The sequence below is a fragment of the Dermacentor silvarum genome, chromosome 7 (assembly GCF_013339745.2).
Source record: "Dermacentor silvarum isolate Dsil-2018 chromosome 7, BIME_Dsil_1.4, whole genome shotgun sequence".
Classification (NCBI taxonomy): Eukaryota; Metazoa; Arthropoda; class Arachnida; order Ixodida; family Ixodidae; genus Dermacentor; species Dermacentor silvarum.
The window spans coordinates 151,386,697-151,458,785 of NC_051160.1; positions in this window are offsets into that span (position 1 = coordinate 151,386,697).

The following is a 72,089-nucleotide window of genomic DNA, read 5'->3' on the forward strand; positions in this document are numbered from 1 at the left end:
AAAGGGCGCGAGGGACGCGCGCTTTCACGGGGGTGAACCCACGGCGGAGAAAAAACGTGCGTTCTGCGCGGTGCTCCCTTAAGGGCTGCAGAAGTAGGCGTCTCTTTCCTCCTTTACAATCACCATATATGTAGAGCAAACGCGCCTTCTTACGACGCGCGAAAGGCCGTGGGGGGGGGGGGGCGAGGGGGAGGGAAGGGAGGCGAGGTTTAGCTGCAGCACCAAGTGCCTATTTTTATCAGATGCTCCGGCAACAGTCACGAACGCCGCACGCATTTTGTGCGAACGCGGGCAAAACGCCGACGGCGTCGACAACAGTTCTGCGTGTTGCCGGTGCTGCTGCATGTCCAAGTTTATACAGCTGATAAAGCTACTATCATTACTCCGTATAGCTCTCTACAAACTTGCTATCGCAATTGATGCTTCGCCTTTCAGGTGAAACTGCGACATTTTTTTTTCTCTTTCCACCGCTCGGCTGGCGCCGCCGCTCCCGCAGATGCGTAGACGGTCACGGCGTGCTCCGCTGGCGCCGTTTCGTAGCAGTCGTCGCACGTCTTGCGCGGCACTGTGCTTTTATTCTTACGTTGCGCTCAGCCTTTGCTTTCATCTAGCGCTGTGCTCGTTCGCTGGGTAACGCCGAGGTACAACGCCGACGCTCCTAACAGGATGGATGGATGGATGGAAACCTTTATTGAGCGATGGTAAGATTCGCGGTGAGTCTACGAAGATTGGAGGCTCTTGGTCTCGCGGTGGGGGGGCCCTCAGTCCAGGGCTCCGCTCGCCGTCGCCGCCCTGCGTGCCCTGTCAATCAGGCTAAGCTGATCGTCCAAGGCCTCGCTGGCCAACAGCAACTCCCACCGCTCCGCGCTCGGGTGTTGGATGGGGGATAAGGCAGTAATTTCATGACACGCCATGTAATGTGGAATAGAGTGGCTTTCTCGGAACACCACGGGCAGCGTGAAGGGTATGCCGTGGGGTGGATTTTGCTGAGGAGGTGAAGGTTGGGGTAGGTGCCTACCTGGATAAGTCTCCAGCTGGTAGCCTCCTCTTTGGTGAGTGAGCGATGGGGGGGGGGGGGGAGAGTATTTTCTTCGGGTACCCTTATAATAATTTAGAATGGACGAATAGTCACACGGTACTGGAACGGGTGCCTCAGGGGCAGCGTGATCGGGTGCTCGGCTTGTATACTCTCGAGCGACCCTGTACGCCGCCTGGTTTCCCTCCAGCCCCCCGTGGCCAGGTGTCCATATGATCTTATGCCTGATCGGAGGTGTTCAAATGTGCAGTTGTTCCCCAGCGTCATGTGCCCTTAGGAGGCCATTGAGCGCAGGTTGAGAAACGCGTCCTTTCAGCTAATTGCAGCAGGCGGCCTCGCAGTCCGTGAGAACGTGAAACGACCGTCCTAGCTTGTTGCCCTGAGCGATGGCAAGTGCGATGGCAACTTCTTCAGCCTCCGTGATGTTCTGGCAGTGGAGGGAGGCACTGGCTAGCTCCCTGTGGTGGTGGTCGAGGACGACCGCTGCTGCTCGAGTGCGGGTGGTGTCATACAGTGCTGCGTCGGTGTAGCAGGTTGTGTTGTTCTCACCGTACCTGAGGGCTAAGGCCTCAACTCGTGCTTCCCGTCGACCCTGGTGCAGTAGGGGGTCCATGTTGCGTGGGATAGGCGCAACGGTGAGTGTTGAGTGGACATGATCTGCGACTAGGTGGAGTCGGGCTGCCTCCCGGAGGGTGCCAGTGTGTCCGAGGAGCTGCAGGAGGGCGCGGCCTGTGGGTGTGAGCGTTAAAGGTTGGAGCTAAGTGGCCATTTGCGCTTCACATAGCTCCGTGAAGGTGTTATGTACCCCCATGGCAAGATGTTTGCTTGTTGGGGCGCCAGGGGGGAGCTTTAAGGCCTCCCGATAGGCCCGACGCATCATGGCGTCAATTTGGTCGCGTTCTTGCTGATTTAGGTGATGGTAGGGGAGGCCGTAGACGATTCGACTCACTATCAGACTTCGAATGAGCTTCAGAGTATCTTCCCGCATTCCATGGCGGCGGGTGGTTACACGGGCAATCATGCGGGCCACTTGTAGGGTTGTGTTGCGCAAGAGTGTGAGGGTATGTGTGGCGCGACGGTTGGAGTGCAGCCACGCACCTAGCACTCTGATGATGGAGCGTTCGGGGACAACTTTGCCAGCGAGGAGGATGAGGATGGGGTTTTCCTGTGCAGTCTGGCGGGGCTGGATTGTGGAGTGGCGAATTCGGAGCAGCTCGGATTTTTCGGTGGAGCAGGCCAGCCCGTGGGCATACACATATTCCTCGACACAAGTGGCGGCTTGCTGGAGGTTGTATTCGTTTTCGCCGACGGAGCCCTGGGTAGCCCAGACCATAATATCGTCCGCCTACATGGCATGGCGAATGTCCTCGATGTGTTGGAGTTGATGTGCCAGGCCCACCATGGCCACGTTGAAAAGGAGGGGGATGATCGAACCCTGCTGTGTACCTTTATTAGGGACTACGAGGGTGTCTGATCGGATCGTCCCCATCCCGACAGTGGCAGTGCAATCGGTCAGGAATGCTTTGACGTAGTTGAAGACACGGTGGCCACAGTTGAGGGCTGCAAGGCCTTCGAGAATGGCTGGATGGCTAACGTTGTCAAATGCTCCCATGATATCAAGCGCCATGATGACGTTTTCACCATAGCGGGGTACGGCTTCAATGACTTCCTCATTTAGTTGAAGGAGAACGTCTTGAGTGGATAGATGCGCACGGAACCCGAACATCGTGTGTGGGAGTAGGTTGCCATCTTCGAGGTAGGTCTGAAGGCGGAAGGTGATCACGCGTTCGAAAAGCTTGCCCAGACATGAAGTAAGGGAGATTGGATAGAGATTCTCGATTTGCAACTTCTTGCTTGGTTTCGGGATAAGGATCACCTCGACATGCTTCCACTCCGGGGGAATGGTGCTGTTCTGCCAGTGGGTGTTCAAGAACGCCGTGAGATCTTGCAGGGCGGTGTCATTGAGGTTACGGATAAGCGAATATGTAATGCGGTCAGCCCCGGCAGCAGTGTTGCGTGTGCTTGCGCGGACGGCCGCATACACTTCCTCGATCGTTATGGGGCGGTCGAGGAGGGCGTTTGGGGAGCCTTGATAGACAGTGTTGGCAGGGGGTGGGTTTTGATCGCCGTGAAGCTGGTCGAGAAGGTCGTCATCAGTACCGTCAAATGTGTAAATGAGGCGATGGACGGCCTTGTTCGTTTTAGTTTTGCTGCGGGTGGGGTCGATGAGAGCCCGCAAAATGCGCCACGTGCGCGCCGTCCCCAAAGAGGCCTTAAGGGTGTCCGTGAATTGCGCCCAGTTGAGTTGAGCTAGGCTGGCGGCGTATTCCTCTGCTTGGGCGGTGAGCAAGGCAATTTTGACCTTAAGTTTTCGATTATGTTTTATTGCGATAGCAATTATATGGACACTCAAAAGCAGATTTCTGCCGTCGGCGTCGCCGTCGCCGTGAGGTTCCGTATGACGTCAATGGAGATGAAATCGTCGCCGCGCGCCGAACGCTGTATGTGCAAGTGAAAGGGCGCGAGGGGCGCGCGCTTTCACAGGGAGTGAACACACGGCGGAGAACAAACGCGCGTTCAGCGCCGTGCTCGTTTAAGGGCTGCAGAAGTAGGCGCCTCTTTCCTCCTTTACAATCACCATATATGTAGAGCAAACGCGCCTTCTTCCGACGCGCGAGAGGCCGTGGGGGAGGGGGGGAGGGGGAGGACAGGGAGGCGACGTTTAGCTGCGGCACCAAGTGCCTATTTATATCAGAGGCTCCAGCAACAGTCCCCAACGCCGCACGCATTTTGTGCGAACGCGGGCAAAACGCCGACGGCGTCGACAACAGTTCTGCGTGTTGCCGGTGCTGCTGCATGTCCAAGTTTATACAGCTGATAAAGCTACCCTCATTACTCCGTATAGCTCTCTACAAATTTGCTATCGCAATTGATGCTTCGCCTTTCAGGTGAAACTTCGACAACTTTTTTGAGTCTTCCAGCGGTGGAGTAGACTGCGACGTGCTTCCCACAGGTGGAGCAGGTGGCCGTCTACTTCGGTGGTGGTACTAGTATAAGTATGAGGTGGTGCGTGGAATCTGGAAAGCACTAATGGTGCCAGCGCTAACATTCGCAAATGCCATTATACGCTTAAAATCGGATGTATTGGTGGGTTTGGAAGTTAACCAAAGATCAGTAGGCCGGTTGGCTTTGGGAGCACACGGTAATACCACAAATAAGGCAGTGCAGGGTGACATGGGTTGGGCCTCCTTTGAAGTCAGAGAAGCACAGAGCAAAATTAGTTTTGAAGAAAGGCTCAGAACATGGATGAAAATAAATGGGCGGCTAACGTGCACAAGTACCTCTACATGAAAAGCGTGGACACAGAATGGAGGAAGAGGTCAAGGAAGTTGACAACCAAGTACAGGATAATCGAAACTGTAAATAGACAACCAGGAGTCATCAGAAGGAAAGTGAGATAAATAGAGACCGTGAATTGGATGCAAAGAATGGAAACAAAAAGGACAATGGAGATTTACAAGAATGAGAAGAAAGAAATTGGAAGGGAAAATCTGTACGATAACACAAAGGGCAGTGCCTTGCTATTTGAGGCTCGAGCCGGTTGCCTAAGGACGAAAACATATCGGAACAAATATTCGGAACTAGATGAGACATGTGTCTGCTGCAGTAAAGATCCAGAAACCACTCAGCACATTCTGATGGAATGCGACGGGATCCACCCAGCGAGAACCGTAGGTAACGTGCAACTCCCAGAAGCGCTTGGGTTTAAAGTGGAAGGAAACATAAACAGATCAGCCGTAGAGATTAGCAAGAGACGATTAGAGTACTGGTGGAAAAAAAGCAGGGAAAAGATGGATACGACCTGACCTCTTAAAATCATAGGCAGCGGCACAAGGTAAATTCTTGAAAAAGAAAAATAATGGGAGGTATACAAAAATGCTAGATAAAGAACATGTATAGTATACGTGACTAAATCAAGCAAGCTGGGTGACTATTTGTCGCCGCCCCGTTTCAAAGGGGACGCCAATAAATTATCATCATCATTATCATCTCGGGGGTCTCGGTGGTGCGGGTGATGTGTTTTGTATGGCGATCTTGGGCACGGCGAGGCTGTTCGCCCCACTCCGTAAGGCTGGTGTTAGCGTCGTAGGTTTGCTCGCTATCGCATCGGTATGCATCCCAATCCGTGATTATGGCTTTCCCGATGGGACGCCGCAGGGCATCCTCAGTGAGTTGTGTGCGAATGATATAGTGGTCACTACCCAGGGTTTCCTTGAGATTTTCCCAAGTGTACGTGGAGCTGCCTCCGATAAAGGTAAGGTCAGGGCAGGTATCACGACAAACACTGTTTCCGATGCCGGTGGGTGTGGTAGGATCGGTGATGAGCTCGAGCCGGTAAGTGTCGATGGCAGCGGAAATTTGCTTGCCTTTGTGGTCGGAATTCCTGTAGCCCGAGCTTGTGTCTTGGGCATTGAAATCCCCGAGTAGGATCAGATCCTTACCCTTGGCCAGGGTACAAGCACCTCAGATGAGGGTATGAAAGTCTGTGTGGCGTTGCCGGGTGGGACTATAGGCATTGAGGATGAAGAGGCTGTGCTTGCAGGTCCTTTTCCGGCGCCGGAGCACGATCTCTACAATGACATGCTCGGTATGAGTCTCCGGCATGACGTCATGGGCAATGACTGTGAGCGCTTTATTGACGAGAATGGCCGCTTTTCCCTCAGTCGGGCTGTCATAGGCCTCGTAACCTGACAGGGTTGGCGAGACACCTGGTTCCTGTAGGGCGATGACGTCTGGCGGTTCAAGCTGGGTGTTTATGTATTGTGGAAGGAGGCTCCGCTTACGACGGTAGCCTCGGCAGTTCCATTGCCAGATTTCTAAGCGTTTTTGCTGAGAGGCGGTGGTACTGCCGATGTTAGTTCCCAAGAGGTGGGGGGTAGGGTGAGTTGGGGGGCCTTGAGGATAACTCCGGGGCCGGTAACTGTCCGCGCGGGGGTGACCGGGTTGAGCTGAATCGGGGGGTTGGGGGTAGGAGTGGGCGTTCGTTTCTTGCGGAGGGAGCCGCCTATTTCCGCAAAGCAGGCTTCAAGGTGTGTTTCGACATCCACGATGCGTGTGCCCAGTTGGGAAAGTTGGGCAGAGAAGCTCTGCGTAAGTTGGTGTTGTTGGTTCTGTTGTTGTTGCGTGAGTTGTTTCGTGAGTTCTCGCAACATTTCTTATATTACGGCTTATGTAATGTGGGGTTCCTGGGGGGATGCAGGAGGATCCGCTCAGGGAGGGGCCTCGTGTGTGGGGTGGAGTGGGGGGGGGGTGGCGGCTTGGGTGATAAGGGCGTGTAGCTCAGCCATTTCACGGGCGTATTCGGCTTTAAGTTGTGAAAGTTCTTTCTTAAGCTGCTGGCTCTCTTGGGCCAGTGCTTCGTATCGAAGTGTGGGTGGGGGGTTTGAGCACGGAGCGACGGGGGTCTTCGCCACAGTCGACCAGCTTACTTTGGCGGCCCTGTCGGGCGGCGAGGCGGCAGGCCAGCCGGCTGGTGCAGCGGAGCCCTTCTTTTGCAGGCTGGTGCGTTGGTCCTGGGTGGCGTGACGTTCCGGCTGGGCGCGGGAGCTGCGTTGCTCGGGTTGGGAGGGTTCAAGCTGGTCCAGGCCGGCTGGTGGGAGCGGCGGAAAGGACTGTGATCGGGAGCGGCACCGGGAAGGGGTCTTTCAGGAGTCGTCATCGTCGCTGAACCACCGGTGGCGCGCGCTTGGCGGCTGGCGTTGAGGGGTTCTGATACGGCGAAGAGTTTTGAGACGTTGAGGGCACTCCTTGGCCCCTGAGAGGTGTCCCTCCCCACAGAACTTGCACTGAGGAGTGCAAGGGTGGTTCTCAGTGGGGTTCGAAATGCCACACTGGCGGCACACGGCAGCGTCCGGAGTGGGGCAAACATCCGAGCGATGACCAGGCTGGTAGCACACCTGGCACACTTGTCGGGTTGGACGGTACGGGTGGCACGCTACCTCCCCACCGTAGCAGAGAACGTAGTGGAGAACAAGGGAGCCTTCGAAAGTTATAACGGCCGTCTTCGATGTCCCAAGCATGCGGGCACTATGGATAGTAACGCCCTGAGTCTGCATTTGCAGGTTAGCTTTGAGTTCATCTGGAGAAGTTCCAGGGTCCAGACCATATATAACGCCCCGTAGAGTGTTGTCAGGGGCCGCCACATAGGTGTTGAAGTCATGATTGCTCCCGCCGAAGGCGAGCGTGGACACTCGACGAAGGAGCTCAGCTGTTTCGATGTGTAGAGTGCTTGTGATAATAAAGTTCGACCCTGTACGGATCCGCACAATAAAGTCGTTGCCGGCGCACTTGGGATGGTAGTTGCAGGCTGCCACCACAGCCCGGGACACCTGGTGAATTGTGAATGTCTTGATAGTTAGGCTCTTTTTGGGGCGCAGAATGATCTTGAAGTCGTTCCGAGGTAGCGGCGGTAGCCGGCGACGCGGCTGGCGCGTCTCTCCGGGCGAGCTCTTGGCGTTCGCTGCGGATGCGTAGGGCGTCGCTGCTGTTTGCGTGGTAGGAGGCGAGTTGTTTACCTGCGCGTTGCTGGCAGAGCCTGGCGGAAACTGAATTCCGGCCGGCCCTGTAGCCTGGCCTTCCAGTTCTCGTGCTCGGTCCTGGCGCTTTTGTTTTTGCTTCTGGCGCCGGGAGAGTGCCAGTTCCCAGTTTGTGTCGGACTGTGTTCTTTGTTGTTGGGCCGCCTGCGGGAGCAGCGGGGAGGACGCTCGGTTGTCGTCACTGGCCGGGGTAAGTTCCTCCATCTCCTGTAGGTCCGAGAGCTGCGGCGTCGGGGGCGGGGGGGGGGGGGGGGGGGCTCGAAGGGGCGGCATGGCCGGAGATTGTCCGACTTGCAGACCCGACGTCGTAGGTGGTGTATCCATGGGTTTAAGGAGGCAGCAGGTCATCGCTCGCCCAGTGCGAGCTAGGCCTACTTGCGAGTCTTAGCGGGTCAGCGCCCGCTTCGTTCTTCTCGAACCGATAGGAGGAGGTTGGATGGTCCTACCGGTTGAGAGTGGGGTCCTCAGGTTCCCGCTGATAAGGGCTCGAATCTCCAGCACAGTGCCTGGGGCGATAGCGAGTTGGGCCAGTCAGAACGGGGAAATGAAGCGGAGCCGAGGTGACGTGCGACCGCTCAACCCGGCGGCCATGTTCAACTCCTCGCCACAGGATGGGTGCCTCAGAGCTTCCCTCTAAAACCAGATACTTATTTGTTGAAGCTCTATATATGTGTGAGAACGGATGATGGCGAAAAAACAGTGGGGGTGGTATTGAACGGGCTTTAAGAGCAGAACGTTGATTTAAATGCAAAAGCATTATATGACCTATTACATGAAGACGTCACATTGTAGTGGGCGGTGTTACCGAATGATGGCACCATGAGTAGCCACCGGCAAAGAATAAAAACACGTCAAAAGATGCTCGGGATGACGTCAAATTTCCCAGGGAGGTTCCTGTGAACAAAGCAAACTAATTAATGCCTTTGAAAACAATACTAGGTAAATTTTGGTCTGGGTGGGAATCAAACCCGGGCCTCCGGGGTACGAGGCGCGCACTCTTCCCCAACGCCATGGAGGCTTCACGGTTGCGATTGACTGAACGCATGCCGAGTGCGTGCGTCATTGCGCACGTCACAGCTATCTGGCTGACTAAACGTGCGGCTAGTGCATGCGTCGTAGGGCAGGAGGCAGCGCATTCAATGGCTAGGAGGGGGCGTCACGTGATGAGCGCATAAAGTAAGTGTAGAAATAAAGATCAATAATGTCCAATCGAAGGCCTCTGAGTGGTCCTTGGAATTACGAACACCTCGCGCGCAACCGAGTGCGTTCAGACGCTTGGCGCATTTTCATTTGTACTTATCGAGGCGCAGGTAAAGCGAACGTGAGAGCTGGCGCAGAAAACGAACGCGTAGAAAAAATTATTTTACCAAAGGACTATAATGCTTTCTTATTCGAACAAATAAGCAGTCTCAAGTGTCTCTGCCGATATTTTTTTTGTCAGTGATGCCTACGTCTAAAAGTGCCCTTTTCATATAGTCCATGCGTAGAAGGTCTCTATCTACAGAAATTTAACTCTGTCATCTTATTAGTGCATTTTCCGTGTCATTATTGATCCCTGTCTTGGGAATGGAGCTGCAGACTTGTCCTACTTTTCCTTTTACGTTGTCTAATGCTGTGGTTGGCATCCGGTATACTAGATCATTCGTCTACTCCCATAGGAAGTAACCCAGGGGCGTTATTTCTGGCAACCTTGCTGGCCAAGCAATAGGCCCGTGTCGCCCTATCCACTTCTGTAGGAAAACTTCATCGAGCCACTTGCAAGCTTGTATGATGCCATGCGCATAAGCACCATCATGCCGATACTTGATTATCGCATCCTAGCCAATAGAACTTCACAAAGAAAATTCTTAATTGGGCCAACAGTGTTGACGCGTCATCCGCCATGTCATCAATCACGTAAGTGAGAAATGTGTGAAGTAAAATCCATCTTCCACATGGCTTTCAGACTATGAAAATAATGTCTGAAACATACAAGCAATCATGGAGGCATAGCGTAATCAAGGAGAGGCATACACGAATATCTTTGGAAATATGTATAAAATTACACAGCAACGTGGTTCTCCACAAGAAAAGTATAAAATTACCTATAAAAATACTGTCTGCCCTTCCACTGAGGTGGAGATGGAAGACCAGCGAAGCTGTACTATGGTGGGAATTATGTATTTCCAATTATGACTATTAAGATGTGTAATTCTATATTTAAACTACTAGAGAATGAGAAATATATATGATCCGGTGGTTTTAATTTATTTAGTGACCACAGGGACCATGGCTTTATGGTCGCTACGGTACACCGCCATAGGGTGTACCGCAAACATTGGCACTTTCTTCATATACACATCACCAAAGCCGCTCGCGTTTGGTGCGAACGCGGGCAAAAGGCCGCCGCCGTCGACAACAGTTCTGCGCGTTGCGAAGCATCAATAGCGATAGCAAATTAGTAGTGAGCTATACGGAGTATAGTAAGTATAGTAGTTTTGTCGGCTGTATAAACTTGGACACATTAACTTACTAACTGAATTAACAAGGATGACATCAGCGCACACGCAAACATGAATAGATCACAGTCGATGACCACACACAACCGCTGTCTAAACGCTCGCGTGAGCAAGGCCGCGACCAGCAGTGAGCGAAGGTTGATGTGGCCTATCGCTTCAACGGATACTGAGTGGCGAAAGCACAGCGCATACAAAGGTGGGAGCCGCGTTGCAGATCGCTTTCAAGATACGGTGCGTGTGACCGCGCGTCGCCGCGCAAAGCTTTGAAGGATGCCGAACAGAGAGGGACATCCGCGGCTGTCCACACCGACTCACAGGCGACGCGTCGCATCTTCCCGTCAGGGGTGGTACCGCGGGCGGAGATTTGGATCATAGGCAATAAGCTCTCTAATTTTCACAACCTCACGTGGTGTCCAGCACACGAAGGCAAGGAGGGAAATACGAGGGTTGACCGAATAGCTCCAGTACTAAATATGCGAGCGTCGGACCAGCCACGTAGGGACTTGCCAGAGACTGCGCGAGATATCTTGGGACAACAAATAAAGGAAAGATGGGAGTCCCCATTCAAAATTGACCAGACGGCAAGCGACGGACTGGCGCTGACTCCAAACAATCACTTATCCTAATATACACAAGCTGAGACAAATACATGGCGCCTTCCTCCTCCGCTTCCTTCACGGCTCCGAACTGACAATCGCCGATTGCGCTGGCTCGCCAGTTACGCTTGAGCGTGAAAATGCAATGGCTCGTACCCCCGTAAGGCAGAGGCTGCAAGCACTCAGCAAAATGCAGCGAACAGTGCATACATTCTTTGGAATCACGCGTATGACATACAGGGGTGCTATTTTGTACAAATGACTTTCTATGTCACAATGCCTTTCCGCGCGTCGTCACCGCTTTTGGAAATTGTGTATACGTATGCACGACGTTTTTTTGAATAGACCAATCAAAACTCCCTCCGTCGGGCGGATGTATCTTTCGTGATCGCTTCCCTTTTCCGGGGCTGTATAGCAAACTTATTTTGTGAAAAGATATTTAATAAAAGTACACGTCCGTCCTGCGTAAAGCAAATTTGTTTTTTAACATTACAACGCGAAAGCTGCCGTTGCATAAAGAAAATCAAACGCAAGTGCTCCTATTTTTGAAGCCGTAGCCACATATTTGTCGAATCCACATCCAATCCATGTCGTCGAGCGCACGCATTATGGCGGCCTCTGTTGAAGCCGAGCAGCTGACTGTCGCATCACCGAGCCTTTACGCTAGTCCGTAATGTTCCACAAGTGATTTCGGCCCACGACTCTGTACTTTCATCTGAGAAGAAATCCAGACGCGGCTTCCGGGAAACGTGAGATAAAAGAAAGAAGTGAGTAAATATTCTCGTGTAGTGCTTGCATTGTTGTGTGGTATCCGCTGCATGTATTGAATTACGTGTGATCCTTTCTTTTGTTTAGGAAGAGCCAAGAAGAATTATTCATAACACTGGAGGACAAAATTTGGAACATAGTGGATCGAGAACTGTCAATGCACCGAGCACCTTTGAGTAGGACACCGCCACGACATAACAACAGCTTCGTCAAAGTGGTCGCAGTGACGGTAACCCTTCCTCGGTCAGGCGCCCCTGCACTGATGGTTCCGCTCCAAGAAAGAAGCTGCTGCAACGGTAAAAATGTGAGTAGCGACTTTAACCTTTTTTACATTAACGGTATAAAAAGGTAAAACAAAGTAATCAAATCGAAGTGAGCATTTTATGCGGGCGATAAGCTTAGACAAAATGTTTGCCTTACTGTGTTGCAGTCGTGCTGAACGTTTCTAGTTTTTAGGAAGTCTTCAAAATCTCGGCGAAAGGAGCACGCGTGTCGAAGGAACAGGTCGCTATTCTGTTGCAGTTTGTCGAGCAGCATCCATAACTGGCCATAGCTTCTACTGAATTCTCGCCACGTATGAGTGCTGCTCGAAAAAACGAGCTGTGAGAGGAGATATTGGCCCTTCTAAAGGAACAACGGTAAAGGAAAGCCGCTGGCGCAATCACTGGGCCAGCATGTGTTGACGTCTGAAATAATTGTGTCGATTAGTAAAAAGCATAATATTTACATGTAGTGCTGTGATGATCACTTCTTGTATACATTTGCATGATTTAACTGGCAATATCTACGCACCTATGTGGTTAAAAGAAAAAAAGTCAAGTTCAAGTAGTCATGAAATATTCATGAAATGGGACGGCAGAATTTTTATGGGCCATAAATATATTTTCGATGTCTCACTTTAGAGTGACAATAACATTAGTGCAGTAACTACAAAGCCTACGAATGCGGACCAATACAACATACCAAGGTCCTGTTACTGAGCTTCTGTAAGGACCTTTTAATTTATTTTCTTGCAAACAGCAGCATAAGGCACAGATGGCTGGCCTGCGGCAGCTTACAGAGGAAGTGCGCAGCCTGTGGGACATACAGCAGCAGTGCCTCAAGCAGGAGCGCCGGTCTCAGGGACGAATCAACGCCTCCGGCAGCTGTTGCTGGCTGGCACTTGCTCATAGTGCAAGCGAAGCCCCTCACCCCTTTCAGGCCACTCGCTAAATGTAAAGAAGCATCGGCAAGCAATTTTTCATGGCATTTCTTAATCGCTGTAAAAAATTTGCCGATGTAGTAATGATGATATGAAGTCACACTATTGCTGGTTTGCAACAAATAATTGCTCATGTCACTCTTTAATGGAACCACAAATAGAATTGCGAATGCAGCATGATTTTGTGATTGAATTGATACTGCAGCAGTAGGCGTGCCCAGACCATCAGACTCACCTGCACAAGTGCCAGTAACTCGGGTGGTGCGAGCACTCTGACTGAGGCATTGAAATATCCAGGCGCCTGATTGCTGTCATGTCAGTGTGCGGACGAGGCCACACCACATTTGTTCTATAATTATATCCTGTCTCATCAAATCGCTGTGATCACTTCTTGAGAGGCGGGGGAATTCGGACCGTATTATAACATTGAAAGCAACCTACGAACACACACACACACACACAAATGTGATGAAAATTCCTTACATATGCTCCTTCATTTCATTTGCATATTTTTGAGTGTCAAAGTACGATATTGTTTTTTTTTGTCTGTAAGTAACTCCACGACAGCATCTTCCTTTCAGATGTGGTGATGTGCCTACACATTTAGCTGTGATAAATATGATTCTGTTGGTGCGTGATAATTTATGCATTTGTACATTCTTTTCTCGTACAGAATAAACTGGGTGCTATTTATGTGTAACTATGGATTGCACAATATTTTGCTGAAACAATGCGTGCCGTTACTCGTGATATTTTAGATGCAAGTGCAAGAACATGTGATATTTATACAAGGTGATGTGATATATGCTGCATGTCTCTACTACTGCAGCCTGATGATTTGCACCGTTCTTTCATATAAATGCTATTGCATGTGATGTGTGCATAAACACATTTTACTTGTAGCGAAGAGAGATGCCAGTGGGTCCGGCTATAGTGGGCCCAGGCGCTAGTGGGTCCAGCGCTTCTGCTCGCAACAGTGGTCGTGCTTGAAAGCTGTGTCTCGTTTGACTGTCGAAGCTGCGCTGCTCCGATCTCTAATAAACCCTTTACAATTGGTGGAGCGTGCTGCGCCCTCAGAACCTGCACCCTGGAACTTCGATCCCGCACCGTACATTCGACCATGCCTGAAGAAGCCTCCCAACAAGTGCCTCCCCCTGCACCGGCACCGTGCTCTGGTGTGCCTCGCCACAGGGACCCTGCTATCTTCACAGGCGCTGATGACACCGATGTTCAAGATTGGCTATCGACCTACGAGCAGGTAAGCGCCCACAATAAATGGGACGAAGCCGCTAAGCTCAGCAACGTGCTCTTCTACCTCACGGGTGTGGCCAGCTTATGGTACAACCATGAAACCGATTTTCCGACGTGGTCCGACTTCAAGAGGTCTTTTGTGGATGTTTTTGGTCGCCCTGCTGTTCGCAAGCTGCGCGCCGAACAGCGTTTGCGGGAACGAGCTCAGCAAGTCGGTGAATCCTTCACAAGCTACATCGAAGACATCCTGGACCTATGCAGGAAAGTCAACGCGACCATGTCGGAGTCAGATAAGATCAGGAATGTTATGAAAGGCATGGAAGACGATGCCTTCAACATGCTGCTTGCCAACAATCCTCGCACGGTGGCAGAGATAATTACACTGTGGCAAAGTTACGAGGAGCTACGCAGGCAGCGGTCATTGACCCGTCGCCCTATATCGCGCGACGAACACTTGGCTGGCTTGACGCCCATTTCTGAGCAGTCAGCGTTGATGGCAGAAATGAAGGCATTCGTGCGCGAGGAAATCGCACGCCAGCTCTCCTTGATGTCCTTTGCACAAGCGCAACCAGTACAAGAGCCGACGTCGAGTTTTGAGACCCCGCTGCGCCGCGCCATTGCGCACGAACTCAACGAGGTTTTGCCTGAGCGCCACCAACACGTTCCTGCGGCCGCACCTCTCCGCTACGCTGAAGTCGTCGCCAGGCCCCAACAGGTCTCTCCGACTGCACCACTCAGCTACGCGGAAGTCGTCGCCAGGCCCCAACAGATACCTCCGGCTGCACCACTCAGCTACGAAGAAGTCGTCGCCAGGCCACACCCCTTCCCTCAAGGTGGGCCTCTTTCTTGCGCCGACGTCCTGGCTCTGCCACGACCACAGCCCGCCATGCCACCATATCACCGGCCGCCTAGCACAGCGCGTCCTCCTACATGGATGGCGCCCACCACAGCGAATCGGTGGCGTACGTATGACAACCGGCCTATCTGTTTTGCGTGCGGCTACGCAGGCCACGTCGCTCGCTACTGTAATCGCGTGCAGTCGACTAGCGCTACAACATATGCGCCAAGTCGTATGGTCGGTTCTCCCCGCCCATATTACGACGACCCTTCGGCATCGTAACCTCCGTTCCGCCCAACGCCTAATACCTGCCCCTCACCTTCTCCACGCCGACGCTCGCTATCACCGATGCGGCCTCGTCCGCAGCTCGGGAAGAGGAAAACTAATCGTCGCAGTACACGAGGTAAGGGCTGCGACGGCGGCGAAACGCGAAAGTCCTCAGGATAGCCCGACGAATGTGATAGACGTGTTTGTTGATGGTGTTCACACATCTTCACTCGTGGACACCAGCGCCGCCATATCAGTTATGGACGCAAAACTTTGTCGCTTGATTCGGAAAGTTACGATGCCCGTTACTGGACTGTCCCTCCGCACAGCCGGCGCACAGCGTATTCACCCGTTAGCGGCATGCACAGCTCCTGTTGTTATTGAGGACGTTGTATACGCCATCGAATTTATTGTAATTTCGTCGTGCTCCCATGACGTTATCCTCGTCTGGGATTTTCTCTCCCGCCACAATGCCGTCATTCATTGCGCACGGGCCGAACTAGAACTGTCGCCACTCTCAGATTTGACGCTCGCCTACAATGCTTCACTTCCGAACAAACTAGTCGTCATAAAGGACGCCACCGTTCCTCCCAACTCGTCAGTGGTTGTCTCTATGTACTGCAGCAGCCTCTCCGATGCTGTAGCACTACTTTCTCCGTCTGGCCGCTTGTTCACTCGAAAAGGTCTACTGCTACCTTTTGCGACAGTCAACATCAGACAGGGCTGTACTGTTATATTTATTTGTAACCCGTTCCCGTACACTCTGTTGCTATTCCAAGGTGAATGTCTGGGCAGTGTGGAAGCTATCGTAGACGTAAAAATTACGGACGTTCCCGAAGACCCATACTGTGCCCGTTACAGTACGCTCGGCTCGATTTCTACGTCGTCTGGCCCATTGCCTATCGATGTGTTCGATTCTTCTATTGCTGATGGCCTTGCACCGGGCGAGCGATCACAGCTACTCTGCATCTTACAAGAATTTCGTGCTTCTTTCGACATCGGGCAACCTTTCCTGGGCCGGACGTCAACTGTTACGCACCACATCGATACTGGCTCTCAAACGCCATTGCGGCAACGCCCATATCGTGTATCGGCTACTGAACGTCGCGTGATTAATGAACAAGTGGCCGATATGCTCCGCCGCGATGTGATCCGACCTTCCCACAGTCCATGGGCATCTCCCGTCGTCCTTGTTACGAAGAAAGGCGGTTCTGTGCGGTTCTGTGTGGACTATCGGCGCCTCAACAAGATCACTCGTAAGGTCGTTTACCCGCTTCCGCGAATCGACGACGGTATTGACAGCCTACAAGGAGCAGAATTTTTTTCATCTCTCGATCTGCGCTCAGGGTATTGGCAAGTACCTATGGCAGATGACGATCGACCGAAGACAGCCTTCGTCACGCCCGACGGCTTGTACGAATTTAACGTCATGCTGTTTGGACTTTGTAATGCGCCAGCAACTTTTGAGCGCATGATGGATACCGTTCTGCGCGGCTTTAAATGACACACGTGCTTGTGCTACCTTGACGACGTCGTTGTTTTTGCTCCGGACTTCTCCACGCACCTTCAACGCCCCTGGCGTGTCTTGACGTGTTTGCGAAACGCCGGCCTACAACTAAATTTAAAGAAGTGCCGACTTGCAGCGCGGCAGCTGACGATACTCGGTTACGTCGTTTCCAAGAATGGAATTCTCCCCGATCCAGCCAAGCTTCGTGCCGTCGCCGAATTCCCTAAACCTACGTCCATCAAAAAACTGCGAAGTTTCGTAGGTTTGTGTTCCTACTTCCGACGCTTCATTCGCAATTTCGCCGCCATCATATCACCTCTGACGAAGCTCCTTGGAGGCAGCGGACCCCTTCATTCGTGGTCGTCAGAGTGCGAGGAAGCGTTCGCAAATCTCCGTCGTGTGCTGACGACTCCCCCAAATTTGCACCACTACGAACCGACGGCCCCTACAGAGGTACACACAGATGCCAGCGGTGTTGGCCTCGGCGCTGTCCTTGCGCAGCGCAAACCTGGCTTTCCTGAATATGTCGTGGCCTATGCCAGTCGCACCCTTACAAAAGCCGAGACCAATTACACTGTCACGGAAAAAGAATGTCTGGCGATCATCTGGGCTCTTACTAAGTTCCCTCCTTATTTGTATGGCTGCCCATTTGATGTCGTCACGGACCACCACGCACTATGTTGGCAGTCATCGTTGAAGGATCCTTCAGGTCGTCTTGCCCACTGGGCACTTCGCCTGCAGGACTACGATATCCGCGTGCTGTACCGCAACGGACGCCAACATTCTGACGCCGACGCCCTATCGCGCTCTCCCTTGCCTGACAACAATACCTGCTGCTCAATATCCCAGCTCGCTGTTTCTTCAAACTTGAGACTATCGCTTCCGAGCAGCGCAAGAACCCATGGGTTGCTTCGGTTATAGACTGGCTTGCTGACCTATCGCCACAGTCAACCAATCGTACGTTGCGTCGTCAGGTTCGTCATTTCGCGGTTCGGGACAACCTGCTTCACCGACGCAGTTATACCGTAGACGGCTGCCAGTGGTTGTTAGTAGTTCCTCGCAGTCTGCGCTGCGAAATCTGCGCATCCTTTCACGCCTATCCACAGTGCGCACACTCGGGAGTTTTCAAAACCTACCAGCGCCTTCGACAGCGCTACTACTGGCGAGGAATGCACAAGTACGTTCAACAGTCCGTTCGCTCTTGCCCTGACTTCCAGCGCCGCAAATCTTCACCCCAGCTCTCGCCGGCTGGTCTGCAGCCTCTACCCTGCCCTATCCGGCCGTTCGGGCGCGTTGGAATCGATTTGTATGGGCCACTTCCCTTAACGTCGGCTGGTAACCGCTGGGCCATTGTGGCAGTAGATCACCTCACACGATACGCCGAAACCGACGCTCTCCCAGCAGCTACAGCGCGCGATGTTGCCTCATTCCTGCTTCGCCGATTCATCCTGCAGCATGGTCCACCCCAAGAATTGCTCAGTGATCGCGGACGTGTCTTCTTGTCGGAAGTGGTTGAAGCCATTCTTAAAGAGTGCCACGTTATTCATCGCACAACTACGGCGTACAACCCCCAAACCAATGGCCTCACAGAACGCTTCAACCGCACGCTCAGCGACATGCTTTCTATGTACGTCGCCTGCGACCACACGAACTGGCACGCCATTCTGCCCTTCGTCACCTACGCGTACAACACCGCTACTCAGAGCACCACTGGCTTTTCAGCCCTTTTTCTTACTATACGGTCGGCACCCGTCGCACACCATCGACACAATTTTACCTTACCGGCTGGATGCATCCGTGTGCTCGCCTATTTCTGCCACAGCAAGGCATGCTGAAGAATGCCGTGACCTCGCACGTGCGTTTACTTCCAACGACCAAGAGCGCCAGAAGAGCACTCGCGGCGGCTCCACTTCCGCGGTCACCTTGCTTCCTGGCGCGCTTGTGTGGCTCTCTGTCCCGTTCACCGCCCCTGGCCTCTCATCGAAACTACTCCAGAAGTATGAAGGCCCTTACCGCATCGTCGAACGCGCATATCCCGTCAATTTTGTCATCGAACCAGTTGAACCGTCTTCGGACCAGCGCCGTCGTGGACGAGACATAGTCCACGTCGACCGCCTGAAGTCATACTACGATCCTGTCATCCTGACCAGCTGTTAGATCGCCATACGGCTCCCTTATCACCCCTGGGGTAATTGTAGCGAAGAGAGATGCTAGTGGGTCCGGCTCTAGTGGGCCCAGACGCTAGTGGGTCCAGCGCTTTTGCTCGCAACGGCGTTCGTGCTTCAAAGCTGTGTCTCGTTTGACTGTCGACGCTGCGCTGCTCCGATCTCCAATAAACCCTTTACATACTTTAAAAAAAGGGCTGTATTTGAAGAATAACGAAGCTGCGGTTTTCTTTAACGTTTTTATTTACATGTCACTGCTACATTTGCAGTGCTAGCTTGCACTGTAATAATATTACTGCGTAACATTTCACTTATTGACTCTACTATTTACAAGTGACGGCACTTTGCTGAAATCTACGTGAATTCCCTTCACGGGAGACACACCGCTTTACATGTTGGATGACCAGTTGACAGCATTTTCGTCACTAGGAGGAAATTTTGCGGTTGTTGCGAGAGGAAATGTTGCAGGACCTAGAAGGTGTCTATATAACAGCACGTTCGATCGAGCGGAAGGTGTGATGTGCACTGTGCATTTTGGCTTTTGTGAGCCTCACTGCCCGAGTAGAAAGCGTGAAGACGAATGCTGATATCCTTCATTGCATAAGGGGAGCGGAGAACTGTCAGGATTACCAGTAAGAAAAAAGGCCACAAAATAAAACTGCATGCTACATTCATGGCACACAGGGCATCTACATGACGACAGCAGCAGCAAGCAAATCATGTCAAACAGACTTTTAAAAGCCACTTATTTTAGTTTGCTTTCAATCTTACATGTTACCACTATATAGTCTGTTTTACTTATTATAAGTGTAAGGTATACGTAACCCTCGACTACACAACTTTTACATTTCTCTACAAATCGTGAATGCTTTGAATTACGTAGACATCAACTAGAACTGAGTATGGAAAATAATTTTTCAGCAATTTCACAGCATTAAACGCGCAATGCAATCATTTCGTATCTCTTAGACCACCACATCTTGCTGACACTACAAGAGCGTGTATGCACCTAGCGATGCTCACAATGCTGTTGACGTCGCAAATGCAGCCACATGCTCCTCAAATAATGCATGTGCTGCGCACGGATTCTGTCGAACATGCCGATTACACTGTCTCGGATAGCCCGCCCTCTCAGGTAATTCAATCGAGAACTCCTGTTTCGGGGCAGACCAGTGTGGTATGGGGTCGCCGTTGTTATCGAGCTCGCTACTACTGCTGCTGCTGCTGCTGTCGTCATCACTTGCATCATCGTCGTCTTTGTCGCCCTCAGACACCCGAAGATTGTGTGTGCTACACAGCACGTGAAGCCACCATGTTGGCCGCACGTTCCGGCTCGTAGAGGAGGGTGCGGTACCTCTGCAGACAGCGGAAACGGCTCATCAAGAGCCCAATACACGTCTCAACTACGGAACGCATGGTGGAATGTGCTGTGTTGTACTTCCCCTCGGCTGTTTGCATAGCAGGATGATCGGGAACAAGGATCAGGAGCCATGGATCCAAGGGGTAGCCGCTCTCACGTGCATGAAGATGGAAATGGTGCACTCACTACTGCTCTGACGAGAGGCAAGTTGACAACTAAGGAAAGTTACAGCATAATTCAATAAACGTAGGGTTCAGAAGTTGCAGACCTTACACTGTCGCGAGTCCCAAGTATGAGCACGAGTTGGCCATGTCTGCCCCGACACAAACTGTTAACCAAATTACAAGCGTACTACTCGGTGCCCGCCTGAAGCTGAAGAAATCAACACTTACAGGTGCTACCAATGATAGAGTAGTAGCATTAACATGTGTTGCTTTCTTCTGCTCCTGGCAAGGTACTTGGTAGCATGCTTGTAACACTTTTAAAATTGTCAGTGCTAGCACTAATTGGATTGATTTTTTTTTACTTTAGGCAGGCACTTACTCCCGTGCATGTTATGTAGTTATAAGTTTGTGTTGGGGCGGACGTGGCGCTCTATTCGCTAATGAAGCACGATTGCGACAAAAATTGTTCTGTCTTACCGATGAGGAATTCACCGGAATTTACGATGCGCCCCAGCTCGAACCGCCGGCGCAGCCATGTCGTCCGCCACGGTCGCATGGGATACACCGTCAGGAGCCACATGTCCGCGTCGCAAATCTGTGGAAAATGTGAACGGGTAAAGTTCGCGTTGACAAGTGCAACACATCTGTCAAAAAAATGAGCAACACTTGAGAACATGACGCATGCTTACGAACATGCAGTTTTCGGCATAGTAGCCCTTCCGACAAATGAACGTAGAATTGCCCTCACCTTTGGGTGCCATAATGGCAATGAGGCTACCGTCCATGCAACCGATCACGCCAGGAATAGCGCCGCGCCGAAGGAAACCCTCCTTCACGGCTGCCTTTTCTTCGGACGTCTTCGGAAAATGGTCGCACTTGTTGCGGACCTCTGCGTTTACCACAGTCTCGGCCACGCGTCGCACGCACTCACTCCCGGTCGACTGCGACACCAGATCGTCTCGTCCCGATCGTCTCCTCGCTGACTACGGACGCTTGCACCCGGTGGCAAGAAGCGCAGCGCGCACAACACCATCCGCTCCACCGACAGTCCTGTCTCTCGCTCCGCTTCTAGTTCCCCCGCCAGTTCCACACACAACAACAGCACCGTTTTCTTCGAGAGAGGAAAATGCCGTCGAAAATGGTCATCCGGCATGCCAGACGCGTCGTCTGGCGCTCCGTGTCTACGTCGGCGACTGGGAAGAGCCACCGCAGGAGGCAGCCAATATTTATGCGTTCTGAAACGACCCTACCGCCGGCGGTGCCAAAAAACTCCGACTATTGCTCCGCATAATGAGTACGTCAACGCCATTTAGACGTAGCGGGTTTCTGCGGGCTCCTGACGCCGCGTGATTGACAGACAACGCGGGCGCGGCCCGGTCATTTTCGACCAATGGCAGCCGGGTGATGACATCAATAGTCACAGGCAAAAGTAATAGAATTGCTACAAAATCGCACCCCTGGTAGTTTTCCTAGATAACACGAAAGCTTTAACTTTGCGCTTTGCAGCCGGGTCCAAAGGTCGCGATGTGCTTCATACACTGCTCTAGGAACGATACAAACAAGCCAGCCAGTATCAACGTCCATCCGTATGGGGACGCCATCCCGTGCGATAAACTTCCGAATGGGCGGTACCAAAGTCTCAGCCTGCGTGACGGACCAGATGTGTAACGTAATGCTGTCGTGAGTCTGTTTCGAGTTGTCTGCTGTTAGCGCTAGCATTATGTTTGCACCGCCTGTGCTCGTACACATACGAGCCAAATGCCCCTGCCGCCCACATTTGAAGCATCGGCGTTTTTTTTTTTGAAAGCATGTCCAAGCTTTGTGACCATGCTGGCTACAGCACTTGCGTTGTCGAGGCTCGCTCCTTTGCTCGTTCCTTGTGGACGTTGCGCGTACCATTGACTAACCTTCAGGACATTCAAAGCATCACTCTGCTTATCTATCTGCTCCGAACCATGTTCTGCGGTTTCCGCAGCCAGGGATAAGGCTTCTGCTTCTTTGAGTGTTAAGTCCTTTTTCGCCGATAGCTGCTTCTGCAAATTTTTCGAGCGGCACCGCATGCAAGACGATCCCTCAGCATCCTGTCTAACGTCGACGAAAAACTTGCAGTTCACGGCCATCTTCCTTATCTCGACAATGAATGTCTGTACCGACTCCCCTTCCTGTTGATTGCGATGGAAAAACTTGAAGCTCTCCGAGCTCTCATTAGGCGTTGAGATCATGAAACTCACTTAACGTGCCTACAACTTCGTTGTAGCTGAGCGGGTTTGGCTGACGCGGGGCTAATCTTCCGCACAAGACTTCTATCGTATTAGACCCCAGCGCCGCGCCCAACAAAGCTCTCTTTTTGGCGTCATCGGTGACTTCGCTTGCTTCAAAATAAGCCTCAACCTTTACCAGATAAGCGTGCCACTTATCTGTTTCTTGGTCGAAGTCCGGTAGCCTATGCGCCATGGCTGCAGATGGGTTCGTCGCACAGCTGCGGCTTCTCGGCTCTAGCGTCTTGTCGCTGTCTTCCGTGGGCAGCGGCGGTTTCCCTAGGTTGCTCGTCGCCACTGTTACATTGGCGGCGGTCACGCCGCCTCTGACAAGAAGCGGTCCATGTCACCATGCAGAACAGCCACGTTTACTTTCCGTAGCGAATATATACTGAAGAAAAGAGGAAAAGCGCAAGAAAAAAACAAAGTACATTTGCGCTTATCACGGCAAGCGCGTGCACTGTAACAGTCTAAATAAAGCATTAGAAAAAAATGACAGCGTGTCTTTGCCGTACATCACGCCATTGCTCTTCCTCATCCCCTCACTTTATGTTGCGGATAGTCACATAATTTCATAGCGTGTTGCGTGTTTTTCAAAGCGCTTGCTGCGGAAATAGTGCGTGGCCGAATTATCCTCTTAAGCAAAGTTTACGGTGTTTTCGAACAGAAAATGTTCGCCAGAATGACATTCAGAATTGACTTTGTATCCACATGTCTTCTACAGAAGGACAACGGCGAGAAAGGACAACCGAGAAAGAGCTGAAGAAGGGAGGACGACACAACAGATGAGAGAGAAACCACATTTTCACAACTATATCTCAGAGCGGTTCGGGGCTTGCTAAATACGGGACAGAATAGTGGCACCACAAGTAATACACGCGGGCATGCATTATTTCTCGTTAGCCAAGGACGACCTTTATTTCATAAACAGCAGCATGGTAATGCTCTATGCTTATCTCCATTGCGTGATCAGCATTCACTCAGGTTGCTTCATAATTGCGTTGTCCTGGCATTGCTTTGATTTTCTTTTTTTTTCTCAGTATAGCCATTTATTACGCAGGGAAGGGAGCATTGCTTGGCCATTTGTTGTTGCATTCATTACACTGCTACAATAAAGTTTTATTGTTATTACCACGTAATACCCCGAATAGTATAATTTTACTTCCATGTAAAATATATGACTGGTTCCCCATCAACAACCTAACACAAAGTTTGCGCATTGGTGTCGAATTAATATTTACGTGGGTTGACAGCGACCGGTACCTCCATAATAACTTAATATATTTAAGTGTGCGCAGTGGCTATTGAGAATCTGCTGAAGTTGTTGAAGTTCAAGTGAACTTACAAAAAAATCTGCACGTCAAATACTTCGTGAAAGCTGAAATTGAACAACCATCTTTTATGCTAGCCCGTCAAAAGTTTAAACGTTCTACATTCCACTGAGATTGTTTTGAAACGTGTGTCATATCGGGTGCGTCATTTCACCTTTTGAGGCGAGTGTTCTTCCTTGTAAGTTTGCAACTGGGAAAAAAAACATGCGGCAAAGAACACCCCCGGAGCACCAGACAGAAGTCAATACATGTCACTTGCGTTCTTTGTGTGCTTTATTTTATGCAGGGTCGACGGCTCTTCGCTGACGTTTGGCCTCAACATAGCGCTGCCGCAACTCGCGGTCCGCGGCTCTTCGTTGACATTACAGTGTACTAGAAGGCTTTGTAGTGGGCTTAGAGTCAGCTAAGGTGTTGCGCTGCTGAGCACGAGATCGCGGGATCGAATCCCGGCCGCGGCGACCGCATTTCGATGGAGGCGAAATGCAAAAACGTCCGTGCGCTTGCGTTGTAGTACACGTTAAGAACCCCAGGTGGTCAAAATTATTCGGGAGCCCTCCACTACGGCGTGCCTCATAATCAGAACTGGTTTCGGCACGTAAAACCTCAGAAAGAAGAAGCGGGCTTAGAGGATGACGTGGGCTGAAGCGCTGGATGTTGCCTGCCGAGAGGGGGCGCAGCAAGACGTTTCTCCTGAAGTTTCGCTCCGGGACACGGCGGCAGCCGAGCGGGCGGCGCTACTTTTACCATTTCACTGCTAATTAAACTGCCGATTTCTACACTGCCGATTGGGCAGTTATTCGATCGGGCAGTTATTTGTAAGTTAAAAACGTCCGATTCTCCGGACCACTGCAGACGGCTCGAGGAAGATTTCACGTCGTTCCCGCGATGATGTTGAATATCTGCCCAGTTTGTTTTTACAATGAATATGCTTCCGCGGGAAGTTTATTTGCCTATGTCGTGCCATAGCCTAATCATACGCAAAGGGTTGACCCGTTACCTTCGTCATGCCCTTTGTCCTAGCCACATCGTGTTTGATTGTTAAACTGCCGTGGTTGACAACGCTGCTTTAGGAAAGTAAACTTGCGAAGCGCTCGCATGGGCTCGGATGCCGATTTGCTCAGGAATTATGGATATGCAATCTCAAATGGTTTGTCTACGGCACTCATGCGCCCCGCTTTTACAAGACCACTTCCTTACAATTCAAAGCATAAGAGTAAATTGGCCGAAACAAACAAGCATTTTTCAGAGCATGTATAAACACTTTATTTACAGTAACAAATACAACATATTGGTCAGGCGCATCTTGCAAAAATGTAGCAGTTCAGCATGCAGAAGCTAACCAGCATCCCAAACGACCCCCCTCCCCCCACATGTTGCATAATGTTAATTACGATTTTGCGCGGCTGTGGCGTTGGGAGGTGTTGCGTGAAGAGGAGGTTGACAGTGTCGCGAAGATCGCTAGATGGTGTTACTCTGGCCACTGAGTTACAACCTTGTAACTGTACATATAGTAAATACATATATTGTCTTGCCTTAATATTCTGCTGGAGGTGCTCATCTTTGGGAGTTTTGATTGTCTGCTTGTTGCCTCGCTTCTCTGCATTAATTCATTTCCCGTAGAAGTACGACCGAGTAGTTGGGAGAAACTGACCACCTTCGTTGTTAGTTCAGCCGCGTTTCGCTGCAACCCTACAGGTTCGGGACATTCGTGGGGATGCCGCCTTCCGATAGCAGAGGCCTTCCACAAGGAATGCGTATTTCCTTCCCATTGATTACATGCACATAGTCTCTGATTATACGGGTTGTCCCAACTACCCTGCACCAAGATTTAAGAATACGCAAATGCCCCGCACATCAACACACCTAGGTAATTTTTGTCGTCTTTTGGCGATACTCAGATGATTTTTTGCATTCCGCCTAATTAGATAACAAGTCTTAATTAATTATTCAACTTCTCAAATTTTTCAATTAGATGAAAAGTGTCACTCGGAAAATTGTTGAGCTACATAAAAAACTCCCGATACACTGCAGCGTTCAGTAGATCAACACGTGCTACAGAAAAGTTTTCTCCACGCGCAAGGGAATCCCGCGAATACACCCAAATTGCACTTTGCCTGTATTCGCAGGCTTCTTTTAGGCTCGGAAAAGCCTTTTATGTAGCATGTATTGAGCAACAGAAAGCTGTATCGGGAGTTTTTCATGTTGCTCTACAGTTTTCTCTTTGACTCTTTTCATCTAGTTATAAGTCTGAGAAGTTGGATATTTGAGACTAAATTATGTAATTAGCCGGAATGCAAGAAATAATCTGGGTATCTTCAAGCGACGGCCAACAGCATTACCTTGGTTCTGTCCAGCTACGTGGCATTTGCATATTTTAACATCTTGGTGCATGATAGCTGGGAACCCTATATATCAGTGCTTAGAATGTAGCTCGCAGACCACGCATGCCAATATTTTGTCTGCACAGGGAAAGTTCTGTTTACGCGCCTTTCGTCTCGCGGAACATTGAATAACGATGCCTTCGGTGCCTGTTTCACGCGGATGTACCCCGTACAGCACTCAGGCGCGAAACAAAAGTTCTGGCGACGGTTAGGCATTTTCGCCTACCCGGGACACACGTCTGTACCGTGGGTCACACGCAGAGACAGGCAGTACAAGGAAATGAAGCCGGCAGTAGCAAGAAACGAAGTCGCAGCCAACGGACCGCCCCTGCAGCATGCAATAACAAATAACCACCCGCACGCGAGACAGCAAAACGGGGGGGAGAGAGACTGGCAAGTTCAGGAGGAAGTTGATGTAGCACCTCTATCGAGCGCATTGGCAGGCGACAGCAGCCGCTTCTGTGGAGAGCATAGGAAGGCAGGGCGAATGAGCCCACTCGAAAAGCTTCTTGAACACTGTACTGACGTTTCACCTGGGCTTCGGAAGCCCTCACGCAAGAATCAGGACATCGACGACGAGCCCTTTCCCGAGCCACTTTTCGGCCCAGTTGCTATAACGCAGAATGCGCCAGGGGCCTTCCCATCCGGACGTCGAAATAGATCTCAGGCGAGGGAAGCCCGTCGGAGTCCGCGCCAACCCCCCTTTCCTTCCCTTTCTCTCCCCGCAACACACCAAACGACCCTGATTGGTCACGCGCGTCGCGTGATCCGGCGTGGGCTTGCTTTGGCCGCACCTGCTCTACACTGGGAGTAGATGGGTTATTTAGCGTGACACGAACACCACCACCGCCATCGTTGTAGTGCGATGAATAGCCCGATGGGCAATCCATTCCACCACTGGCTGCCAAGTGACCCAGGTAGACAGGAAAAAGACACACGGACAAAAATATAGATAAATAGATTCGCAGATATCCCGCGAAGGAATGCTGACCCGTTAAATGTGCACAATATGACGTGGGCTACGCACGTTTGTGAGGCACTTGTCGTAGCTTTTGACGTCGAACATTTCTCTGCAACGGACTCTGAAAATGACTGATTCTATATTATTTTTCTTCAGTTTCCTTACCTATTCTTCCTTATTCTCCTCCTCAAGTTTAGGGTAACCAACCGGCATGTCCTTGATTATTTACTCTACGTTTCTGTCTTCGTTTCTCTCTCTCCCTTTTCTCTTCAAATACTACTGCTGTTTCTGCAACACCTGCCCAAGCGCATGGCATGCTTTCTCAAATACTTTGAGCATTTGTTAATCTCATATGTTCTCTACTCCACAAGCCACTTTGTTGAAGCACCGCGCTATCAGCTTGACGTCACACAGGCTTCGCATGACAAAAACTGCTTAAGGACGTTTTTATGTCTTTATTGTGCGACTAACTAAACACTTTTTTTAACCTGGATATTAAGCTACATCAGCATTGAGAACGGCTTAGTACCCGAATAGGTATATTTCACTCCAAATAAGAACTCGAAAATACAACCCATATGCAAAGAAAAAAACAAGTTTGCAATATTCAGTAGCAGCAAGCTAAAAAAATGCGACCGTATCTGTCAGTTCCAGCCTGGAAGCAACCTATTTCAAGTAGATGTAGCAGCGTCATCTGCAGGTGTCTAATTGTGCAACAAAGTCAAGTTCTATTTGCAAAAACGGCATCTTTCAATCTGCCATTAGGCAACGCCGCGCACGTCGCATCAATAGGAGGCGGTAGTGCATACTGCCTACTACTTTCGGTACACCATATCTCTCCACACCTATAGTGCGTCATGCAGCTGAGTTCTGGCGCTCGCTTGCCGTATCTGTCAAAATTGAATACTGTTGATTTAGTAACTGTGTGTTCGTCAACGCCGCTGCGACAGCCATGCTAGCCGCAGCACGCAAAATCATCGAGCAAGTCGAGCTCGCCGTGTGCCGTGGTCATAATTGCGGTGGCAGAAATGGACTTCACGACTTTTTACGTTAAGAAAACGTGTTTGCACACATTGTCAGAGGTTCGCTTATAACGGATTTTTGTATTATTAGCCATGACAATTCATTCGTAAAATTTCAAATACATTCGGTCTGACAACAGCATGATTGAAGGTTGCACGCCGCAGTGGCTGAGCTATTTTGTTGAAAAATCTTACATGACTGATGTCCACAGTTAGCTACGTCTTTCTCTGCAGAAACAATTCACAATGTTTTAATGCATAACTGTGGTGTTTGTATAATTATTTGATAGGTTACGACTTATTTAGGAGCACATCATTGTTTATGGTCCCTGCATAGCTCGCGTATTTATAATCAAAATGATGTTACCAAATGGTCTAGCGCGCTTCCATTTTTTTAAAGATGCTGCGTGCAATTTCTATGTGGTTAATGACCAGGCTACTTTCACCAACACCGAACAGTTTTGGGGCAGCATGTGTGATGGGTATTTTTTATTTTTATTTGTATAATAGTGGCCAACTACACAAGTCTATTTTGCTTGTGAAATGGCTGCTGACGTGAGTGGCCGTTTGATTGGGGGCATCCAGATGCACTAGCGAAATGTATAAGCTAACGCTTCCGATGCGTAGCCGAATTGCATTAGCGTTCATACTGCTAATTGATGCTTTTCGGAATAGTATTTACATGCTGATATTTGGTCGTACGCACCCCGTTACATGCTCGGGCCGCGGTTGCTCTGTTTGTTTCTAAATCCCGATGGCTACAAAATGCCGTGCTGCACAAAATGCTCGATGCCTGGGGTCCTATAGCGTAGAACTATTCCTATCTGATTTGATTCCAATCTCCTGATGTCAAATTTGAATAACCGCCAACGCAAGCATCGGGCGGTAACCCGAAGCGTTCTCAGAACAGACCAATCAAATGCTCTCCCCGTATATAGGAGGTCCTTTTGTTCGCTTACAAAACAAATAACATTGCCTACACTGAGCGATTCTTCTTATCTAATTGGCTGAGAAGAGGCGAGGAGCACGCTCAAGGGGAGAGAGTTTCTATGGGGACGAGCCAGCGCAGTGAAAATATATAACAGGATGAAGAGGGTGATGTCCGCGTCTCCGATTAGTCCGTTTTCCTTTATTTAGCTTGCGGTGGCTGGTCGAAAATCGCGGTGGCGTGCAACGGTAGAAGAATGCCGCTAAAACGGATCCTCAGCAATGAAGAGGTGATAGAGCGATGTCGTGCCGAATGGGCTCGATGACGTTTTACTGTCGTGCAAAAAGGTTTGTAATGCGCAAATAAATTGTGTTACGACAAAACTCAAACACAAACCCCTTTTGCAGCATTTCTACCATACCAACACCGGCGCGTTTGGGTAGTTTACTTGCGAAAATACTATCCAGATGGCGCTCGCATCCTCAGCAGGTTAGGGAGCCTACATTCAAACGGCGTTGCATGTAGGCTCCCTACGGTAGGTCAAATTGGGACTTCGCCTTGCTAATGCGTTTGGACACCTGCGCGCGTCGTTGCAGAAATAAACAATTATTAAAGCAATAAAAAAACTGTGCTAAGGCCTTTTATTGAAGAACTTCATTGCCCCTGGAAAAAGGTCTTCCCAGCAATGCATTTCTGTTTAAAAGTGAAGCCGACTTTAAGGGGATCGGTGTAAGCTTGGTCATTGTAAACTGGCTTTCCCACGTTCTGTTTTGCAGTGAAGCCCACTGAAAGAAAAGTGCGATGCGAACGGGGCCCGATAAGGCTATCGCGTTCCACTCTTAATCACGAAGCTTAAGCTTCCTCCAATTTTTATTATATTCGCCTCCTTTCTTGCGTTTGCTAAAATTGTTTGCCATTTAGAGTGCCCCTGTGCTTAGAGCCATCTTGCAATTCTCCAGCGCTCTGTTAGCCTTTTCGTCAGCTAAGATATTGCAGTGACCTTTTGTGGGAAGGCATTCGACCCAGACCAGACGACATTTTTCTGCCACTGACCTTTCTTTGTGAGAAACTCGTATGAGTTCTTTTCACTGCCGTTTTGAGTTTTGTGGCCTCTCTTGAGGTAGAAGCTCTACCGCGATGATAGGCTTCAAAAAGAATCTGCAGGTAGTTTTGCAATTATTTTAGTTACTTGGCTGGAGAAAATAAGTAGCAAGAAATTAAGAACCAACTGTTTCATTCACGAAATAAAGTTGAAATAAACGGTAGAGCGACTCGTTCCATGTTAAGCTTTTTGTCGTTAGGCTTCTTGCATTCCGCTCACTGCTTATCACATTTTGATAGTGGTCACAAGAAACTGCAATATTTATAACAAAAGCAAATACTAGGAATTGAAAAGCTATGAAGGTGTAGTTTTGGCTCGTAGTATGAGTGTTGCGAAGACTTGCTCAACATAAGCTGTAGAATCAATTATTAAAACGTTCTTCAGTTACATCAGTTACTTTTGGCAAGAACATAGTGTGCAAGTTGTTCACTGATATCCACTTTTTTTGCAGACGAATATTTACTCCAAATGCAACGTGAAAGCCACACCTAGCAACAAAGTAAGCAGAATCCACCAAGTAGCAAAAGCAAGGGAGCAGCGAAAGCACAAGCAAGCGCCCGAAAGCGGTGTCATTTGGAACACGTGAAAAGTGCTGCATGTAATACACCGTCATTCGAAATGTCAGCACTTACTCTTGCAAGTTAAGCTGAATATTTTTGCATTGCTTGGCATTCGCGGTTCCCTAAAACACTCAGCCCTATTAAGTACCCCCACCGCCAAGCCTGCGCGCGGTTGCCTACGATGACTATCGTGCATCCATTCTATGGATGTGCGGAAGATATCTGCGTACTCTCATGAAAACACTATAAAAAATACATTTATAGGCTCATATAAAACGGGCTAAATACCAAAATCCAGCCAATTACGTGTATTCAGAAAATTCATATTCTAGACAGAGTGATTGCGTTGTTTAAAAAGAGGATTTATGCCTTTCTTATTTTGGTAAAGTGCGGCCGACAATACCAAATATATACAACCATTTAGGGAGGGTTCTATGGATATGTGGATTGTATCTTCGTACTCTCGTGGAACCAGTATAAAACGCACTGCTTTCACACCGGAAATCTCAAGACGGCGCTTGGTTTTGCAGTAGGACAGGCATCATGGCTGCCAACTCCGGGGAAAGTTCTCTACGTCTAAATATTTTGTGTCTTGTTTAGAGAAGAAGAAAATGTTGTGCGAGTCTGCAGAAATTACACGTTAAATCAAGAAAACGGTGATCCCACTTGCGTAACGGCGTGTTTTAATCTCAGTCTTTGCCTTTTATAGACCGATAGAAAGAGGGATACATAGATAGATGGCACATTTATTCATGACAGTTTAGCTACAATAATAATCAGGGCTACAGAAGCCTCAACGGGCTTGAGTGGCAGCAACCCGTCGTGGTTGCTCAGTGGCTATGGTGTTGGGCTGCTGGGCACGGGGTTGCGGGATCGAATCCCAGCCACGCCGGCCGCATCTCGATGTAGGCGAAATGCGAAAACACCCGTGTACTTTGATTTAGGTGCACGTTAGAGAACCTCAGAGGGTCCAAATTTCCAGAATCCCCCACTCCGGCGTGCCTCATGATCAGATTGCGGTTTTGAGACGTCATCATCATCATCATCATCAGACTATATTTTATGTCCACTGCAGGACGAAGGCCTCTCCCTGCGATCTCCAATTACCCTTGTCTTGCGCTAGCGTATTCCAACTTGCGCCTGCAAATTTCCTAACTTCGTCATCCCATCTGGTTTTCTGCCGACCTCGACTGCGCTTCCCTTCTCTTGGTATTCATTCTGTAATCCTAATGGTCCACCGGTAAAAACCGTAATTAACGTAAACGTAAAACCCTATATTTGAATTTTTTAAGTGGCAGCGCCTGGCATACAGCGAAGAATTCCATAAATATACAAAGAAGAAAATAAAGACAGTCGCATTAGCCTGCGAACTTTGTTTTTTCACCTCACAGCAGCGCAGTGAACGCATCTCGACAGGTAAACGAAAGGGCGCGAATGGCTTGCCTCCTTTGACTAAGTAATGTTCCTGCGTTTTTTCTGATCATTGTCATGTACAAAGACTTATGTGCGCGTGTCTGGTGCGGCGGACGGCCAGTGACTATAAAAGAAGAAAAAGAATAACGTGATTCGGCGCCAGCTCGCCTGACGCAGCACCTCGGCTAACAGCCAATCACAAAGACAAACGGGTGCTGGTAGAGGGATCAAAAGAAGAGAAGAGGAAGGCGGCGTTCGAAGACAAGGAAGGCCGGAGTGCGGAGTGGACGAAGCGAGGGTTCGGGCTCCGGGTCTGAACCTCAAGTCTTCAAGAGCGCCGGGCGGAGAGGCGAGGCTTTCGGATTGTGGAAATACCAATACAACCGGATAAAATTGGTACGCGCGGGCTCGCATTATTTCTCGTTAGGCACGGACGACCTTTATTTCATAAATGGCATCATGTTATTACACTAGGTTAATTGTTATTGCCTGATCAGCAATAAATCATGTTGCTGCGTAATTACGTTGTTCTGGCATCTTTTTGTTTTTCTTCTTTCTCCGTATCATCATTTATTATGTCGGGAAAGAAACGTTGCTTGGACATTTGTTGTTGCGTTCACTTCACTGTTAGAATAAAGTTTTATTGTTATTATCCCGTAATAACCTGAATAGTATCATTTCACTTCTATGTAAAATTGATGACATTCCCCTCCATCATACTAACACAAAGTATTGCGTTGGTGTCGAATTAGTATTTCCGTGGGTTGACAGCGTGCAGTACCTCCAGAGTAACTTATCACATCTAAGTGTGCGCAGTGACAATTGAGAATCTGCTGTAGTTGTTGAGATTCAAGTGAACTCACTAAAGCTCATCAAAAGTTCTTTACACATAAGCCACATTCCATTGAGATGGTTTTGAAACGTGCCTGATATATGACGCGCGTCATATGCGGTATATGGCTCATTTTATAAGGTCGATTGGTCATTTGACCTTTTGAGGCGAGTGGTCTTTCTTGGAAGTTTTCGACTGGGAAAAAACGTGAGGCAAGGAAGACCTCCAGCGCACCAGACAGAAGTGAATACAAGACACTTGTGTTTTTTGTGTGCACTATTCTGTCTGCTGCTTTCTTTTTCTAAGGCGCTTTCATTCAGGGACAAATCCTATGCTAATCTTACAGTTATATTTAGTTAGGTACAGTCACGCCTCGTGTAACCTTATAATATTGGAACTGTTTCTTGTTTGTATTATTAACGCAAAAATAATAATGGTCATGAACTGTAGGATATCATTATGAATGTGGCCTTATAGAAAGCTCTTAGGATAGCCCCTGCGCATATAGTTTATTTTGATGTTCAGTAGCATTCTGAGTTTATTTTGAAGCTGTTTTCTGGACGACGTTAAATACCACTAAACATATCACTTTGCATTGTTGTGGCAGTGTTCCTTAACAATATTTAAGAGAAATATTGCCGCTGAGAAATAATTTCTGTGATGAGTGTTAATTTTACGAACCTTCTTGGAATGAAAGTGATATTCTGTCTGAGCCGTGGTGCGACATTCCGTGGTGCGTGCGGTAATGCTTTCTGTCAGGTGGGAGTTTGCACTGTGGACATGTCTTTGTGCGGCAAGGTGTTTCCTACAGAATTCGCGGTTAATCCGCGATCTAGGCATGACCTTATTTTGGGAATCGATTTTTTGTGGCAGTGTAGGGAAACTGTTGACTGTAGAAGTGGGCACCTTTCCCTGCATGGTAGTTTCCCGCTGCGCTATTGGAGAATGCATCCTGTGATGAATGTACCTTTTTTGTCTACGAGGACGCAGTCGTTCCTGCATTTTCCGCTGTGTGCGCTCCAGCAACCTGTTCTAGTAACGACCTTGTCATTATCGATGCCACTCTATAGCCTATTCATGTGACCTGTGTGAAAAGGAACATTTTAGTTCCTCATTGCGTGGTGTCTGTACTTGAAGGCCATGCATCTGTGTGGACAATTAGCACTTAAATGGAGCCTGCAGTGTTGCCTTGTGGCATGAAGCTTGTTGTCTTCAAACCCGAATCCTCTAGGACGCTGGTCGTATTTTTTATGCTACAGGCGGGAATGGACATCTCGGTTCTCAAGGTTCAGCCGATTCACAACTTCAACACATGATCAGCAAGTCACTCAGCCAAAGCGAACGTCACACACTCGTGGGCGTTCTCTCCAAGCACTTGAAAGTGTTCGACTTTTCAAAAAGCGGCAAAATGCCTTTAATTCCAGCGTCTCGTACACGTCATCGGATCAACACCGCCTCGGCGCATCCCGTACGGCAACAACCTCACAGAGTATCACCATTTGAGCGCAACATCATCAACGAGCAAGTGCAAGAGATGCTAGGAAAGGGAGTAATTGAAGAATCCGCGAGTCCCTGGGACGCTCCCGTCATTCTTGCGAAGAAGAAAGATGGTACGTGGGGATTCTGCGTTGACAATCGCCGATTGAATTCAGTAACCAAGAAAGATGTCTATCCGCTGCCCCGTATTAATGACGCCATCGACTGCCTGTATTCCGCTTCCTACTTTCATTTCGTGGATCTGAGAGCCGGTTATTAGCGCATTCCGATGCACCCTGATGACAAGGAAAAAACGGCATTCGTTACGCCGGACGGGCGCTACTAATTCAACTTCATGCCGTTCGGATTGTGCAATGCTCCGGGTACATTCGAAAGGTTCATGGACACTATTCTGCGTGGTTTAAAAAGGGCAGGTTTGTATGTGCAACTTCATAATGTGATTTCGGACGCACATTTCTGGAGCACAACGCTCGCCTCGATTCGACTGTCTTGAAAAGGCTAGTCTTCAGCTGAATTTAAAAAAAATGTCATTTCGGCCAGCGCCAAAGAGTGGTCTTAGGACATCTCCTCGATAAAGATGGAATTAGACCCGACCCACAGAAGACGACAGCCGTTGAATTATTCGAGCAACCTCAATCTACTGAACAGCTTCATAGCTTCATAGGGTTCTGCTCATATTTCCTGCGCGGTTCATACCCGGTTTCGCGGATGTCGCTCAACCGCTGACGAACGTTCCGCATCATAACACTCCGTTTCAGTGGACTCCAGAGTGTGAAGCTGCTTTTTGCCAGCTCAAGTTCATGTGAACTTCACAGCCTCCGGTACTTTTGCACGTCGACCCTTCTTCTCCAACAGAGATTCACACAGACGCAAGTGGGGTTGGCATCGGTGCCGTTCTCGTTCTGCGCTCTAGAAACAAAGAACATGTCGTCGCGTACGCAAGCCGTTCTTTAAGCAGGCCGGAACGCAACTACACTGTGACGGAACAATAATGCCTAGCGGTAGAATTGCCGTGCATTGGTTTCGCTAGTACGTCTATGGTCGCCCGTTCACCATCGCCACACATCATCATTCTCTGTGCTGGCTGGTCAATATTCGTGACCCGCTGGGCCCTTCGTCTACAGGAATATGTGTTCACTATTTCGTACAAGAATGGTCGTCGCCACGCTGACGCGGGATGCGTTTCTAGGATGCCACAACGTAGGACGGACTGTAAAGCTGACAACCTTTACCACCTTATCGCTTCGTTGTCGCCTGAATTTCCCGACGCCGTGACATTCGCCGCAGAACAGCACAAGGACCCAATCTTGAACGCTCATTTCTCTACCACACAGGGGCCGATAACCGAAGACGTATTGTGCGTCTGAGGTGGTCTTCTTTACAAGAGGAACTTATCAACGATGGCGCCCTGTTTCTACTGGTGGTTTCGGAGTCTCTCCAAAGATCTGTTTTGAGCATTAGGACATGATCACCCGACCTCTGGACACTTAGGGACCGCGCGAACACTTAGTCGCGCCAAAGAGCGATTCTACTGGCCCCAAATGCGCAGAACAATTGACACCTATGCGGCCAGTTGTACACATTGTCAGAGCCACAAACGACCCACATCAGCTCCAGTCGGTCATCTACAGCAAGTACAGACCCCCAGTTCCCCTTTTGAAAAGGTCGGCATAGACCTGATTGGGCCGTTTCCGCGTTCTTCAAGAGGCAGCCGGTGGATGATTGTGTGTGCCGAGTACCTGACGCGGTATTGTGAAACGGCAGCCCTATCCTCCGCCGCTGCTGTGCAGGTTTCTGATTTTACGCTTCATTCAATCATACTCTGACACGGGCCGTCTCGCGTGTTAATAAGTGACTGTGGTCGCCAATTTATTACCGATATTGTGGAGAAATTGGTGTGTTCGTGTGCCTCCAACTTCCGACACTCAACAGCTTATCACGCACAAAATAATGGCCTCACCTAGCGTACACGTTGATCAAAAAGAACGGGGATGAAGTATTGCCGTTCGTGACGTACGCTTTCAACTCTGCGAAACACGAAACGAGCGGTTTCAGCCCTTGCTTCCTTGTCTACGCGCGCCAACCTCGTCGTACGCTGGACACTATCTTTCCTTTTGTGATCCATGACGATTTGTCTATCGCAGACACATTGTGTCCTGCAGAAGAGGCTCGTTGACGTGCTAGCTTACGTACATTGGCCGCGCAAGACCACTCTAAAACATGCTACGACAGTCAACACCAGCATGCTACCTACGTTCCCGGTGACCTTGTGTGGCTGTGGACTCCAAAACGCAGACGAGGCTTGAGCCAAAACCTACTTATTTGCAGACTATGCAGGGCCGTTCTTTATCTTCGATCGTCTAAGTGGGGTGAATTACATAATTGCATGTCTCATTTCAAATGGCCGTTGTTCATGCAAGACTGAGGTGATGCATCTTTGCCGCTTGAAGCCGTTCACACGAAGAAAACACGAGTGACTTGACCGGCGGGCTTCGTCTGGGAGAGGAGGAATGTTACGCCCTGTCCTGCCAGTGAAAAATGAGGGAAGCGGGAGAAGAGAAAGAGGAGGAAGACGTCGCTCCTACGATTGACATCAGCCAGTATATCCCAAGGAGCTACATCTTTCTGCCTTAATCATTAAACGCTCCCTTAACCCTCTCCCGAGGCCGTAACAATATATTAGCTCATTGCTTCCTGAATAATATGTTTGGGAGGAAAACGTTCATTGCCAAAAACACGTAGAAAATTACCATGCATTTATTACGTTGAGGAAGTTCCGCTAAAAGAATGACAAGGCTGCTTCTTTGACTTAACTGACATGAGTCGCTTGGGGAAAGAAAATTATATTTAGTGTTGTAGGTGTCTACAATATGAATATTTATTCGTTCATGCATAGACTATACTTACTTGGCTAAGAGTCTTTGCGGTTACATATCACTATACAAGAGATTGTCATAAGACTATTTTTTATTTAACTTAGCAAAATATTCTGCGTTTTATCACTGATATTCGAAATCACAGAGGACTCAACTGGACCACTCCCCACATAGTTCGAGAAAGCCGACCAAATGTGGTGACTTGAATTTTTTATTTGTTTCCACATGCGAACTGCACCCAAAAATACTGTAGAAGACTTATTGGTCATTGTATATTATATGACATTCCGAGTACTAATTTACTACAACCTTCTGGAAAATAGTATGTAGCAAAGAAAGATGTACTCTAAAAACTCTATGTGGGGTGTAGTTTTTCATACGAACGTCAGCATTGTTGACAACATCGTGGTAGCAGAAAATTTGAAGACTCACTGTTTATGCTTATGTAGTGCTTATTATATTTAAGGTTTTTTTTCGGCCGTTTTTATGATGCCAGTTATGTGATACATTTTCCTAGAAAAATAATCTTGGTACTTTGGCCACTAATGTGAAATAATGCTGCGGAAAAAACAGTTTAATATATTTCCTTTATTGAAGTAGTGACTCCTGAGCGACCCTATTCTTCTTGACATTAGTTGCATTCTTTTGTGTACTGTGCGTGGTCTTTTCTATGTTTCGTTTCTCTTCTCTCGTCGTATTCCTTTCTGCACGTTTCTGGCACATTTGCCTTGTGCGCGTCATCCACAAGTATCTCGTGATGTGGGCCACCTGAAAAAAAAATCATATTCGTTCATGTTTACATAAAAAATGAGCTTTGTTGAGTTATAGCACGGATCTCAAAACACATGGAGTAGTTGAGATTATATTTATAATCTCATAACTGCGGTAGCATGAGAGAAAGCAAAGCAATGCCAAATATATTTAAACTATGATAGTCAAGTGGGGCTGCAAATTGCTTATTCTATTTCTTGCGGTACGGCTACAACTTGATTAATACATATGCACGTAACAGCCATTACTAAGGTTGTTCTACTAGTTCATTGCCAGAACGAACGGCTGGAAAAATACCGCAGCTAGTCAAAACGTTCTGATGCGATTATTATATGAGTCATTTATATACGAGTTTTGCCTAGAGGCAGTTTACCAAACAATTGTTTTCTTGCTGAGTTTGAGTATTTAGTGGGAAGTTTCAGGGTAAGTGCATCGGCCAACACTGTATGACATGCAGCATGCGTCATTAGTAGGTTTATATGATGAACACATGATGAGGGGAAAGAATATTGGCACACGGCTTGCTTTTTTTTTAAAGTAAGGTCAGTCAGACATACCCACACAATATATCCGGCTACAGTAGCATCTTACATATGATGCAAAGCATATGAAATGTACATTAGTTATTCGCATATGACTAGAGCTGCCGGTACCCATGCGTGGGTGGCATGAAATGAAGCCCACTTACACTTTTTTGTGTGGTGCTTCCCGGCCAGTGCTAAACATGCTTCCACATATTCTTTTATATAAGTATGCTTATTGTCAATGAACTTTGCAGATTGAGAGTGAAAGTGAACAATTTTGTGGCAATTATTTGTGCCGTCATAAAAGGATTAGAATACCTCACGCCATTTTTGGCATTTATGCCGATATATAACCACTTTCCTTTCACGCCAACTTGGGTCACTACGTGCCGGTCTTGAAAGACGTTATTTGACGGCATCTTTTCTACCTGAGTACGTGCCACTGAGTGTGTGCCGCTCGTCAATGTAAAAAGATATTCCTTTAAATTTTATCCGGTCCTGTGTGGAATCGAGCCACCGTGGTATACATTCAGACTCCTTATTCTTAATTATCCATCTGCTTTAATTTGATTTTTGGAGGTTAACGTGCCAAAACCAGTTCCGATTATAAGGCACGCCATAGTCGATGGCTCCGGAATAATTTCGACCACCTTGAGTCCTTTAACGTGCACTACAACACAAGCACACGGGCGTTCTTGCATTTCGCCTCCATCGAAATGCGGCCGCCGCGGTCTGAATTATTCGGACACTCAATAAGCAAGGACATCGCGGTGAATCCTCTAGATGACATGCCATTACAAGAGAAAAGCGTTAGATGGAAACCCGGCAGCAGTAGATATCTTGTTCATGACACCGCTTGTTCATGACAGTATGTATTTATCGGGCTGGTTGGTAATCCATTATAAAATAAATTCGTCGGACCTTACAGTTCGTGAAGATGGTTAACCAGCGAAGCTGAACCGTGCGGCCCAGTGTTTATCACTGGGTTATCCACGATGGTTCATTAAAGTATTTATCTATTATGAAGTTAGACACACGTTAGGCTGCGACGGAGAGAACGACGTCACTGAAGGTATGCCCGCAATCCGCCGTTGTCGTTTGCTTTCGATGTCTCGCGCTTGCTCGGTGGTGTGGATACCATCATTCGCCCGCCACTGCCACTAGTAATTTTTCGAAATTAAATTGCTTCAATATGAAATCTGTCCGTTACGCAAGACATTGAATTGCTCATACCCCCTTAAGCAATCGATCATGCCCCCGTAAACGCGGCCTCCCCATTACGACAACAGAAAGAAGCGAAATTCTACGCTGGAATGATGAGCGGCCACGCAGCCATTCGTGGAAGAAGACGACGACGAACGCGGGAGCAGCGGCACGAGCGCGTGCTGAGCACGAGCACGGGCGCAACCGGAAGTACGCCAACGATAAAGGTGGGGAAGAAGATGACGGCGCTCGAGCAAATGCTGATGATGATAGCTTTTGTACACAAGCGATTTCGCCTCGCCATATACGATTTCGCCTAGGTATATAAACCTTCGCTTTAAAACAGCGTAACAGCGGACTGAGGACGGAAACACGAATGAACAAACCCTGGCGCTGATTTCGAACAGAGACTTTATTTCAAAGGACATATATTTTAGGCATCCTCGCTAACGTTGAAAGGCGTGGAAAGACGACTTGTCGATACATTGGGTTAGTACTAATCGCATTAACGTCTACACTGATACTAAGATAGCTTCTATGATATTATCTTTTTTTACGTAGGTGGAAATACAAACCATTTCGTGGCTACATTACAGGTAAATATCTTTTTCGAGCTCCAGCAATTCGGCTCGGAAAAGTGATGAGACACTTGCCTGTCATGTTTAGCAGGAAATGGTGCACAATGAGATAATTGCGCACGTTTTGTGCCCACTACTAATAGCATGGTAAATAAAAACATTGTAAGATACAGCAACCAGAAAGACAGTTCAGATGGAAAACAGACTTACTGAGGCAGAGGTAGGGCTTGTTTCCCCCTAAAATATTAATGAAGTGATGTTAGTTTAATCTGCACCATTCTAAGATGTATTTTCCAGTTGAAAGCTGGAGTCAAAGTACCAGAAAATTCTCAAGCTCAGATTGTAGATATTTCAGCTATATATATATATATATATATATATATATATATATATATATATATATATATATGGGGGGGTGTAGATGGATGAGCCACCCAACTTTGCAGATATCTTTGGTTTATTTGGCCAACAGTGTTTGTCGGTGAACCTACCTTTCTCAAGGGCTTCACTTAATTCTCGCGACATAACTTCTTCATGTATCTGAATTAACTGTATGGGGACACGCCGCTGGCCCAAGCTGCCCTCTGCGCTCGTTTGATATTGGTGCACGTACGCGTAAGTGAGAAAAACGTTGACCGATGAACGTGCTTGCGGTCCCGAGTTGGAAAAGAGGAAGAGGACGACGCTGAGTGCATCAACCAGCTGGCCGCTCTTGCGCTCACCTACGCCACCTAAAATGAACGGCCTCCTTCTTCCGTAAGGGTGATAAACGGTCTTCTTCGCGCGTAACAGAGTGGTGGAGTTTCTGGATAAGCGCTCACAGCAGCGGAAGTGTCACTACTGCCGCTTCATCGACGCCGTCGACTTGCCGGCTTCTCGCCATCTGCCGTGACCGTCTTCGACATGCCTGAAGAAGGAGCCGCCCCGAGGACAGCGCCTAGCAACCCACTGCAACCTTACCGAGTTCCACCCACCTTCGGAGGAAGATGCCGCTGAGTGGCTCGTCCATTACAAACGAGTGAGTACGTCCAACGGGTGGGATGCTACCACTCAGCTCACCAATGTGGTGTGCTCCCTGACGGATACCGCACTCATGTGGTACGAGAACCACGAAGACACGCTTACGACGTGGGAACTTTTTGTTGTCGAGCTCAAGGCGTGTTTGGGGGACCAGCGCTCCAAGAATAAGCGTGCTTTTGGGGTCCGTGCGTCTCCAAGAATAAGCGTGCTGAGCAGACACTGTTGCAACGGGCAGGGCTACCAGGTGATAAATGCACTACATATATTGAAGAAGTGTTAAAGCTGTGCAGAGTGGTCAGTGCTAGCATGTCGGAAGAAGATAAAATCGGGCATTTACTGAAAGGAGTGGCTGAGGACGTGTACAATTTTCTCATCGGAAAAGGAAGCCTAAGACACCATTCGGCATTGCAGAAATTTTGAAACGCTCAAGATGCGTCGGATAACATCAAAGTTTGGTCGGTTGCCAGACGTTACGATGGTTTCCAATGTGGACACGAGCCCTTGCATCGACCTTCCTTCGACCATCCGACAGATTGTCCGCGAGGAACTTTCCCGCCATGATGAGATGCCGCGTTCAACAGACCACCACCATGGCATGCAGACGTCACGTGAAGCTACGACTGCGCCACATTGGGCCCTTTGGCAACCGATGGTGAGCTCACCAGTCAGAGTACAGTGCTGCTCCACAGTCTCGGATGACAAAACGCTCTCTGACTCCGCACTATGACCGACGTGCTCAGCGCATGCCTTCTCAAGCCCGATGTATCGTCATGACACACGCCATACCATCAACACTGGTTGGCCAAATCCGATTATACAAAAGCCATATTGCGTTAACCACCAGAGTGCCAGATTTTCAACGAACAAGTGCACGAAATCATGAAAAAATGCAGCCGTACAAAAGTCAGCGACTCCGTGGGCAGCTCCTGTGATTCGTGTTGAAAAGAAACATGGATCTTGGATATTTTGCGTCGACTATCGCCGATTTGATGCTTTAACAAAAAAGTACATGTACTAGAACACTGCACGGGCTCGGGCTTACCCGAAAGCCCGTGCCCGCCCCGGGCCGGGTAGAGGAGTTTTTTCACGGGCTCGGGCCGGGCTCGGGCACGGCGTGTGCTTTTTGACCCGGGCCGGGCCGGGCTCGGGTTTTTTGACGCGGGCCCGGGCCGGGCTCAGGCTTAAGGTAAAGGGGTGGCGGGCCGGGCCGGGCGGGTAACGTAGAATATTTCCGGGCCCGGGCCGGGCCCGGGTCTCGCCATAAATGTTTAGATCGGGCTCGGGCAGGCCGCCCAATGTAAAAACCGGCCCGGGCCGCGCCCGGGCCGCAAAAATCGGTTCGTGCAGTGCTCTAACGTGTACCCACTCCCACGTATTGATGACGCAATAGACTGCCGTCATTACGCCTCTGACTTTTCCTCAGTAGACTTACGATCCGACTACTGGCAAATTTCGATGTACCCTGAAAACAAATAAAATTCTACCATTGTAACCTTCAATGGGCTCTTTCAATTTAACGTGATGCCATTTGGACTGTGCAACGCTCCGGCAACTTTCGAGATATTTTATGGACACTATTCTGCGCGCATTGTAGTGAAACATCTGCACGTGCTACCTCGATGACGTCATCATCTTCGGCAGCACCTTCAGCGAACAGAACTCGCGTCTGAATATCGTCCTGAACTGCATCAGAAACGCTGGCCTTGTTCAAACTCAAGGAAATGTCACTTCGAAGACCGCCAGACGTCGATAAGGACGGCATCCGCCCTTATTCCCAGAAAACAGCGGTCGTTGAAGCCTTAGTGCACCACGCTCTGTCAAGGAGATGCGTGATTTTCTGTGGCTTTGTTCCTACTTCCGCCGCTTCATTGCCAAGTTTGCCGACGTCCCGTATGCGCTGACATGTCTGGTACGAAAAAACGTCCCCTTTGAGTGGATTCCAGATTGCGACTCTTTTTTTTATTCAGTTGGGGTTTCTGCTGACGTCACGACTTGTTCGTCAGCACTTGAAACCTTCAGCTCCGACGGAACTCTATACGGATGCCAGTGGCCTAGGTATTGGTGCCGACCTAGTTCTATACCACGGTGACCACGAACACGTGATCGCATATACAAGTCGCTCATTAAGTAGACCCGAGCAGAATTACACTGTCATGGAACAAGAATGCCTCGCGGTAACATTTGCGGTTCAGCGGTTTCATAATTACCTGTATTGACGCCCATTCACAGTAGTCACGGACCACCACTCATTGCGTTGGCTTCTAAATATTCCTGACTCTTGTGGCCGCCTTGGACGCTGGACGCTCCGACTACAAGAATATATCTTCACCGTCTCTTTTAGGAGTGGTCGACGACACGCAGACGCGTACTGCCTCGCGTATGCCACTTAGCTCTACGGACAGTGACGCCGACGACTTCGATCACCTTGTGACCTATGTATCGCTGAGTTTTCCAGACTTCCACTATTTTAAACCGAACATCGAAACGTGGCTAAATTAACACCGCTATGACCGCCTCTACTACAGCACACCAATTATGTGTATGTGATGGATTCCTGCATAACAAGAAAATTCTCTAAAACTGGGTCACCGTTTCTACTAGTGGTGCAGGAGAGCCTTCGCAAAGTGATTCTGAGTGATATGCACGGTGACCCTACGTCCGTTCATTTAGGTTCGATGAAGACGCTCTACCGGATTCAGGTACGCTTTTATTGGCGTGGAATGCGACAGTCGCTTGAGACGTATGTGGTCAGCTGCACGCAGTGTCAGCGCCACAAACGTCCATCTGCTGCTCCAGCTGGTCTCCTGCAGCCAATATCGCCTTCAAGCACGCCTTCGCAACATGTGCACATTGGTTTCGTGGACCTCTTTCCAAAATCAGCGAAAGGAAATCGGTGAACAATTGTTTGCGTCGACTACCTCACACGCTACTGCAACACGGCTGCCGTGCCCTCAGCAACTGCCATTGACGTTTGAAAATTCCTGCTGTAATATGTCATCCTGAGACATGGTCCACCTCGTGTTATCATCAGCGACTGTGGACGATAATTCAAAGCAGATGTCGTAGAGGAGCTGCTCCGTTTGTGTGAATATCACTTGCTTCACTCGCACCATACCACCCACAAACGAATGGGCTTACGGTGCACACCGACCGAACAATTATAAACATGCTATCTATGAAAAATGAAACATGATATGTTTCATCTGACCAGGTGAACTGGTATGATGTACTGCCTTTTATCACGTATGCGTCCAACACCGCCAAGCACGAGACTACCGGCTATAGTCCTTTCTTCTTGCTATACGCACGGCCACCCCAGTTTACCATCGACATTGTTTTCCCTTTCTGTAGTGACGAAAATCCCACTGTCGCCGAGACCCTCTGCTTGCCGAAGAGGCGCGTCGTATTGCTGGTTTAGGCACTGTGGCATCGCAGTACAGACCAAAAGCACGCTACGACATTCGCCACCGTCCGGTAACCTATTGCCCTGGTGATTTAGTGTGGCTGTGTACTCCTGTACGGGCAGGGGGGTTATGCCAAAAGCCTTTGGCCACCTACAATGCACAGTTTGTTATTCTTAACAGACTCAAGGAGGTCACCTATACCATAGCTCGCCTCACAGCGAGCGGTAGAAGAGCTGCCAAGACCCAAGTGGTCCATGTCACCCGCTTGAAAAGAATTGTTCAGGTCAAGACAATTAGATTGACTCGCCTAGCGGGCTACGTCTGCGACGAGTGGAATGTTGCATGTACGCGTCAGTGAGAAAAAAGATTACCGGTGAACGTGCTTGCGGTCCCGAGTTGGAAAAGGGGAAGAGGACGACGATGAGTTCATCAGCCAGCTGGCCGCTCTCGCGCTCACCTTCGCAACCTAAAATAAACGACTCGTAGCGTTTATAAACGGTCTTTTTCGCGCATGACAATACGATTACTACTGTATTAGAAATAAAGGCTTTTATTTTTGGTATGGTTTTATATTTGCTTAACTGTGTGCAGCTCTCGTTTATTCAACATGTTACTAATAAACGAAACACCCCGTTTGTCTAGATTCTCACTCACTATATAGTGACAGACACAACTATGGTTGTCTTAATGGCGTAAGGTAGTATACATAAATTCCTGACATCTCGGCTGATCTATTGTGGAGATATTGCGGCGCCCTTGCGCTTGATCTCGTTCAACACGTGCCTCCATGAATTTGAGTAGAGCTGAGTAACAGTCGTAGCACTACGTTTAGAACAGATAATGCACATAGATCCATGGAAGTGCAACGGAGGATAGCAGCTTAAAAGTAGAACCTTGCAGAGGTCTTGCGAAGGTTGTGACTTGGGTATCAAGGTAACGGCATGCTGTTTAGTTTTCTACTTTCTTTTTTTCATAATTATATACTCATTTCCTTTAGGCACAATGTTTTCTCTGTTCTCATTCACTTGACTGAGCTATGGAAACTTTAACAGATTCCAAGAGCAGTAAACATAAGTGACAATGCATAGTCTATATATTCCTATTATTGGCCATACATAATCATTGAAAATGGAATGGGACAAGTTATTCAATATGACCTGTCTATGACGTGTTTATTATGCTTTTCTCGTCACTTTTTCTGAATGCACGTATTCCAATAATTATCCTAAGAGCATATATTTACTTATTAGTAGTAATTTTGTTTATAGACCGCTTATAGGCATTATTTGTATTTTGTTTTTGTTCTGTCTGTGTCTCCGTCATTTCTTTATTTCCTCTTTTCTTTTCCTCATATTTTCATTCCCTCTATTCCCTTCTCCTGAAAGAGTAGGCAGGCGTTTTGCCCCTCTCGGTGGCAGTTGTCAGCTTGCCCCCTCTCTTTTTCCTTCGTGTCCTTGTGTTATACGTGTACAAACCAAATCATAAGAATAATAATTCCACAACTCCACGTGTGTATGTTCTATGTAAGAAATGTTACGCGAACGAAAGATTAAGTACAGGAGACTATTTACAAGTATATTTACAAATGATAGCTGCAGCGCTGGCCAGATCAGCCGATAGCTCGAGAGCACAGAGCAGTTCGTCTTCTTCGTCTAGGCGCCCGCGCGCCTCGTTCAAACAACCAAATACCACACGCGTGTAGCATAATCCCCCGGCGGCAGAAGCGACGTCCCGGAGCGTCTAAAGGTCATCACTGGGAGGGTGATACTGCTTCAGTCGTGTAACGTGCACGATATCACTGGACTGGGAAGCAGATGGGGTGTCAGGGGCGATCTCGTAAGTGACGGGAGTCACGGCACGAATCACTCGGTAGGGGCCTGTGTAACGAGACAGCAGTTTTTCTAACATGCCGACCTGACGCGACGGAGACCATAGGAGCACCAAAGAACCAGGTGGGAAGTGCAGGTCGCGGTGTCGCTGGTCGTACAAACGCCGTTGACTCTCTTGGGAGTGCAGAAGGCGGCCACGGGCAATTTCCCTTGCGTGGGCAGCGCGGGCGACGGCGTCAAGTGCATATTCACTGGTGGGTGCTGCGTGAACAGGGAGGCTTGTGTCGAGGGGCAGTGCTGGTTCTCGGCCGAACAGAAGGAAAAATGGCGAAAATCCGGCTGTGTCGTGGCGCGAGGAATTATACGCAAAGGTGACAAACGGTAGAGCGAGGTCCCAGTCAGTGTGGTCGCAAGACACATACTTCGCGAGCATGTCTGTGAGAGTGCGATTAAGACGCTCCGTGAGGCCATTCGTTTGCGGATGGTATGACGTGGACATCCTGCAGTCCTCGTGGCACAGGACTGCAGGATGTCCGCGATAACTTTCGACAGGAATGTCCGGCCACGGTCTGTGAGAAGTTGTCGCGGAGCTCCATGTAATAAAATCAGGTCGCGTAGAAGAAAATCGGCCACATACTCTAGTAATAGGCCCTCTAAAGCTGACAGTGAATAAATATCTGAAAAAGAGAGTGGACTTGGGGTACTCTACTGCGACAGCGGTATAGCCGTTCAGCAAAGACCACAATCTCATTGTCACTTGCCTGCTTCCTGCCCAAAATGTGGCACTTGACAACTACAGAGCATTGACAAAAAATCAGCGGTAGTAGTGTGGACGGCTAGAGCAGGGTTCGTTGAATATATTGTCACGTAGTAGTGACGGTAAATAAAACAGTCGGAAAACTGTGTATGACGAAACTGGTTGTTTATTGGGCGAACCTGTGCCCACAAAAGCAAGCTACACTCACAGCACACTGATAGCGGCGAACACAATCGGCGATCGTCGAAAATCTGATCAGCGGCGAAACGCGTCGGCTATTATACCTGAGTCATCGAAGGTTCCGGATTAATCCCTGATGCCCGCGTGTCTTCCAGAAAGTTCTAGACAATTCGCCTCGGTCATACAATCAGATAACATAAGCGTCGGTGAAAACAGGCAACGGAAAGAAGCATCGATAACGTTCCAGAAACTTCCGATGCAGGCGCGTCCTGCGCCGAGCGATAACATTTGTTAGCCGGTGGAAAACGGCCACCGGTGAAAGACAAACATGTATACGTGTCAATATGTTAATTTAAGGAACGTGTTATAAATATCTATTATAGAATAAATGTTACAATCATAAGTAGCTATTATAAAAGAAATATTATAAAATAAAGTCATAATACATTCTGTGATAATAGAGAAAGGAACGTGTTGATTAAATAAAGAAGTGACTAACATTACCGTTCGCGCAACTTTCTTTGCATGCGATAATAATAAATGCTGTTTAAGTTGAAAATGTGAACACACGAATACATCACGGGTCTGACACTCCACATGTCTATATCATGGGTGGTCATGTCAGAGCGCTCCAGATATAGTCATCTTGTAGACGTGGTCAAAAAAGGGTGCTAGGACTACATCCACTTTTTTTGGATTGCGAAAATCAGGGCTCAAGCAACCACAAATGCTCTCACCGGCGTAGTCAGATCTATGGCGAGATCCCTCCGGAATCCGGCCACGTGAGCAATATCCATATTCCATCGGTGCACATTTGCCGGTGTTTGTACGGCCGTTTGGGCAGTTTGTAATTGCGGTGTCGTGATTTGTGTGCCGCATGTCGATAATGAACACGCGTCAACGTATGCACTTTCGAGTGACACTTTCAGTTTGCCTTTTCACTCAAGAGAAAAACAGTCAAGACCTCCTCTCTCAGTGCTGGAAAGTTGCGGTGCTGGCGTACGTCTGTCTTGCTAGAGATTTTTTACTAATTTTTATTGCCCAACAGAATCTTAGTGTTTTGCAAATTCACTATTTGGTAATCCCACCTTATTCACAATTTTACGTAATTTCACTATTTCACTATTCACGTAATTCACTATTCACTATTTGGTGATCCCACGTAATTAAACACGTGGGATCACCAAAGGTTGCGGTTTTAGTTCACAAAACGGTGACGGCCGTGGGACAACCTTATCAACATCATGAGGTTAATCACGTGCTAGTGGAAGTCCTCCCGCAGAAGAGGGGTAGACGTAGCACTTTCATCTTGAATTTCTACAGTCCACCGAGGGTTAAAAAGGGCGACTTCCGCTACATCATTTACGACAGCGCGAGAGCCGCTCGCTGCAACCAGCTGGTAGTGGTGGGAGATATGAACGCTAGACACACAACTTGGGGCTACCAACAAGACACGCAGAAGGGGAGGTCGCTCATCGATGCGGTTGACCAAACGTGCCCCGAATTGATAACCAACCTCCTCCAACCAACCCGAGTAGGCAACAGTGTTAGTCGGGACACGTTTCCGCGCCTGTCATTTGTCAAAAACGTAAGGGAATATTCATGGACGCACCTGGGCGAAACACTGGGCATTGATCACTACATCCTCAGCATCTCGGTGTCCACCCCGAAACTCAAGAGAACAATTGGAGAAATTAGGCTCACGGACTGGGAGGTGTACAGACAGTACCCCCCACCCGAAAGCGGTATAACCGACATAGCGGAATGGATGCAGCACCTCCGAGACGCGCACATCCAAACCAAAACCATCTAGCGCATGGTCGAGATGCCCGAAGTCGACCGCCGCCTCTTACACATGTGGGAAGCCCGTGAGGGCCTCCTCAAACGGTGGAAGCGACAGCGGTTAAACCGGAAACTCCGTCTACGAATCGCGCATTTACCAGAAGAAGCCAGAGAAAAGGCGACCGAGCTAACCCAGCAAAATTAGGTCCAGTTTTGCACCTCGCTCAAGGGTACCCTGAGTACGGCGAAGACGTGCGCCATCCTGCGTTGCCTGATCGAGCCCGACAAGGCCAAATAGACAACCAGTCGGACGCTTCAAGAAATAGCTCACAAATTCCTCGGGAATGACCAGGATTTCATTGACACCCTAAAACCAGATACCTGGGTAGCAACCCCATACGACCCTGCCTCTTAAAATACGACGGGGAACCAAGACCTGAACTGGACGCTCCGATCACTGAGAAAGAGGTGTATGCCGCGGCACGAGCCTCACAGCGCAACACTGCTCCCGGAGCTGACAAAATCGCCAATGCCATGATTAGAAATCTGAGCCCGAAGCACATCCTGGACTTGACCGAATAACTAAACGAGGAACTCTGGAGCAAGGGCCACGTACCGAACGAGTGGAAACACGCGGAAGTCCTGACCATTCCCAAACCAGGCAAGAAACCCGCGATTGACGCCCTACGTCCCATCTCACTGACTTCGTGCCTCGGCAAGCTGTACGAGACGGTCATCGCAGCCTGCCTCCAACACTACATAGAGGACGGTGACCTCTTCCCGCACACCATGCTTGGCTTCAGGCCAGGACTTTCTGCGCAAGATACTTTCCTAATCCTGAGGGAAGAAGTTGTCAAGGGCATCCCGAAGAGAGAACACCTCCTGCTCGCACTCGACCTGAAATGGGCCTTCAATAACATCTCTCACGAGGCCATTCTCAACGGACTGAACGACATCAGCTGCGGAGAGCGCATCTTTAATTACGTGAAATCGTTCCTGACGGGCAGGACGGCAACCATCGGAATAGGCCAGACTCGATCGGATACGATCGTCGTGCCGAACAAGGGAACGCCGCAAGGAGCGATAGTCTCCCCGATTCTCTACAACATCGCGATGTTGCGATATTGAAGAGCTGCGGAAGATCCCGGACCTAGGTTACGCCATATATGCAGACGACATCACGCTCTGGGCCACCAAGGGCTCCCTCGCGCAAAAGGAGACGGCCCTTCAGGAGGCCGCGATGGTCGTGTAGAGATTTACGGCAGCGAGTGGGATGCGTTGCACGCCCGAGAAGTCCGAGGTGATCCGGGTACACGGAGGAGGAATCTATAAGTCACTCGACCCTATCGAACACTATCTAGAGGGCTACAAGATCACGGAAAGCAATAAGACTAGGTTTCTGGGTTTTTGGATCCAGAGCGACTTGAAAGCCTCTCACACCATCCAAACCCTAAGGTCCACCACCAACCAGATCTGCGGGTTATCCAACAAATAACAAGAAGCCGCAAGGGCATGCGAGAAGAGGTCACGCTCCGCCTTGTCCAGGCTCTGGTGATAAGCAGAGTAACGTTTAGTATGCCGTATCACTACGACTCGCTAAACAAACGCGACCAAGAACAAGTCGATGCCATCATCAGAGGCGCGTACAAAACGGCCCTGGGTCTCCCTGTTACCACCTCAAACGAGAAGTTAGCGGCTCTCGGGATCCACAACAACTTCGCTGAGCTGTCAGACGCGGTTATAGCTTCGCAAAAAGCCAGACTACAGAACACGGCGGCGGGCAGAGCCATCCTCCACCGTACCGGCACGGCAACGGAGCTTCGTGCCCTGGATGGGCAACGATCACTCCCGCCCGAGGTCAGAAGCAAGATCACGGTGAACCCCATACCAAAGCACATGAGTCATGAACTCCACGAAGGACGCCGCAAGGCGCGGGTGGACAGACAGCGCCGACAATTCAAGGGTGACCCGTACGTAACGTACGTGGACGTGGTGGCGTACCCTGCAGGGGGCCTCTTCGCGGTAGCCGCCGTGAACGGGAGAGACAACTCCTTAACCCTCGCGGCCTCTGTCAGGGCAGAGACCCCAGCTGCGGCTGAGACCGTAGCCGCGGCGCTAGTAATAAAGCAACATGACAGGGTGGTCAGGGAAGTTCATGTCGTTACCAACGCGCAACAGGCCGGCCGCAACTTTACCAACGGACGAACACCGGTGCTGGCGGCTCAGATTCTAGGCCCGAGGCTGCATGAATCCCATCAAATCACGTGGACGCCAGGTCACGCGGGACTGGAGGGGAACGAAAGGGCGAACGCCTTAGCTCGAGCGCTAATTTACCGAGTGGGGCAAAAGCAATCGTGTCATTAATCCCCACCCTTTACCTTTGTGCCCCTGCCATCAAATTACTGCGACCGATTCGAGACCCAGCGACTCAACCGCAGGATTTATCCTCCCCCTCACAAAAAGCTCAGCACTGAAGAGGCAATAGCCCTCAGACTTATCCAAACACATTCCCAAACCTACACAGATACAGCAAAATATACCAACAAATATATCGCGGCATCTGCCCCTGGTGCGGCGACACACGCCCTACACTCTTTCACATCTCGTGGGGGTGCGGGGGCAAGCCTCAACGTTTAAAGACGCCTAACACGTCATTTGAGCGGTGGGAGGTACAGCTGAACGGTGATACCCTGGCGGCACAAGAGGCTCTCGTCCAGAGTGTACGTCGAGCAGCCATGGCCAGTGGAGTCCTCGAATGAGGGCACCACCCACTCGACCTCAAGATCAACGATCTCGGTGGTCTAAATAAATGTTTTCTCTCTCTCTTCAGCTCTTGCCAATTAAGTTTGTTTGCTTTCTGTGATGATAAGCTGCCGGCTATAGTTACCAAGAACAAATCTAACTGCCCTATTCTGGATTTGTCTAATTTATTTATAAGCTCAGATGTGTGTATACGTTCCAACAAACACATCCATATTCAAGTATTGAATGTACACGACGGAAATACAGCAGCGTTTTTAAGTTACTCGGTAAATAACTAAATTCGCGCCGCAAGAATCGCAAAACTGATGCTGCCTTATTTCCAATATAGCTAACAGGCTTGTTCCATCGTAATTGAGAAGTAAAAAAGACACCTACATATTTAAATTCTTTGCTTATGTTTAGAATAACATCATGAATTCTATACCTATACGGATGATTAGCTAGTGTCTACATGAAATATAATAAATTAATAAAATGGTGAACAAGCTCGAACTATACCAATTGCATAATCAATTTTATTGTAAAACCAGTTATGCTAAAATTGAGTTTACAATCTGTGCCTTCAAGTCAGAATTCAAGACGCTCTAGATCCGAGTCAGAGCAACCGTGCATCGTTCAAACAACGCCCCAGTTGTCAGGCAGTGAGAGAAAAGAAAGTCAGGGTGGAGGGAAACTTTCGGTAGAGCCCGAATAAAGGCTTCCGCGTCGTATCATCATAGAATCATTGCTAGCAAGGGCGCTAGCCAGTGTACAATGGTGGCCTACGAAAGCGACCACTACAGTAGCCGCCGCTCGCAAGACACAAAGATTGTGTTGGGCTATAAAAATTAGTAAAAAATCTCTCGCAAGACAGACGTACCGCAGCACCGCAACTTTCCAGCACTGAGAGAGGATGTCTTGACTGTTTGTCTGTCGATTGAAAAGGCGAACTGAAAGTGTCACTCGCAAGTGCATACGTTGACGCTTGTTCATTATCGACATGAGGCACACAAATCACGACACCGCAATTACAAACTGCCCAAACGGCCGTACAAACACCGGCAAACGTGCACCGATGGAATATGGATATTGCTCACGTGGCCGGATTCCAGAGGGATCTCGCCATAGATCTGACTACGCCGGTGAGAGCATTTCTGGTTGCTTGAGCCCTGATTTTCGCAATCCAAAAAAGTGAATGTAGTCCTAGCACCCTTTTTTGACCGCGTCTACAAGATTACTATAGCTGGAGCGCTCTGACATGACCACCCGAAAGTGATATAGACATGTGGAGTGTCAGACCCGTGATGTATTGGTGTGTTCACATTTTCAACTTAAACAGCATTTATTATTATCGCATGCAAAGAAAGTTGCGCGCACGGTAATGTTAGGCACTTCTTTATTTAATCAACACGTTCCATTCTCTATTATCACAGAATGTATTATGACTTTATTTTATAATATTTATTTTATAATAGCTACTTATGATTGTAACATTTTATTCTATAATAGATATTATAATACATTCTTTAAATAGCATATATTCAACGAACCCTCCTCTAGCCGTCCACACTACTACCGCAGATTTTTTGTCAATGCTGTGTAGTTGTCGAGCGCCACATTTTGGGCAGAAAGCAGGCAAATGACAATGAGATTGTGGTCTTTGCTGAACGGCTATACTGCTGTCGCAGTAGAGTACCCCCAGTCTGCTCGCTTTTTTTAGATATTTATTCACTGTCAGCTTTAGAGGGCCTATTACTAGAGTGTATATCTTACATAGAACATACACACGTGGAGTTGTGGAATTATTATTCTTATGATATGGCTTGTACACGTATAACACAACGACACGAAGGAAATAGAGAGGGGGCAAGCTGACAACTGCCACCGAGAGGGGCACAACGCCTGCCTACTCTTTCAGGCGAAGGGAATAGAGGAAATGAAAATATGAGGAAAGAAAAGAGGAAATAAAGAAATGACGGAGACACAGACAGAACAAAAAAAAATGTAGCATTTTCGCCCGAAAGGCGAAGCTTCGATTGCGATAGCAAATTAGTAGAGCGCTATTCGGAGTAGGGATAGTAGTTTTATCGGCTGCATAAACTTGGACACATTGGCTTACTAACTCAATTAACAATCGTGGTGTCAGCGCGCACAAGCAAACATGAATAGATCACACTCAATGACCGCAGCCAACGACTGTCAAAACGCTGGCAGCAAGCGCAAGTTCGCGCGGTCTATCGCTTCAACGGAAACTGAGCGGCAAATGCACAGCCCATGCAAAGGTCAGAGCCGTGTGGTGATAAGAGACGGGGCGGGCGACTGCCGGGCAGAGAAGTTGTTGGCAAAAGAGAAGCTGCCCCCCCCCCCTCCCCCCTCTTCCCGTTTCTTGCTTTCGCGTGGGAGATTGAGTGGTAAGATACGCCTTTGTCGCCGGAGCATAGCGCCGCCCCGCCTCCCTCCCGCCCATACCCCAACGGCCTTTCGCGGGACAGTCGCGTTTGCTTTCCGCCGTGCGTTCGCCTTCCGTGATAGCGCGCGTCCCACGCGCGCTTTCGCTCGCGCATACGGTGCGCGGCGACGATTTTATCGCCCTTGGAATCTATACGGAACCTCACGGCGACGAAGACGGCGATGCCGACGGCAGAAATCCGGTTGAAGTGTCCATATAATTGCTATCGCAATAAAACAAAATACAAATAATGTCTATAAGCGGTCTATAAACAAAATTACTACTAATAAGTCAATATATGCTCTTAGGATAATTATTAGAATACATGCGTTCAGAAAAAGTGACGAGAAAAGCATAATAAACACGTCATAGACAGGTCATATTGAATAACTTGTCCCATTCCATTTTTCAATGATTATGTATGGCCAATAATAGGAATATAGACTATGCATTGTCACTTATGTTTACAGCTGTTGGAATCTGTTAAAGTTTCCATATCTCAGTCAAGTGAACAAGAAGAGAGAAAATATTGTGCCTAAATGAAATGAGTATAGAATTATGAAAAAAAAAAGAAAGTTGAAAACTAAGCAGCATGCCGTTACCTTTATACCCAAGTCACAACCTTCGCAAGACCTCTGCAAGGTTCTACTTTTAAGCTACTATCCTCCGTTGCACTTCCATGGATATGTGTGCATTATCTGTTCTAAACGTAGTGCTACGACTGTTACTCAGCTGTACTCATATTCATGGAGGCACGTCTTGAACGAGATCAAGCGCAAGGGTGCCAAAATATCTCCACATTAGAGCTGCCAAGATGCCAGGTATTTACGTATACTACCTTACGGCATTAATACAACCATAGTTGTGTCTGTCACTATATAGTGAGTGAGAATCTAGACAAACTGGGTGTTTCGTTTATTACTAACATGTTGAATAAACGAGAGCTACACACAGTTAAGCTAATATAAAACTATATGAAAAATAAAAGCCTTTATTTCTAATACAGTAGTAATCGTATTGTCACGCGCGAAAAAGACCGTTTATAACCGGTACGAGTCATTTATTTTAGGTTGCGAAGGTGAGCGCGAGAGCGGCCAGCTGGCTGATGAACTCATCGTCGTCCTCTTCCCCTTTTCCAACTCGGGACCGCAAGCACGTTCACCGGTAATATTTTTTCTCACTGACGCGTACGTGCAACCTTCCGATCGTCGCAGACGTAGCCCGCTGGGCGTGTCAATCTAATGGTCTTGACCTGAACAATTATTTTAAGCGGGTGACATGGACCACTGGGGTCTTATCAGCTCTTCTAGCGCTTGCTGTGAGGCGAGCTATGGTATAGGTGACCTCCGTGAGTCTGTTAAGAATAATAAACTGTCCATTGTAGGTGGCCAAAGGCTTTTGGCATAACCCGCCTGTCCGTACAGGAGTACACAGCCACACTAAATCACCAGGGCAATAGGATACCGGACGGTGGCGAATGTCGTAGCGTGCTTTTGGTCTGTCCTGCGATACCACAGTGCGTAAACCAGCAATACGACGCGCCTCTTCGGCAAGCACAGGGTCTCGGCGACAGTGGGATTTTCGTGACTACAGAAAGGGAAAACAATGTCGATGGTAAACTGGGGTGGCCGTGCGTATAGCAAGAAGAAAGGACTATAGCGGGTAGTCTCGTGCTTGGCGGTGTTGGAAGCATACGTGATAAAAGGCAGTACATCATACCAGTTCACCTTGTCAGATGAAACATACGTAGATAGCATGTTTATAATTGCTCGGTCGGTGGGCTCCATAAGCCCATTCGTTTGTGGATCGTATGGTGCGAGTGACGCAAGTGATATTCACACAAACGGAGCAGCTCCTCTACGATATCTGCTTTGAATTATCGTCCACGGTCGCTGATGATAACACGAGGCGGACCATGTCTCAGGATGACATAATGCAGCTGGAATTTTCAAACGTCAATGGCAGTTGCTGAGGGCACGGCAGCCGTGTCGCAGTAGCGTGTGAGGTAGTCGACGCAAACAATGGTTCACCGATTTCCTTTCGCTGATTTTCGAAAGGGGTCCGCGAAATCAATGTGCACATGTTGCGAAGGCGTGCTTGAAGGCGATATCGGCTGCAGAAGACCAGCTGGAGCCGCACATGGACGTTTGTGGCGCAGACATTGCGTGCAGCTGGCCACATACGTCTCAAGCGCCTGTCGCATTCCACGCCAATAAAAGAGTACCTGAATCCGGTAGAGCGTCTTCATCGAGCCTAAATGAACAGACGTAGGGTCACCGTGCATATCACTCAGAATCACTTTGCGAAGGCTCTACGGCACCACTAGAAGAAAAGGTGCCCAAGATTTAGAGAATTTTCTTGCTTTACAGGAATCCATCACGTAGATATAAATGGTGTGCTGTAGTAGAGACGGTCATAGCGGTGTTAATTTAGCCACGTTTCGATGTTCGGTTTGAAATAGTGGAAGTCTGGAAAACTCAGCGATACAGAGGTCACAAGGTGATCGAAGTGGTCGGCGTCTCTGTCCGTGGAGCTAAGTGGCATACGCGAGGCAGTACGCGTCTGCGTGTCGTCGACCACTCTTAAAAGAGACGGTGAAGCTATATTCTTGTAGTCCGAGCGTCCAGCGCGCAAGGCGGCCACAAGAGTCAGGAATATTTAGAAGCCAACACAATGAGTGGTGGTCCGTGACTACTCAAGGGACATTTCCTTGAGTTTGAACAAGGCCAGCGTTTATGATGCAGTTCAGGACGATATTCAGACGCCAGTTGTGTTCGCTGAAGGTGCTGCCGAAGATGAGGAAGTCGTCGAGGTAGCACATGCAGATGTTTCACTACAATGCGCGCAGAATAGTGTCCATAAAATATCTCTAAAGCTGCCGGAGAGTTGCACAGTCCAAATGGCATCACGTTAAATTCAAAGAGCCCGTCGAAGGTTACAATGGTAGTATTTTATTTGCTAGTAGTCGGATCGTAAGTCTACTGAGGAAAAGTGAGAGGCGTAATGAGGGCAGTCTATTGCGTCATCAATACGTGGCAGTGGGTACACGTCCTTTTTTGTTAAAGCATTAAATCGGCGATAGTCGACGCAAAATCTCGAAGATCCATGTTTCTTGTCAACATGAATCACAGGCGCTGCCCACGGACTCGCTGACTTTTTTATGGCTGCGTTTTTTCATGATTTCGTGCACTTGTTCGTTGATAATCTGGCACTCTGATGGTTAAACGCAATGTGGCTTTTGTATAATTGAATTTGCCCAACCGGTGTTGATGGTATGGCGTGTGTCATGACGATACATCGGGCTTGAGAAGGCATGTGCTGACCACGTCGGTCATAGTGCGGGGTCGGAGAGCGTTTTGTCATTCGAGACTATTGAGTTGCACTGTACTCTATGACTGGTGCGCTCACCATCGGTTGCCAAAGGGCCCAATGTGGCGCAGTCGTAGCTTCACGTGACGTCTGCATGCCATGGTGGTGGTCTGTTAAACGCGGTATCTCTTCGCGGCGCTAAAGTTCCTCGCGGACAATCTGTCGGATGGTCGACGGAAGGTCGATGCAAGGGCTCGTTTCCACATTGGCAACCATCGTAACGTCTTCCAACCGACCAAACTTTGATGTAATCCGACGCATCTTGATCGTTTCATAATTTCTGCAATGCCGAATGATGTCTTAAGCTTCCTTTTCCGATGAGAAAATTGTACACGTCCTCAGCCACTCCTTTCAGTAAATGCCCGATTTTATCTTCTTCCGACATGCTAGCACTGACCACTCTGCACAGCTTTAACACTTCTTCAATATATGTAGTGCATGTCTCACCTGGTAGCTGTGCCCGTTGCAACAGTGTCTGCTCAGCACGCTTCTTCTTGGAGACTGAGTCCCCCAAACACGCCTTGAGCTCGACAACAAAAAGTTCCCACGTCGTAAGCGTGTCCTCGTGGTTATCGTACCACATGAGTGCGGTATCGGTCTGGGAGCACACCACATTGGTGAGCTGAGCGGTGGCATCCCACCTGTTGGACGTACTCACTCGTTTGTAGTCGACGAGCCACTCAACGGCATCTTCCTCCGAAGGTGGGTGGATCTCCGTAAGGTTGCAGTGGGCTGCAAGGCGCTGTCCTAGGAGCGGCTCCTTCTTGAGGCATGTCGAAAACAGTCACGGCAGATGGCGAGAAGCCGGCAAGTCGACGGCGTCGATGAAGCGGCAGTAGTGACGCTTCCGCTGCTGTGAACGCTTACCCAGGTCGCGTAGGTAAGCGCAAGAGCGGCCAGCTGGTTGATGCACTCAGCATCGTCCTCTTCCTCTTTGCCAACTCGGGACCGCAAGCACGTTCATCGGTCATCGTTTTTGTCATTAACGCGTACGTGCACCAATATCAAACGAACGCATAGGGCAGCTTGGGCCAGCAGCGTCTCCCCATACAGTTATTTCAGATATATGAAGAAATTCTGTCGCGAGAATTAAGTGAAGCCCTTGAGAAAGGTAGGTACACCAACCAACACTGTTGGCCAAATAAACTAAAGATAACTGCAAAGTCGTGTGGCTCGTCCATCTACACCCCCCCATTATATATATATATATATATATATATATATATATATATATATATATATGGTGACGTCTTGGTTGGGACGACGTTTATTAGGCCCGGGAGCTCGTCAGCGAACAAGCGCAGCACATAGGCGATGATGATGATCACATATATAGGAGAAGAGAAGGATAGGTAAAATTGTGAGGATGATGATGATCCCATACAGATGAGGAAGATGTGCGTAATAAACACCCACACTAATTTCCCCCCGACGTGAAAGCGGACATCCTGGCCGGCCGGCCGTCATGGTGTTGAGGCACGCCGCGTGAAGGGCTTCATGCGGGACACGTGGACAACCTCGGTATTGCGGCAACGGCGGTCTGTGGGGACGTCAAGAGGAGTGACGCGATAGTTGACAGGCGAAGTCTGTCCAAGGACTATGTACGGTCCGATGAACCGTGGCTGGAATTCTTCACATAAACCAGGGGTGCGAACAGGAGTCAGGAGCAGGACCTAGTCCCCACGTCGAAAAGATACAACACGATGGCATTCGTCGTAATTATTTTTCCGGTCTTGTCTTGCCTCTGTGTTCAGGCGAGCACGCTGGCGACAGTGGTCGAGTCGGGAGACGTACTCTTCGCACGATGACAGAGATGAATTAGCCTTGGAGTTGAAGAATAAAACGTCCAGAAAGAAAGTATGGGAGCGTCCATAAACGAGGTAAAATGGTTAGTAGCCAGTCGTGAGCTGCATGGCCGTGTTATAGGCTAAAGTGACGAATGGTAAAAGAACATCCCAGTTTTTGTGGTCTGATTGAATATAAGCGGCGATCATGTCGGCAAGGGTGCGACGAAACCGCTCGGTCAGGCCGTTAGTCTGGCGGTGATAGCTAGAAGCTGTCTTGTGGGCAGTGCCGGAGGCTCGAAGAACTTCGTTAAGCAGTTGTGAAAGGAACGCCTTTATACGGTCACTGAACAGCACACGAGGAGCACCATGGCGCAGAATAATGGCTTCAAGAACGAAGTGAGCAACTGCCGAAGCAGAGCCAGTAAGCACAGAAGCTGTCTCAGCGTAGCACGTCAGATGGTCGACGGCAGTCACAATCCATCGATTGGCAGCAGTAGTGACCGGAAGGGGCCCGTAAAGGTCGATCCCAACTACCTCGAACGGGGCTGCGGGGCATGGAATCGGCTGTAATTGGCCGGCAGGAGCAGATGGGAGCTTGCGACGCTGGCAGGAAGAGCAGGAACCGACGTATCTGGCGACGCTAGCAGAAAGGCCAGGCCAATAGAAACGACTTCGAATGCGGTCATCGGTTTTATGGAACCCAAGGTGGCCAGCTGTCAAATCATCGTGAAAGTCGTTGAGGACACGAAGTCGGAGAGAGCGTGGTAGAACTGGCACCCAGCGTTGCCCGTCAGGACGGCAAATACGGCGATACAGCACGCCATCGGCCAGCTTAAAGTGCGCGAGCTGGCGACGGACGCGCGCGTTAGGTGGACGAGAAGCCCCAGAGAGGTGAGCTATGAAGCGTTGACAGTACGGGCCAGCAAGCTGGCGAGAGGCGAGTGGCTGATTATTGTCGAAAGGCAGTTGGTACATTGAGGAGAGGGAGGAAACCGTAGCAGTGTCGGTCGAACTGGTGACGTGCGAAGCGATTGCAGAGGCGTCTACCGGGGCTGTAGGAAGCGGGCAGAGAGAAAGAGCGTCGGCGTCTTGGTGTTTCTTTCCGGACTTGCAAATGATTTCGAAATAATACTCTTGGAGGCGTAAAATCCAGCGACCCAGGCGTCCAGACAAGTTCTTGAGCGTGGAAAGCCAGCATAAGGCGTGGTGGTCCGTAACGATGGTGAAATGACGGCCGTTGAGATCCGGGCGAAACTGCTATATGAACCAAACAACGGCTAGGCACGCTTGCTCAGTGATCGTATAGTTCTTTTCGGAAGCGGTGAGTACACGGCCGGGGTATGCAATGATTCTCTCTCGCGAAGAGTGGTCGCGTTGCAGAAGAACAGCACCTATACCGCGGCCGCTAGCGTCGGTGTGTAGGAGGGTCGGTGCGGCTTCATCAAAATGGCAAAGCACAGGTGCAGACGTGAGGGCGTCCTTCAAGCGTGCAAACGCCAATTCGCATTCCTGGGACCCCAGAAAGGGTACACCGGAAGCTAGTAGCTTGTGTAATGGAGCTGCGATGGAGGCAAAGTTCAGGATAAAGCGACGGAAGAAGAGGCGAGGCCAAGGAAACTGCGCAAGTCTTTGGGTCTGTCAGGACTAGGAAAGCAAAGGACTGCAGCAGTCTTGTCAGGGTCCGGCTGAATGCCATCCCTGCTCACGACATGACCCAGGTTCTTAATGGCTTTGCTGGCGAAACGGCATTTCTTGGTGTTCAGCTGAAGACCAGTGCGGGCGAGGCGCGTCAAAACTTCATCCAAGCGTTGTAGGTGCTGATTAAATGACAATGTCGTCCAGATAACACAGGCAGGTCTTCCACTTCAGGCCACGCAACACGGTGTCAATAATGCGCTCAAATGTCGCAGGCGCGTTGCAGAGCCCGAAAGGCATTACGTTGAACGCATACAGTGCATCGGGGGTTGCGAACGCCGTGTTTTCTTTATCGTCTTCGTGCGTGGGGATTTGCCAATAGCCGGAACGCAGATCCAGGCTGGAAAAGTATTCCGCACCTTGGAGGGAATCAAGGGCGTCATCAATGCGCGGCATAGGGTAGACGTCTTTTCGAGTTATCTTGTTGAGCGCCCGGTAATCGACGCAAAAGCGCACGGAGCCATCTTTTTTGCGGACCAAGGCAACAGGAGACGACCAAGAACTAGCCGAGGGGCGAATTACCTTGCGTTCCAGCATGTCTGCGACGTTGTCTTCGATGATTTTCCGCTCGCCTAGAGACACACGGTATGGGCGGCGCCATACGATAGATGTTTTGTCTGTCAGAATGCGATGCTCTGCAACGGTTGTTTGGCCCAACGTTGACGCATACACGTCGAAAGAATTGGCGTGCTTTTTCAACAAAGCCAGCAGCTGTTGTGTCTGCGCGGGTTTCAAGTCAGTGCTGATGACTGCTGTAAGGGCGGCGGCCGAAGAATCACCAGAAGATGGGTCCCCAGAAGAGACTGGTGTAAGTGGCAAGACGCAGACAGGCTCCAGATCGGCGACGGATGTAACGGTTGTGCCTTGCGAACGGAGGATTTTTTCTGGTGTTGCGTTCGTGGCAGTGACCAGTGAAGATCCATTGTGGAATCGAATAACTCCTGATGTATATGGTATGCCTTTAGTAAGGCAACGTGGAAAAGGGAACACCAAGACGTCACCATGGTCAATGTCGTCGGATAGGAGAGTAACTAGTTGGTTTTGTCCTGGGAGTAGTTCCGTATCTTCCGCAGCGGTCAGGTGAAGTGGCGTGTGGGTTTCTTCGCCAAGCAAGTGTTCGGTGTTGGTAAGGCGTATCACACGCTGCCCACAACAAATAGCAGCAGAGGCAGAAGATAGAAAATCCCATCCCAAAATCAGCTGGTGAGAGCACGGGTATAGCACAGCAAACTGTATGTGATGGAGAATGTCATCGATAAGTACATGCGCAGTACAGAAGGCAGCAGGTCGAATAGTGTTCCGTTCGGCTGCAACCAGCGTGGGACCATCGTAAGGCGTCATAACTTTCTTCAGACGGGAACACTAATGAACATTCATAACCGACAAAGCCGCACCAGTATCCACTAAAGCATCCACCGGCACCCCTTCAACGTACACACGAATCATATTGGATGGGCGCGCTGGAGGAATTTCAGTCTTGTGTGTGTATGCAGTTTTTCCTCCGGAAAGTGCATCGCTTAGTTTTCCGTGCGAACGGTAGAGGTAAGGGAAGCAGAACGGCGTCTGGCCGAACGGTAAGCGCCTCGTGCTTCAGGTGATGCAGGCGGAGATGGAGAGCGCTGCGAAGGTGAAGAGTAACGCCGCCCTTGGTAAGAGGCCCCACTATAAAAATCGCGCTCACACATATCGTAGCCCCGACGCTCGTCTTGCTGGCGCTTGCGGCAAAAGCGTGATATGTGGCCGCGATAGCCACAATAATAGCACGTAGGACGAGACGGACGCCAAGGGGGGTAGTAGGGGGTGTTCGATGTACCGTGTGACAGGGAGGTCAGATGGGCCGATGAAGGCTCTGGCGGTGATGACGGGAAGTGAACCGTGGGCGCAGTAGCAACCGACGCGTAAGTTGGTAACGGCAACGGAGAAGTGACGTGGCCGAGAGGCTTGGCAGCAACTTGCGCGTATGTCGGTAGTGCGGTAGTTGGTAATGCGTGAGGGACAGGAGCTTGTGCTGGCACAGCGCAGGTCAAGGACGCCAGTTCTTCCCTGATAACGTCACGCAATGACGCACCAAAAGGTTGGCTGGGATACGTAGAAGGTGAGGTTAACCCCATCGATTGTAACTCTTCGCGTATGAGCGTGCGTATCAGTGTACGTAGGTCGTGGTCCCCCGTAGAATGGGCATCGTCAATTTCGGGCTGTAGGCGGACAGACTCGAGCTCATCGATGTGCTGACAAGTGATTACGACGTCAGCGACGGCAGCCGGAATCTTAGTGGCGAGTGCATTGAAGGCAAGAGTTTCAATGTCTTTGAGAATGTGGCGTACCCTGTCCGACTCCGACATTGAAGAATTCACACGTCGGCAGAGTGCAAGGACGTCCTCGATGTAGGAGGTGTACGACTCGCCCAGGTGTTGTTTGCGAGCATCGAGGCTTTTCTCGGGGAGAGTGGACCGAACGGCCGGTGTGCCGAACACTTCACGAAGCTGGTGCTTGAAGAGAGTCCAGTCGGTCAATTCGGCCTCGTGGTTAAAGAACCACGTCTTCGCCACGCCAGACAAATAGAAGGAGACATGGCGTAGTTTATTAACATCATCCCAGTGATTGGCGGAACTGACTCGCTCATAATCGTCCAGCCAGTCTTCGACATCCTCTCCGCGAAGACAAGCGAACAGATGGGGGTCACGCTGGGGGCTGTTGATGATAAAGGAAGGAGGCACTTGCGATGTCGGAATGGTGGCAATAGGGGCGCCAGGATGCAGGTCCTGTGGCATGTTAGCTGACGGTGGGCGCAAGCGGCGACCTGAACGAAGCTCCAGGAGGCAGACCGGGCGGCCAGAGGACGTAGGACCGAAGAGCACACTCCAGCACTTGTGACGTCTTGGTTGGGAGGACGTTTATTAGGCCCGGGAGTTCGTCAGCGAACAAACGCAGCACATAGGCGATGATGATGATCACATATATAGGAGAGGAGAAGGATAGGTAAAATTGTGAGGATGATAATGATAACATACAGATGAGGAAGATGTGCGTAATAAACTCCCACAATATATATATATATATATATATATATATATATAGCTGAAATATCTACAATCTGAGCTTGAGGATTTTATCGTACTTTTACTCTTTGACTCCAGCTTTCAACTGGAAAATACATCTTAGAATGGTGCAGAGTAAACTAACATCAGTTCATTGCTATTTTAGGAGGAAACAAGCCCTACCTCTGCCTCAGTAAGTATGTCTGCCATCTGAACTGTCTTTCTGGTTGCTGTATCTTGCAATGTTTTTATTTACCATGCTATTTGTAGTGGGCACAAAACGTGCGCAATTATCTCATTTTGCAAAATTTCCTGCTAAACATGACAGGCAAGTGTCTCATCACTTTTCCGGGCCGAATAGCTGGAGCTCGAAAAAGATATTTACCTATAATGTAGCTACGAAATGGCATCTAGTTCCAGCTACGGAAAACAAAAAGTTAATATCATAGAAGCTATCTTAGTATCAGTGTAGACGTTACCGCGGTTAGTACTAACCCATTGTATCGACAAGTCGTCTTTCCATGCCTTTCAACGTTAGCGATGATGCCTAAAATATATGTCCTTTTAAATAAAATCTATGTTCGAAATCAGCGCCAGGGTTTGTTCATTCGTGATTCCGTCCGCAGTCCGCTGTTACGCTGTTTTAAAGCGAAGTTTTATATATCTAGGCGAAATCGTATACGGCGAGGCGAAATCACTTGTGTACAAAAGCTATCATCATCAGCATTTGCTCGAGCGTCGTCATCTTCTTCCCCAGCTTTATCGTTGGCGTCCTTCCGGTTGCGCACGTGCTCGTGCTGCTGCTCCCGCGTTCGTCGTCGTCATCATTCCAGTGTAGAATTTCACTTCTTTCTGTTGTCGTAATGGGGAGGCTGCGTTTACGGGGGTATTAGCGATTGCTTAAGGGGGTATGAGCAATTCATTGTCTTAATTAACAGAGAGATTTCATTTTGAAGCAATTTAATTTCGAAAAATTACAAGTGGCAGTGGCGGGCGAATGCTGGTAACCACACCGCCGAGCAAGCTCGAGACATCGAACGCAAGCGACAACGGCGGATTGCGGGCATACCTTCAGTGACGTCGTTCTCTCCGTCGCAGCCGAACGTGTGTCTAACTTCATAATAGATAAATACTTTACTGAACCGTCGTGGATAACCCAGTGATAAAAACCTGGCCGCACGGTTCAGCTTCGCTGGTTAACCATCTTCACGAACTGTAAGGTTCGACGAATTTCTTTTATAATGGATTACCAACCAGCCCGATAAATACATACTGTCATGAACAAGCGGTGTCATGAACAAGGCATCTACTGCCGCCGGGTTTCCATCTAACGCTTTTCTCTTGTAATGGCATGTCATCTAGAGGCTTCACCGCGATGTCCTTGCATGGTGAGTGTCCGAATAATGCAGACCGCGGCGGCCGCATTTCGATGGAGGCGAAATGCAAGAACGCCCGTGTGCTTGGGTTGTAGTGCACGTTAAGGGACCCAAGGTGGTCGAAATTAGTCCGGAACCCTCGACTATGGCCTCCCTTATAATCAGAACGGGTTTTGGCACGTTAACTTCCAAAAATCAAATTAAAGCAAATGGATAATTAAGAATAAGGAGTCTGAATTTATATCACGGTTGCTCGATTCCACACAGGACCAGATAAATCTTAAAGGAATATCTTTTGACATTGACGAGAGGCACACACTCAGTGGTACGTACTCAGGTAGAAAAGATGCCGTTAAATAACGTCTTTCAATACCGGCACGTAGTGACCCAAGTTGGCGTGAAAGGAAAGTGGTTATATATCGGCATAAATGCCAGAAAGGGCGTGAGGTATTCTAATCCTTTGATGACGGCACAAATAATTGCCACAAAATTGTTCACTTTCAATCTCAATCTGCAATGTTCATTGACAATAAGCATACTTATATAAAATAAAATGTGGAAGCAAGTTTAGCAATAGCCGGGAAGCACCACACAAAAAAGTAGAAGTGGGTTTCATTTCATGCCACCCACGCATGGGTACCGGTCGCTCTTGTAATATGCGAATAACTAATGTACATTTCATATGCTTTGCATCATATGTAAGATGCTACTATAGCCGGATATATTGTGTGGGTATGTCTCGACTGACCTTGTTTAAAAAAAAGCAAGCCGCGTGTCAATATTCTTTCCCCGCATCCTGTGTTCATCATCTAAACCTACTAATGACGCATGCTGCATGTCATTCAGTGTTGGCCGATACACTTAGGCTGAAACATCCCACTAAATACTCAAATTCAGCAAGAAAACAATTGTTGTCTGGTAAAATGCCTCTAGGCAAAACTCGTATATAGATGACTCATATAATAATCGCATCAAAACGTTTTGACTAGCTGAAGTTTTTTTCCAGCCGTTAGTTCTGGCAATGAACTAATAGAACAACCTTAGTAATGGCTTTTACGTAGCATATGTTGTAATCAAATTGTAGCCGTACCGCAAGAAATAGAATAAGCAATTTGCAGCACCACTTGACTATCATAGTTTAAATATATTTGTCATTGCTTTGCTTTGTCTCATGCTACCACAGTTATGAGATAATAAATATAATCTCAACGACTCCATGTGTATTGAGATCCGTGCTTTAACTCAACAAAGCTCATTTTTTTATGTAAACCTGAACGAATATGATTTTTTTTCAGGTGGCCCACATAACCAGATACTTGTGGATGAGGCGCACAATGCAAAGGTGCCAGAAACGTGCAGAAAGGAATACGACGAGAGAAGAGAAAGGAAACATAGAAAAGACCACGCACAGTACACAAATGAATGCAACTAATGTCAAGAAGAATAGGGTCGCTTAGGAGCCACTACTTCATTAAAGGAAATATATTAAACTGTTTTTTCCGCAGCATTATTTCACATTAGTGGCCAAATGTACTAGCATTATTATTCTAGGAAAATGTATCATATAACTGGCATCATAAAAACATTCGAAAAAAAAAAACCTTAAATATAATAAGCACTACATATGCATAAACAGTGAGTCTTCAATATTTCTGCTATCACGATGTGGTCAACGATGCTGACGTTCGTATGAAAAACTACACCCCACATAGAGTTTTTAGAGTACATCTTTCTTTACCAAATACTATTTTCCAGAAGGTTGTAGAAAATTAGTACTGGGAATGTCATATAATATACATTGACCAATAAGTCTTCTATAGTATTTTTGGGTGCAGTTCACATGAGGAAACAAATAAAAAATTCAAGTCGCCACATTTGGTCGGCTTTCTCGAACTATGTGGGGAGTGGCCCAGTTGAGTCCACTGTGATTTCGCATATCAGTAATAAAGCGCCGAATATTTCGCTAAGTTAAATAAAAATAGTCTTATGACGATCTCTTGTACGGTTATATGTAACAGCAAAGACTCTTAGCCAAGTAAGTAAAGTCTATGCATGAACGAAGAAATATTCATATTGTAGATACTTACAACACTAAATATAATTTTCTTTCCACAAGGGACTCATGTCAGTTAAGTCAAAGAAGCAGCCTTGTCAGTCTTTTAGCGGAACTTCCTCAACGTAATAAATGCATGGTAATTTTCTACGTGTTTTTGGCAGTGAACGTTTTCCTCCCAAACATATTATTCAGGAAGCAATGCGCTAATGTATTGTTACGGCCTCGGGAGAGGGTTAAGGGAGGGTTTAATGATTAAGGCAGAAAGATGTAGCTCCTTGGGATATACTGGCTGGTGTAAATCGTAGGAGCGACGTCTTCCTCCTCTTTCTCTTCTCCCAATTCCCTCATTTTTCACTGGAAATGACAGGGCGTAACATTCCTCCTCTCCCAGACGGAGCCCGCCGGGCAAGTCACTCCTGTTTCCTTCGTGTGAACGGTTTCAAGCGGGCAAGATGGATCACCTCAGTCTTGCATGAACGACGGCCATTTGAAATGAGACATGCAATTATGTAGTTCACCCCACTTAGACGATCGAATATAAAGAACGGCCCTGCATAGTGTGCAAATAAGTAGCTTTTCGCTCAAGACACGTCTGCGTTTTGGAGTCTACAGCCACACGAGGTCACCGGGAACGTAGGTAGCATGCTGGTGTTGACTGTCGTAGCATGTTTTAGAGTGGTCTTGCGCGGCCAATGTACGTAAGCGAGCAAGTCAACGAGCCTCTTCTGCACGACACAATGTCTCTGCGATAGACAAATCGTCATGGATCACAAAAGGAAAGATAGTGTCCAGCGTATCACGAGGTTGGCGCGCGTAAAGAAGGAAGAAAGGGCTGAAACCGGTCGTTTCGTGTTTCGCAGAGTTGAAAGCGTTCGTGACGAACGGTAATACTTCATCCCCGTTCTTGTTGATCAACGTGTACGCTAGCTGAGGCCATTAGTTTGTGGGTGATAAGCTGTTGAGTGTCGGAAGTTGGAGGCACACGAACACACCAATTTTTCCACAACATCGGCAATAAATTGGCGACCACGGTAACTTATTATCACGCTAGGCGGCCCGTGTCGGAGTATGATTGAATGAAGCGTAAAATGAGAAACCTGCAACACCATTGGTGGTAGATAGGGCTGCCGTTTCACAATACCGCGTTAGGTACTCGGCACACACAATTATCCACCGGCTGCCTCTTGAAGAACGCGGAAACGGCCCAATCAGGTCTATGCCGACCTTTTCAAAAGAGGAACTGGGGGTCTGTACTTGCTGTAGGTGACCGACTGGAGCTGATGTGGGTTGTTTGTGGCTCTGACAATGTTTACAACTGGCCGCATAGGCGTCAATTGTGTCATCGTGCCTAATGCGCAGAACAGATCTTTGAAGAGACTCCGAAACCACCAGTAGAAACAGGGCGCCATCGTTGATAAGTTCCTCTTGTAAAGAAGACCATCTCAGACGAAAAATAGGTCTTCGGTTATCGGCCGCTCTGTTGTAGAGAAATGAGCGTTCAAGAGTGCGTCCTTGTGCTGCTCTGCAGCGAATGTCACGGCAGCGATAACGTGGTAAAGGTTGTCAGCTTTACAGTCCGTCCGACGTTGTGGCATCCTAGAAACGCATTCCGCGTCATCGTGGCGACGACCACTCTTGTACGAAATAGTGAACACATAATCCTGTAGACGACAGGCCAAGCGGGTCACGAAGATTGACCAGCCAGCACAGAGAATGATGATGTGTGGCGATGGTGAACGGGCGACCATAGACGTACTAGCGAAACCAATGCACGGCAAGTACTACCGCTAGGCATTATTGTTCCGTCACAGTGTAGTTGCGTTCCGGCCTGCTTAAAGAACGGCTTGTGTACGCAACGACATGTTCTTGTTTTCTAGAGCGCCGAACGAGAACGGCACCGATGCCAACCCCACTTGCGTCTTTGTGAATCTCTGTTGGAGAAGAACGGTCGAAGTGCCGAAGTACCGGAGGCTGTGAAGTTAACAAGAACATCAGCTGGCAAAAAGCAGCTTCACACTCAGGAGTCTACTGAAACGGAGTGTTATGACGCGGAACGTTCGTCAGCGGTTGAGAGACATCCGCGAAACCGGGTATGAACCGCGCCGGAAATATGAGCAGAGCCCTATGGAGCTGTTCAGTATATTGAGGTTGCTCGAATAATTGAACGGCTGTCGTCTTCTGTCGGTCCGGGCTAATTCCATCTTCATCGAGGAGATGTCCTAAGACCACTCGTTGGCGCTGGCCGAAATGACATTTTTTTTAAAATTCAGCTGAAGCCTTTTCGAGCTGATTCAGCTGATGGCCTTTTCGAGACAGTAATGTCGAGACGAGCGTTGTGCTCCAGAAATGTGCGTCCAAAATCACATCATGAAGTTGCACATACAAATCTGCCCTTTTTAAACCACGCAGAATAGTGTCCATGAACCTTTCGAATGTACCCGGTGCATTGCACAATCCGAACGGCATGAAGTTGAATTCGTAGCGCCCGTCCGGCGTAACAAATGCCGTTTTTTCGTTGTCATCAGGGTGCATCGGAATGCGCTAATAACCGGCTCTCAGATCCACGAAATGAAAGTAGGAAGCGTTATACAGGCAGTCGATGGCGTCATCAATACGGGGCAGCGGATAGACATCTTTCTTGGTTACTGAATTCAATCGGCGATTGTCAACGCAGAATCCCCACGTACCATCTTCTTCGCAAGAATGACGGGAGCGGCTCAGGGACTCGCGGATTCTTCAATTACTCCCTTTCCTAGCATCTCTTGCTCTTGGTCGTTGATGATGTTGCACTCAAATGATGATGCTCTGTAAGGTTCCTGCCGTACGGGATGCGCCGAGGCGGTGTTGATAGGATGACGTGTTCGAGACGCTGGAATTAAAGGCATTTTGCCGCTTTTTGACAAGTCGAACACTTTCAAGTGCTTGGAGAGAACGCCCACGAGTGTGTGGCGTTCGCTTTGGCTGAGTGACTTGCTGGTCATGTGCGGGAGTTGTGAATCGGCTGAACCTTGAGAACCGAGATGTCCATTCTCGCCTGTAGCATAAAAAATGCGACCAGCGTCCTAGAGGATTCGGGTTTGAAGACAACAAGCTTCATGCCACAAGGCAACACTGCAGGCTCCATTTAACTGCTAATTGTCCACACAGATGCATGGCCTTCAAGTACAGACACCACGCAATGGGGAACTAAAATGTTCCTTTTCACACAGGTCACATGAATCGGTTCCAGAGTGGCATCGATAATGACAAGGTCGTTACTAGAACAGGTTGCTGGAGTGCACACAGCGAAAAATGCAGGAACGACCGCGTCCTCGTAGACAAAAAAGGTCCATTCATCACAGGATGCATTCTCCAATAGCGCAGCGGGAAACTACCATGCACTGAAAGGTGCCCACTTCTACAGTAAACAGTTGCCCCACACTGCCACAAAAATAGATTCCCAAAACAACGACATGCCTAGATTGTGGGACTAACCGCGAATTCTGTGGGAAACACTTTGTCGCACAAAGACATGTCCACAGTGCAAACTCCCACGCGACAGAAAGCATTACCGCACACATCACGGAATGTCGCACCACGGCTGAGACAGAACATCACTTTCATTCCAAGAAGGTTCGTAAAATTAACACTCATCACAGAAATTGTTTCTCAGCAGCAATATTTCTGTTAATTATTGTTAAGGAACACTGCCGCAACAATGCAAAGTGATATGTTTAGTGGTATTTAACGTCGTCCATAAAACAGCTTCAAAATAAACTCAGAATGCTGCTGAACATCAAAATAAACTATATGCCCAGGGGCTATCCTAAGAGCTTTCTATAAGGCCACTTTCATAATGATATTCTACGGTTCATGTCCATTATTATTTTTTGCGTTAATATTACAAACAAGAAAGAGTTCCAATATTATAAGGTGACACGAGGCGTGACTGTACCTAATTAATATAACTGTAAGATTAGCATAGGATTTGTCCCTCAAAGAAAGCGCCATAGAAAAAGAAAGCAGGAGGCAGAATATAGCACACGAAAAACACAAGTGTCTTGTATTCACTTCTGTCTGGTACGCTGGAGGTCTCCATTTCCTCAAGTATTTTCCCAGTCGAAAACTTCCAAGAAAGACCC